The sequence below is a fragment of the Mustelus asterias genome, chromosome 23, assembly GCF_964213995.1.
Source record: "Mustelus asterias chromosome 23, sMusAst1.hap1.1, whole genome shotgun sequence".
Classification (NCBI taxonomy): Eukaryota; Metazoa; Chordata; class Chondrichthyes; order Carcharhiniformes; family Triakidae; genus Mustelus; species Mustelus asterias.
The window spans coordinates 2,245,733-2,317,821 of record NC_135823.1 but is presented as its reverse complement, the minus strand read 5'-3'; the positions used below and the strand labels follow the sequence as shown (position 1 = coordinate 2,317,821).

The 72,089-nt window shown below is 45.1% G+C and overlaps 1 protein-coding gene across 1 annotated transcript; it reads right to left on the bottom strand.

Moving 5' to 3' along the window:
- Positions 1–19,437: 19,437 nt before the first annotated feature.
- Positions 19,438–38,031, bottom strand: LOC144510903 (putative G-protein coupled receptor 139). Its single transcript, XM_078240961.1, has 2 exons — positions 37,956–38,031; positions 19,438–20,348 (listed from the first exon to the last, which is right to left on the bottom strand). Exons 1-2 carry the CDS (start codon positions 38,029–38,031, stop codon positions 19,438–19,440), a joined length of 987 nt encoding a protein of 328 aa, XP_078097087.1.
- Positions 38,032–72,089: the final 34,058 nt, after the last annotated feature.

The window sequence follows — 72,089 nt, the reverse complement described above, 5'->3', positions numbered from 1 at the left end:
ACCTAAGCATCTCAGGATTCTGAAGGGCAATTTTTAACCTGGCCAATCAACCTAACCCGCACATCTTTGGACTGTGGGAGGAAACCAGAGCACCCGGAGGAAACCCACACAGACACGAGGAGAATGTGCAAACTCCACACAGACTGCGACCCGAGCCGGGAATCGAACCCGGGACCCTGGAGCTGTGAAGCAGCAGTGCTAACGACTGCGCTACCGTGCCGAATGATAGTCTTAACACGCAAAAAACATTGTGATAGCCCCATAACAACTTGGCGATGGGATGGGATTCACTCTGGCCCTCAAAAATTGTGGCGCCATTTCATTTTGTGAGCATTATTTTCTGATCATGTTCACAGCTGGATGCTGTTGTTAACCAGTTGTAGTCCATTGAAAGAGTGAAATCCGAGCACAAAGTAAAGCAGCCCACACAAAGGGAGAGAAAAGGTGAAAAGGTGAAAGTTGGATGCCCCAGGTTTCTGTAATAAAACCACACAACTGCACAGTGGGGCGGCATGGTGGCACACTGGTTAGCACTGCTGCCTTACAGCGCCAGGGACCTGGGTTCAATTCCCAGCTTAGGTTATCGTCTGTGTGGAGATTGCACCTTCTCCCTGTGTCTGTGTGGGTTTCCTCCGGGTGCTCTGGTTTTCTCCCACAGTCCAAAGATGTGCAGGTTAGATGGATTGGCCATGCTTAAATTCTCGATCGGTGTACCTGAACAGGCACCAGAAATTTTCACAGTAACGTCATTGCAGTGTGAATGTAATCCTACTTGTGACTACGAAATAGAATTGAACTTTAAACCACGGGCAATGTTGGATTCCAAGAAGACGAGTACCAACAAGGCAAATGACAACAGGGTAAATGCCAACAAGGCGAGAGCCGAAAATCTGTATTCTGAATGTATTCCTGATAGGGAAGAGATGCAGTAAAAATGCTGGAAGCTTTTAAAAAAAAATCTACTGCAGTGCAGGGTACTGCAGATGTACGATCGGTAAAAAGTTAAAACAAACAATTAAGATCTGTCTCAAGGATATCTGCTTTAAAAAAATAGAAGATTGAACAGCAGGTTTGCATTACTGCTCTAAATGTAAGGAGTTCAACGTGGTTTATCAGGACATTCGCAGATTTCAAAGATGGGCAGCACTGTTGTACAGTGGTTAGCACTGCTGCCTCACAGTGCCAGGCACCCAGGTTCGATTCTCGGCTTGGGTCACTGTCTGTGTGAATTTTGCACATTCTCCCCGTGTCTGCGTGGGTTTCCTCCGGATGCTCCAGTTTCCTCCCACAGTCCAAAAGATGTGCAGGTTAGGTTAATTGACCATGTTAAATTCTTCCTCAGTGTCCCCGAACAGGCGCTGGATTTTCACAGTAACTTCATTGTGTTAATTTAAGCCTACTTGCGACTAATAAATAAATAACCTTAACATTTCTTTAGGTAGGATTTGAATTCAAGGTTTTTCATCTAAGGAGTCAACTTTCTGTGTTTTAAGGTACAGGAAATTAGAAAGTTAAAACAGAACCACAAAAATATGTATGGAATACATTTTTGCTTTAAAGCATGTGCTCAGTTTCTCTGCTTGTGTATCGATGATATTTGTGAGTTGTCTGTTTCGAGCTTTAATGTTTTCTGTATGATGTTTTGAAATTGTGATCATAGTTTGTGATTTAGGTCAAATAGATAAAAAAAAGGAAATGTAATGAATGAAGTTTGCTTTTCATAAACGATGGACCTGCATTCGTGATTCAATGGCCGTAAGAATGATTCCAGGATATTTTGAGCAACATGTGTGAATTTTAATCCGGATACAAATTCACACATGTGCGAATGAGTTTGGAAAATTGTAATGGTTCGTTAACATTTGAGATATTTGAAATGATTATGATTAATCCTCTGTTGGATTGCTCTTGGGTTGTCAAGTCAAAAGATCTATCCCTGACACAATTGGCACCATGAAAAAAAAACCTGGAATTCTGGGGAAAAGATTTTAAAGGGAGAGAATGATAACTCGAAATGATTCACGGACCTTGAGTGATGATGGAATGACGTCCATTTGAGAAGTTCACTTTAACCCCTTTTCACACAAGTAGGGAATTAACTCTTGTTAACAGCTGAAGTTCATTGCGCCTCAAGATTTTGTTTTTTCAGGAACTGGTAATTAAAAATTTTTAAAGATTTGAATTGTTAAATGTGTTCAGATTAATTAACTCATTCTTCCCCAAGCAGGATGGATCTTTTGTGTTTTTGTTGTGCAGGTAATCGCAAATAAAACAAGAATTGCAGTAGCTTCAAGGCATGCGATACTTGTTTTGTAGACTTTGAATAGAGCAACAATCATCAGCCTGAATCAAAATTTGATGAAGGGGGAAAGCCCCAAGCGAAGAGTTACAACAGACAGAATTAACATGGAGAGAATTAACATGTGGATTGGCCGACAAGAGGTGAGGCCACATTGGATTTGGTACTGGGAAATGAACCGGGCCAAGTGTTAGATTTGGTTGTGGGAGAGCAGTTTGGAGATAGTGACCACAATTCGGTGTCTTTTGTTATTGCAATGGAGAGGGATAGGGTCGTACGGCAGGGCAAGGTTTACAATTGGGGGAGAGGTAATTATGATGCGATTAGGCAAGAATTAGGGGGCATAAGATGGGAACAGAAACTGTCAGGGAAAGGCACTAATGAAAAGTGGAACTTTTTCAAGGAACAAATACTGGGTGTCCTTGATAGGTACGTCCCTGTCAGGCAGGGAGGAAATGGCCGAGTGAGGGAACCATGGTTCACGAAAGAGGTGGAATGTCTTGTGAAAAGGAAGAGGGAAGGTTATGTAGGGATGAGGAAACAAGGTTCAGATGGCTCGATTGAGGGTTACAAGTTAGCAAGGAATGAGCTGAAAAAGGGGCTTAGGAGAGCTAGGAGGGGACATGAGAAGCCCTTGGCGGGTCGGATCAAGGAAAACCCCAAGGCTTTTTACTCTTATGTGAGGAATAAAAGAATAGCCAGGGTGAGGTTAGGGCCGGTCAAGGACAGTAGTGGGAACTTGTGTATGGAGTCAGTAGAGATAGGCGAGGTGATGAATGAATACTTTTCTTCAGTGTTCACCAAGGAGAGGGGCCATGTTTTTGAGGAAGAGAAGGTGTTACAGGCTAATAGGCTGGAGGAAATAGATGTTCGGAGGGAGGATGTCCTGGCAGTTTTGAATAAACTGAAGGTCGATAGGTCCCCTGGGCCTGATGAAATATATCCGAGGATTCTTTGGGAGGCAAGGGATGAGATTGCACAGCCTTTGACTTTGATCTTTGGGTCCTCACTGTCCACAGGGATGGTGCCAGAGGACTGGAGAGTGGCGAATGTTGTTCCTCTGTTTAAGAAAGGGAATAGAAATGACCCTGGTAATGAGACCGGTTAGTCTTACTTCGGTGGTTGGTAAATTGATGGAAAAGGTCCTTAGGGATGGGATTTATGACCATTTAGAAAGATGCGGATTAATCCGGGATAGTCAGCACGGATTCGTGAAGGGCAAGTCGTGCCTCACAAATTTGATTGAATTTTCTGAGGAGGTAACTAAGTGTGTTGATGAAGGTAGGGCAGTTGATGTCATATACATGGATTTTAGTAAGGCGTTTGATAAGGTCCCCCATGGTCGGCTTATGATGAAAGTAAGGAGGTGTGGGATAGAGGCAAAGTTGGCCGATTGGATAGGCAACTAGCTATCTGATCGAAGACAGAGGGTGGTGGTGGATGGAAAATTTTCGGATTGGAGGCAGGTTGCTAGCGGAGTGCCACAGGGATCAGTGCTTGGTCCTCTGCTCTTTGTGACTTTTATTAATGACTTAGAGGAGGGGGCTGAAGGGTGGATCAGTAAATTTGCTGATGACACCAAGATTGGTGGAGTAGTGGATGAGGTGGAGGGCTGTTGTAGGCTGCAAAGAGACATAGATAGAATGCAAAGCTGGGCTGAAAAATGGCAAATGGAGTTTAACCCTGATAAATGTGAGGTGATTCATTTTGGTAGGACTAATTTAAATGTGGATTACAGGGTCAAAGGTCGGGTTCTGAAGACTGTGGAGGAACAGAGAGACCTTGGGGTTCATATCCACAGATCTCTAAAGGTTGCCACTCAAGTGGATAGAGCTGTGAAGAAGGCCTATAGTGTGTTAGCTTTTATTAACAGGGGGTTGGAGTTTAAGAGCCGTGGGGTTATGCTGCAACTGTACAGGACCTTGGTGAGACCACATTTGGAATATTGTGTGCAGTCTGGTCACCTCACTATAAGAAGGATGTGGAAGCGCTGGAAAGAGTGCAGAGGAGATTTACCAGGATGCTGCCTGGTTTGGAGGGTAGGTCTTATGAGGAAAGCTTGAGGGAGCTAGGGCTGTTCTCTCTGGAGCAGAGGAGGCTGAGGGGAGACTTAATAGAGGTTTATAAAATGATGAAGCAGATAGATAGAGTGAACGTTCAAAGACAATTTCCTCGGGTGGATGGAGCTATTACAAGGGGGCATAACTATAGGGTTCATGGTGGGAGATATAGGAAGGATATCAGAGGTAGGTTCTTTACGCAGAGAGTGGTTGGGGTGTGGAATGGACTGCCTGCAGTGATAGTGGAGTCAGACACTTTAGGAACATTGAAGCGGTTATTGGATAGGCACATGGAGCACAGCAGGATGATAGGGAGTGGGATAGCTTGATCTTGGTTTCAGATAAAGCTCAGCACAACATCGTGGGCCGAAGGGCCTGTTCTGTGCTGTACTGTTCTATTTTCTAGTGCTAAACGTTAAAGAGTTAACCGTGAAGTGTTAAACGTTAGTGTGAGGTTGCATTCGCCACTATTGAACAACATTGAATAATTACTCTGCCTTGAGGACTGTCAGATAATAATGGGAATTCAGCCACTGACTCATCAACATTCTAGTTGGACTCTGTGGTGTGGGTGTTCAATCTTTGTGAATTGATCACAATGTTAGGAGTAGTGACTGTACACACAAAACAGTCCTTGGTGAAAATATTAAATATGTGAAGGTGGAAAACTGTGTCAGATGTGAGGTGGGCTCAATGGTAAAACCTGTTCCTGCCTCCCAATGAGCAGATTATTGTAGTTGGGGACAAGGGAAATAACCCAGTGGTATAGATGAACATTGAACAAAAAGGAACACGTACCTGATGAGCGGATGAGAAGTGAGGGAATGATCAGGGTAACAGAAGAGCCATTATTGTGGAGCTGAAGTTACCCTGTTTCTTGTCGGTTTACAGTAGAGTAAATGGAGAGCCAAGAACAAGATGGGCAATAGTTGAACAGGGTAGGACAGAATCGAACGTGGGATTTATTTGTTGGATAACGAGAGCCACAATGTTGATTAAAAGGAAAGACATTTAAACAGACACTAAGAGGGAATCAAATACACAGTTTAGTTGGTGACTATGGAGATAAGAACAACATCTGTTGACGAAGAGATGGAGCAGATATTAATAAACATTTGAAAGACAACAACAATGTTGTTTGAATTTGTGTCAATTCTGACATCGGAACAATGTGCTGTCAGCAAGCTACCTCAGAAATGATGCTGATTAAGACAAAGAATGAGCAATCAAAATCGGTTCCTGTCTGAAATCAAATAGAAATCAAATTAAGGAGGCACGCTGGCACGGGGAGGCACTGCTGCCTCACTGTGACGGGGACCCAGGTTCAATTCCAGCCTCGGTCACTGTCTGTGTGGAGACTGCACGTTCTCCCCGTGTTTGCATGGGTTTCCTCAGGGTGCTCCACTTTCCTCCAACTGTCCAAAAATGTGTTGGTTACGTTCATTCGCCATGCTAAAATGATCCTAGTGTCAGGGGGATTAGCAGGGTAAATGTTTAGGGGTTATGGGAGAGGGCCTGCTTGGGATTGTGGTTGGTACAGACTCAATTGTTCGAATGGCCTCCTCTGGAGGACGTACTGTAGGGATTCTATGATTCTATGAGGAAAGTTTGATATGTTTTGAAAATGTTATGAAGCAAAAGTAATTGTGGGTAGAAAATAGAGAGAGGAAATTAAACAGCAAATGGGAATTGGGATATTGAGTCCAATTCAATTCATTGGAATTATTCGATTTGGCATTGATATGTATTCGAGCAAAAAGAAAGTATTGATGTGCTCATAAATTGAGATTTTTCTCTTGGTGATATTTGTAACATTGTCTATGTTTATTTAAGAGAAGAGATCTTGATAATCTGACCGGTACCCGAGGCAATTGGATCTTACGTGAAGAGATCAGCAAAGACTTCAAGTAAACTCGGCTAATCTGCCAGCTCTGACAATACATTGCTATGCTTCTTTGGTTCCCTGTAAGAAAGGAGAAGAAGTAAATTTAGAAGCCGAAATTTCCAGCAGAATCTTTAAGGATTCATCTCGACATATGGACGACGGGCCACCTGAAGAATTCGGAGAGCTATTCTCAACAGTGAATTGGCCTTTCTGGGTGGTCAACGAATGGTCAAAGGGAAGGAAACTGAGTGGGAATAACACCCATGTTAATAATTATGCAGAATAGAGGCGATGTCATATTAAATAACTATAGCCAGTGAAAGGCTTAAACACACCCGCGCACGCATACACACACACATATATGATGTAATTGAAATGCTCACCTGGATTACATTTTACAATTAAGCAAGTGTAAAGTGATTCTGATTGTATTTAATATATGTACATTACAAATGATGTAATTTTAATCAATAATTGTGAGTGGATAGAAATAACACTAACTTTGATTTGTATATGCTAATTATTTGTACTTGAGTTTGAAACTACAATCACTTGTGTATTTCTGAATTCAGCACTTTGGCTGGTTTTAAATAGCTGGTCAGTGTCCTTTAGCTGTAGTAATAAACAACAAAAAACACTCTGTGACGTTATCTGGCTACTTGAGGGGGATGATAGTTTCAAATGGCATAAGAAAAATAATCCAGACAGCCCCGGAACAGTCCCAATGTTCAAGACACCCTGTAGGGAAAGCACCTCATCTACCCTGTTTATATGTTGGAATAATGTCACCCTCATCCTTTTAACTCCATGGAATACAAACTATTTAGTCTCTCTTGATAGGAGAACCCTCTCATAACATGGATTACCCTGGTGAATCTTCTTTAGACTGCCTCTAATGCTACAATATGCTTTTTCAGCTAAGGGGACCAAAACTGTATGCAGCATTCAAGGTGAGGTCTCATCAACATCCTGTACAACTGTACTGAATGCTGCCTATTTTTAAATATCGACCCATTTCTAATGATCTGGACGTGATCTGGGTGTCACGCTTTGGAAATTTGCAGATGACACAATGCGCCCGATTTTACCAACAATTTGCATCCGTTTTCGGGCGCGAAATCGCGGTAAATTCGCGGGTGAGGCCTTGATCACAATCTGCACCCACGCCCGAGCAAATTGCGACTTTACCTACACCCTATTCGGGAGCGGATCCGTTCCGCGCCCGAATTGGGCGGCCCGACGATTTAAATGCATTAGCATGCATTTAAATCAATTTAATGAACTGCCCGCCCAACTCTACCATCAAATCCCATTTTACCTTCTTTTGTTCCATTCCAGATCCACGCTTTTAGTGACCTGCAAAATAAAAATCTGAAGCCAATTTTCATTTTGCAGGGGAACCTCCGAAGCGGGTTCAGAGCCTGCAATGGTTCTCTGACCCAGCTCATCCCCTGGGGGAGGGGGGGGAGGACGAGGGGGGGGCGTGTCAGATCATCCTCTGGCGGGGGGGGGGGGGTGGGTGTAAGGAGGGAGGCGGGTCGGATGGATCTCTGGGGGGGCCGGGGGGTCCGCTGCCACTCTGCGGGTGATCCCTCCTCCCCACCGGAGGAACGAATCCCTCCTCCTGGAGTGGGGATTCATTCCTCTGGCGGGGAGCAGGCATCGCCTGCAGAGTGGCAGCAGACACCCCTGCCCCCTCCATCCCCACCGGTCGCCGGCAGACTGGCAGTGGAGCCCCCTGCCCCCCCAGACATCCATCCGACCTGACTCCCTCCTACCCCCCAAGAGATCCATTCAACGTGCCTCCCTCCTCCCCCCCAGATGATGATCTGACCCGCCCCCCTCCTCCTCCCCCCCAACCAGAGATATATCTGAGCCGCCCCCCTCCAGAGATACATCTGAGCCGTCCCTCTCTCCCCCCCCCCCACCAGAGATACATCTGAGCCGCCCCCCTCGTCCTCCTCCCCCCCCCCCCCCCCCCCAGAGGATGATCTGTGTCAGAGAGCCGCTCTCTTCGCTTTCTGCTTTTTTTTCCTGCAAATGCTTTTAATGATACATCACACAAACAACTAAATATATGCAAGTCAAATCCACACAAATGTAGTCAGGAACAGGAGGCACAGAATTAATGTGAATGGGTATTGTCTAATTAACATTCAAAACATTTTCTCCTTGCATTTAAGCCATGCAATAGTAGAAATAAAAACAGGAATCTGTTTTTCCATTCCCTGTACCCTTCCTGCAGAAACACATTTTAATAAAATAAATGGATTAGATCATAAATAAAAAAACACAACTTATTAAGGACATCACAATAATATGTGCATTTGTCAAAGTTCCATTGATGTCAACACCAGTCCAGCAGTCCAGTGATGGTTGTTTCTAAAATCCAAAATTTTGAAGACGACTTTTTCTTCCAGAATTTGCTATAATTGTCAACTTTAAATTCATCTTCAAATTGCTCCTCTTTCATTTAGCTCTTTTGGGAACACGTCTGCGCATTCTTGCTTTACTTTCAACTTCTGGCAGAAGGGAAACATCGTCTGGCACCATAATAATTTTTTTAGGCTCCTTGTATCGAATATTGATAGTGGACCCATCAGGTCGAACCAGCAAAACAGGATACAGCCTGGCGAACTACTGATGTTCTATTCGAATTGTTTCCCTGGGTAGGCTGGACACAGGATACACAGCAAGAAGCAATCTTTCGGAAACATTTAGCTGTAAAGAAGGCACAAACCGCCATAGTCATGCGTTCCAGCCCAGCGTCCGGGCACGCTTTTTCAAATTTCTTTCAAACCGTGCATATCAGTTCAGTGCTCCGATCGTTCCGGCAGCACTAAGCCCCGCCCACAGCGCGGATCAGACTGGAGCCGGCTGAAAGCATATGGGCGCACTGGAAAGCGGATTTCGAGGTCCGATCTGTACTATGCCAAGTTTCGGCACTTAGAATCAAAATGGTAAAATCGGGCCCAATGATTGGCCTCGTAGTGGATTGTGTAGAGGATGGTTTTTACCTTCAAAACGATATAGACGTCTTCGTGGAGTTGGTAGTAAAGTGGCAGATGCAGTTTAACATAAAGCTCTGTGAGGTAATGCATTTAGGGAGGTCAAACAGTTTTCGGGCATACACAGTAAATGGGAGCATACTAACAGACGTAGATGGAGTGAGAGATACAAGTACACAGGCTCTTAAAGGCAGAGGTACAAGTAGGCAAACTTGTAAGGGAGGTTTATGGAATGCACGCCTTAATTGGTGGAGGTATAGAATACTAAATGAAAGACAAAATGTGGGAATTGATTAATGTACTGGTGAGGCTCCAACTGGAGGCTTCTGTGTAGTTCTGATCACCACATTGCAGGAAGGACGTAATTGCTCTGAGGAGAGTGCAGAAGAGATTTACAAGAATGTTGCCAGGGCTGGAAAAGTGTAGCTGCAGGGAAATATTGGACAGGTTGGGGTTACTTTCCATGGAAGAACGGAGACTGAGGGGTGACTTGATTGAGATGTACAAAATTATGAAGCAAAGAGGTGGAGTGTACAGAATTAAATTGTTTCCCTTGATTCAAGGTGAATTGATAGAAGTTGAAATGGGGACATTCGGGCTATTCTTTTCTCACGCATTGGGTAGTGGGTGTCTGCAATTTTCTCCTCGAGTTAGTGATGAATGGAGGAAACAAAATCTTTTAAAATGCACCTTGATCTACACCTTAAGTGCTCTGAGCTACAGGGATACCTTCCAGTCGCAGGATGTGGAATTACAAATGACAATGGGTGACCTCGGGCTGGCATGGACAAGATGGGCCGAGTAGCCTCCTTCAGTGTTGTAATTTTTCTGTGGTTGTAAAAGCAAAATGAGGTTTTACTTTTTGGACCAGACCACGAGCATTTTGTGATTCATGCACAAGAACCCGTGGATAGATCTCTCTGTACTTCACTCATCGACAATCTCTCTCCAGGTGGATAATAATCTGCCTTTTGATTCCTTCCACCCAAGTGCATGATCTCACAGTCCCTCAAACTAAACTCAATTTACCAGATTTCCACCCAGTCACACAACCTTCCTTTATCCTATTGCAGAATGACAATGTTGTCATCAAAACAAGTCCTTCCATTTAATTTTGGATCATCAGGAAATGTGAAAACTGGACATTCTGTTCCTTCTTTCGGGTCACTAATATAAATACTGAACAATTGCGGGCCAACATTCCATTAGTTACATCTTTGCACTCTGGATATGACGCATTTATTCCAACTCTTTGTTTTATACGTGACAGCCGGTTTTAACTTCATGTAACCAACTTCCTCCAATTCCCTGGGCTTTGATTTCATGCACCAACCTCTTGTGTGGCACCTTGTCGAATGCCTTCTGGAAATTTAAATGCACCACATTTAGTGCTCCCCTTCCATTAATTCACTCTGATACATCCTCAAGCAGATCGAGAAAATTTGGCAAACATGATTTACCTTTCAAGAACAATGTTGACTAGATTTGATTATATTCAGCTTTCCTAATTGATTATTTGATTATTGATTCCAGTGGCTTGCCATGAATAGATCTTAAACTGACTTGTCCATTGTTTCCTGCATTCTGCCTGTCTCCATTTTTGAACAAGGGCACATCATTGGCTGTCTTACAATCCCCTGGGAGTATTGCGGAATTTCAATGAGATGAAAAAAAATCATCAATTGGTCCACTATCACTGCAGCCATTTCCATTAAAACCCTACTGTGCGGTTCATCGGGTCCTGGTGACTTCTCCACCCTTAGCTCATTGTGTTTCTCTGATACCCCATCGCTTCTGATTGATTTTTAAAGTAAGTTCTTCCATGTTATTTGAAATCAACCCATCTAACATCTTCGGGATATTTGGAATGTCTTTCACGGAGATGACTGATGCAAAAGATTTAGCATGCCCATTATTTCTTTGTTTGCTGTTAAAAATTCACCCGGCTCGTTCAGCAGAGTTCACAGATTTACCAAAGCTACTCACTTAATAGAATGTTAATAGAAACTCTTGCAGTTTGTTTTGATGCTGCATGCAATTTTTCTCTCAAAATAATTTTGATCCCTTTTATGAGCTTTTCAGTTTTTTGCTGCTCATTTGCTGATTGGTATCTTAGCTTGTTTGCCCAGTCCACCTTCGACAACTCCTCCCTCAAACCATTATAACTACCCATTTTTAGAACATAGAACATTACAGCACAGAACAGGCCCTTCGGCCCACGATGTTGTGCCGAGCTTTGTCTGAAACTCAAATCAAGCTATTTCCTCCCTATCATCCCGAAGTACTCCATGTGCCTATCCAATAGCTTCTTAAATGTTCCTAAAGTTTCTGACTCCACTATCCCTGCAGGCAGTCCATTCCACACCCCAACCACTCTCTGAGTAAAAAAACCTACCTCAATTAAAAATTAAAAAATATATTTTAATTGAAGGAACTAGTTATTGGGCTGTGGCGTTCCCACTGAAACTCAAAAAATTATAGAACGTTGAAAATTGCCTCGAATGTTTCGATGTTCCAAATGCTCACCTAGGTACCTTTTAAAAAATGTGAGGCAGCACGCCTCTACCAACCACCCAGGCAGGGCATTTGAGACTGCCGCCACCCTCTGGGTAAAAAACGTTTCCTCCAATTCCTCCTAAACCTCGGAGTGAACAAATGTCCCCTCGTGACTGACCCTCGTCAGTCAACTAAGGGGAACAGCAACTCATTATCTACTCTGCCCATGCTCTTCATAATCTCATAAACCTCGATAATGTCACTTCTGCTCCAACGAAAGCCACCCAAGCCTATCAAACCTTTCTTCACAAATTAATTTTTCCAGCCCAGAAAGCAGCCTAGTGAATTGAAAGTAAAGTTTATTTATTAGTCACAAGTAAGGCTTAACACTGCAAATAAGTTTCTGTGAGATTCCCCCAGTCGCCGCACGAGGGCGCCTTTTGGGTCAGTGCACCTAACCAGCACGTCTTTCAGACTGTGGGAGGAAATTGGAGCACCAGGGGGAACCCGAGGCAGACACAAGGAAAACGTGTAAACTCCACACAGACAGTGACCGAAGCTGAGAATTGAACCTGGGTCCCTGGCGCTGTGATGCAGCAGTGCTAACCACTGTGCCACCGTGCCACCCCAATTTTCTCTGCACCGCCTTCAGTGCAATCACATCCTTCCTATAATGTGGCGACCAGAGCTGCTCACAGTACCCCAGCTCGGCCCTTACCAAAGTTCCATACAAATCCAGCATGACTTCCCTCCTTTTGTAACCTATGCCTCGATTGATAAAGACATGAGCCCCATATGAGTTTTTCTCCACCCTTCTAACATGCCCTTTTTCCTTCAGAGATCTATGGACAAACAGTCCAAGGTCCCTTTGTTCCACAGGATTTCCTAGTGTAGTGCTGTTCATGGAATACTTTCTTGTCAACTTACTCCTTCCAATGTGTGTCGCCTCACACTTTAAAGGGTTGAATTCCATCTGTCACTTATCTGCCCATTTGACCATTCCATCTGTAGTAAAATAGCAGAAAGAGGAGAAGTAGGGCCAGTTTGGAAAATGAAAGGGAATTTATATATGGAGGCTGACAAACAAGGAAACTGTCTCCAAAATAGTGTCAAATTTATAAGACTGAGGTCTTTAATAGACTGTACATAGAACATAGAACAGTACAGCACAGAACAGGCCCTTTGGCCCACGATGTTGTGCCGAGCTTTATCTGAAACCAAGATCAAACTATCCCACTCCCTATCATCCTGGTGTGCTCCATGTGCCTATCCAATGACCGCTTAAATGTTCCTAAAGTGTTTGACTCCACTATCACTGCAGGCAGTCCATTCCACACCCCAACCACTCTCTGAGTAAAGAACCTACCTCGGACATCCTTCCTATATCTCCCAACATGAACCCTATAGTTATGCCCCCTTGTAATAGCTCCATCCACCCGAGGAAGTACTGTAGGTACTGAAAAATTGCAAGGCATCGCGGCTGATGATATAGAACATAGAACATAGAAAGAATACAGCACAAACAGACCCTTCGGCCCACAAGTTGCGCCGGTCATGTCCCTACCTACCCAGGCTTATATACAGGCTTGCGTATAACCCTCAATCCTATTAAGTCCCATGTGTAGAGAATTGCAGATTTGCTCACGACAGGCACTTGTTCAAAACAGATTGAAATGATAGTTCCACCAATGCAGCCCTTTCTTTTTAATATCACTGATGGACAAGCATCCAGAAAAAAGTAATTCGGTATAGAATTAGAGCAATGGAAGCAAACCATAGAATCCATACAGTGCAGAACCAGGTTATTCTGCCCATCAAGTATGTGCAGACTCTCTGAAAGAGCAGACCCTCCCATCATCTCTAACCCCGTAAATCTGCACATTTACAATAGCTAATGCAATTAACCTCCACATTGCACTTTGGGGCGGCACGGTAGCACAGTGGTTAGCACTGCTGCTTCACAGCTCCAGGGTCCCGGGTTCGATTCCCGGCTCGGGTCACTGTCTGTGTGGAGTTTGCACATTCTCCTCGTGTCTGCGTGGGTTTCCTCCGGGTGCTCCGGTTTCCTCCCACAGTCCAAAGATGTGCGGGTTACGTTGATTGGCCAGGTTAAAAATTGCCCCTTAGAGTCCTGAGATGCGTAGGTTAGAGGGATTAGTGGGGGTAGGGCCTGGGTGGGATTGTGGTCGGTGCAGACTCGATGGGCCGAATGGCTTCCTTCTGCACTGTAGGGTTTCTATGATTTCTATGATTTCACATCTTTGGTCACCAAGGGGTACATTCGCATGACAAATCAATTTAATCTGCACATGAGTGGACTGTGAGCACTCTAAGTAAATAAACACCAACACAGGGAAAAATTCAAGTTCCACACAGATACATCCCAGGCCAGAAACAAACCCTGGTCCTTGACGCTGTGAATCAGCAGTGCTAAGCATTGTGCCACTGCAGTCTCATTGAAAAATGTGAGTTCACTAGAAGTGTGATTAATTAACTTGCTGGAGTTTATTTCAGTAGATAACAGAAAGTGTTGGTCTGGGTCTTGCCATTTTTAGTGTGTACATGGCTTTTTAAAAGGCATTCGACACAATGCCACACAACAAACTTGTCAGAAATGTTTAGCACTCATGGATTAAAAGGCACAGTAGCAGCACAGATATAGAATAGGTGAAACAATAGGAAACAGAATGTTGTGGTCAATCGATTTTTTCGGGCTGAAGGAATATTGGCAATGGTGTTCCCCAAGGGTTTCAATTGCGACCCTTACTTTTTGCGATAGATACTTTTGATATGGACCTTCTTGACAACGTTACCATTTGCAAATGATGAAAAAGTTGGAAGAATTGAAAGCAGAAAAGAAGAGAATGTGCAAATTTAAAAGCACAAAACACAATTTGGCGAAGTGGGCAGCTAGGAAGCAGGTGAAGTTCAAAGTGGAGAAATTTCCCGATGAAGAACATGGAGAGGTAACACAACATAGGCCGGGATTCTGCCCCCCCCCGCCAAAAAAAAGTAAATGCCCAAAAGGTGGGCAAATGGGAGATTTTCCCACCCGTATTTTGGGCATACTAACTTTCACGAATCTCCGGCACTCTGTACAGTACAGAGTGCCTCAGGGAAATTCATGCAAGTAAGTGAGGGGTGGGGTCTTATCCTGCTGGAGAGGCCAGCGGGCCACTGCACAGGCGCCAATCTGTCAGTGGGGAAATCGGTGCATATGCACTGCGCCAACTACGCCCGCCAACCACTGGCCTTCCGATTTCTTCCCAGGCCCCATTCTCAGGGTCACCGGCTTCCCAGTGGCCCCCTATCCGCCCCAATTCCGGGCTTACACGATCCTGCCCCCCCGCCCCCCCCCCCGCCCCACCAGCCCAAATTACCAGTCCCGCATGGCCAGCCCTGGTTCCCCCATGTGCCCTATTATATTCCCCCTATTAATATATTCCCCCTATTACCTCCTCACTCCCTCCCCCACCAATCCCTAATGCAGAGTGCGCAGTTGGACCCCCTCCACCGGCACTGATCGGCGCCGGCCCTATTAGGCCTCGCCCTTTCTTGGTCCGCCCCAATGGAACTGCCAGGTGACCAGTGGGCCATTCCAGGGTGCCAGGTGAGCACTGCCAGTGTGTCTGGTATGTAGTGCCAGTGTGCTCATTGGCCACCACTAAATTGAGACTATTTGAATTTGTATATGCATGTAACATGAGAGGACCACTAAAATTAATCCAGGAAAAAGTTGCTAAGAAACTACACTCTTCATCAACGTGTCAAATTTCAGGGAGAGATTGAATGGGGCATGCGAATTGGCAAGAAAACATTTAAATGTATTTAAATGTATCACAGAAAGGAATTAAAGCAGAGGTTGAAAGAAAAGCAAAGTCTCGTATTTACAGCAGGAGAGAGAATGATGCTTTTATGACAAAAGTTGTGTGGATAATTAATTACTAGGTTTAGAGGGCAATATCAAATGGAGAAAAAAAGCAACTTAGTGACTTAGATTATCGGATACGCACTCCAGGTGGACACAACATTGAGAGGGCATGACACTTTAAGTTGCTTAAGTTTTTTTTGATAGAGAAGGTGAGAACAATCAAGAGGTATTACTAATAACGAAACAGGGAGAAACATAATAGTAACATTCTGAGAGTGACTTTCCTCATATTCAATTGGGTGAGAATGAAACGTCCAACAATTTAGACGGCGTGTTAAGTTGCATTCAAACTAAATTTCGAGGCTAATTCAAAACATTACTGCAGTTTTACAACTGCATTTGTGGGGAAACGTTAGGTAGAATGGACGTCGCTATCAATGATGTGGATATGCACAAGAAAGTTCCAACAAAACAACAGTAGAACAAAGAATGAAGAACAGGCCCTCCAAGCCTGCACCGATCATGCTGCCCAACTGAACTTAAACCTCCACGCTTCGGTCACATATCCCTCTATTCCCATCCTATTCATGTATTTGTTCAGACGTCCTTCAGAAGTCACTATCGTATCTGCTTCCACTATCTCCCCCGGTAGTGAGTTCCAGACACCCACCACCCTCTGTATAAAAGACTTGCCTCGTGTATCTCCTTTCAACCTTGCCCCTTGCACCGTAAACCTCTGCCCACTAGTAATTGACTCTTCCACCTTGGAAAAAAGCTTCTGACTATCCACTCTGTCCATGCCCCTCATAATCTTGTAGACTTCAATCAGGTCGCCCCTCAACCTCCGTCGTTCCAGTGAGAACAAACCAAGTTTCTTCCAGCTCTTCTCATAGTTAATGCCCTCCATACCAGGCAACATCCTTGTAAATCTTTTCCATACCCTCTCAAAAGCCTCCACATCCTTCTGGTAGTGTGGCGACCAGAATTGAACACTATATTCCAAGTGCGGCCTAAATAATATTCTATAAAGCTGCAACATGACTTCCCAATTTTTAAACTGAATGCCCTGGCCGATGAAGTCAAGCATGCCTTCTTCACTACTTCTCCACCTGCATTGCCTGTGACCTGTGCACCTGTACACCCAGATCCCTCTGCCTATTTGTAGTCTTCAGGCCATTTACTGTATGTTTCCTACCTGCATTTGACCTTCCAAAATGCATTCCCTCACATTGGCCCGGATTAAACTCCATCTGCCATCTCACTGCCCAAGTCTCCGACCGATCTATATCCTGCTGTATCCTCTGACGGTCCTCATCGCTATTCACACATCCACCAACCTTTGCGTCATCCACAAGCTTACTAATCCAACCAGTTACATTTTCCTCCAAATCACTTATATATATTACAAACAGCAAATGTCCCAGCACTGATTCCTGAGGAACGCCACTTGTCACAGCCCTCCATTCCGAAACGTACCCTTCCACCGCTACCTTCTATCTTCTATGACCTAGCCAGTTCTGTATCCATTTTAGTGGACGTTAAATGTAGCAAAACTACCTCAAGTACAAACAAAATGCTCAAAAACGATTTCGTTGAGTTGAGTTCTAGTGACAGAAATTCACCTATGAAAATGGTGACTGAAGCGAAGGAAAGTGAATTTCGCCACCAGAAAGGAATATCTTCCCATACCACGTTTGGAGGATTATATTCAATAGATATAATCATTGCGTTGAGGCTCCTCTATCTGGAGCCTCAATGCAGTGCCTTCGCATATTTCAATTAGGCGCAGAGCTGCCAGTTCATTTCAGTTCATGAAGATTTAACAAGGGGACATGATAATGGTGAAATCAGCATCTGGAGGATAAAAGATGATCCTTGTCTTTACTTTGGTTTGGAAGAATCAGACAACACGGATTCCAACATGGAAGCTGGGATACAGTAAAGACTTTGGTCTCCATAGGTGGCGACACAAAACGGCAGAAGATGAATACTGTCGAATCATTGAGACCTTCTAAATGAATGGGGCAAACGTGAAGTCCATAGATGTTTCAGCTGACTTCAAGATCTGTGTCACTGTTGATAACATTCAAATACTCCAGAATTTTGCAGCATAGAAGGCCGTTCCCCAGGCCTATCTCCGTGGTCCTCCAAATTCAAATATGCATCCTACTCTCTTTGAAATCACCTATGGAACCCGCCTCCACCACTCTCCCTGGCAGCACATTGCAAATCCCAACAACTCTCCGAGTAAAGAAATTTCTCCCCATCTCACCCCTAGCTCTTTTGCTGCCAATCTTGAAATTGTGATCACTAGTCAGTGACATACCAACTAGTGGAAACAAAATATTCTTCTTTACCCTGCCAAATGTGTCCCTAATTCTGAACACCTCAATATGATAACCTCTGAATTATCTCTGCTCCAACGGGAATATATGGCATTTTTATCTGCTTCTTGAACATGATCAATTGAAACTCCTTGCTCCGCAAACACTTTGACCGCTATTTCATGTTAATCCATCCTTTTTGATGTTTCAATATTTACCATAATGGCAGCAGTAGTTGGAAAATTGAATCGCCTTTTAATTATGTTCCTTCATTTCTGAAAATGGATGACAGAAGTTACAATGAAATGAAAGGCTAACAATCCAGTAAAAAAAATCTGATAAGCATCCAGCTGCATTAGCAGATTGTAAGAGGCAGATTGTAGCAGAGTGAAACAGATCCATTTTAAGCAAAGTGGACTTGAACACTCCAGGTAACTCGATCATATCAACATTATTTTGCAAACAAAGTTCTCTCAGAGAAGGAAGCTATTGTGCAAAATATAATGCAGAATAACTCTGGCTGTGTGAGTCCCATAATGTTTACTCTAAACTGCGAGAACATTTCTCAAATAAAGCTCCAGGTCATGTGTGGTAATTATTTGCTGGATTTGGCTCATGGTGCTACAACCTTTAGGAGTTTGTTTGTGGAAAGTGCATTTTCGGAGTTCAGAAGGAAGTTACATTGAGATTGTGTGTGAGGTTATAATTTAGCCATATTTTCTGGATAACCATTATTGTGGTAATGGTAGATGTCGTTCCTTCTGATTGACTTTCTGGTTGCATGTTTTAAGTTTAATAAACATTTGTTATTTGAATAATTTACTACAAGACCAAAAGACGTGCTGATTAGATGCATTGGCCATGCTAAATTCTCCCTCAGTGTACCCGAACAGGCGACAGAGTGTGGCAACTGGGCGATTTTCACAGTAAATTCATTGCAGTGTTCATGTAAACCCATTGTGACACTTATAAATAAACTTAAACAAGACCGACCCTTTTCCTTCGTGTTCTCACACTTTCCCGCCCAAATAACTCGTTAAGAACTGGTATTCCCATTCTTTCTTCTAGTATTTGAGGCACCCTTGTTACAAACATCAGCATTGCCTATGACAGCACATTTAATCATTGTCAATTCTCAGAACATTGACATGTTAAACAGAGAAGAGGTCTCCCTTTCGGTGGATTCGATAAAGAGAGAGAATATTTTCAAAAAACAAAATTCTGCTGTTTGCAATGATGATGTACTTACATTTCATCTATCAGAGGATATTGCTCAGATTTCTATTTCTCTCTGCCAACATCCAGCAGAGGCGTGGCAGTCAATACATTCAAGGTTTTGTTAACTCTTCAATCTACAAAGGGCTCAATTCTCACAATATATTGGCAAGCTGGAAAGTGGAATTAAAGTGGCAGTGACATCAGTCACAATTGTGGAGATCTTGAATGGAGAACCTGGTCTGATGGCCGAATGGTGTACCTCTGCTGCGACTTTTTTTATTTTCTTTTGTTCTGTATTAATTTAGTGACTGATGTAACTGGATAGTTCACTGTTCTCATGAATTGCTCTCTGAATTTGGACTGAGTTGCACCATATATAAATGTGTTTGTGCAGCAACTTAAGTTTCGCAACATTATTCCAACGTGTTGAAATATATAGAAATAATCATTGTAATATCTTGGATCTGTTCCTGTAATGTTGTAATATAAGAAATCAACAACATACATCAACCACAGAAGGATGAAGCTCCCTGAAATTGTGAAGAGTAGGACCACAGACTTCCGCCTGCTCTCCATTTCTGGGTCACTACGATTATCTTCCTTGCTCAGACCCTTCAGTCTATTACGAACATGACTTGCTACTATTATGTGCCTGACTGTCATAGCATTGAACAATAGAATTAAAGTGAATGGGAGCATTGGAGTAAGAACCTTATGAAGCCACTTAAATCCCAACCATCCAGGCTCTGTAAAATAGCTTGGTTTATCATCACAGTCCCATGGTACATTATCGATTATGCGCACAGGTTCAACTGTAAAATAGAAAGGGATGTTTTTTAGACAGAGCAGAATCAAGGTGGTTGCTAGAACTAGAGCCGCAGTTTCCTTGGTGCAGTATGTGACTTTCAGCTTTTGGCAACAAATGGCCATGAAACGATCAAATGAGAAAGTGACGGTGAACCAGACAGAACAGTCTGTGGTGGCACGGCTGAGAACATAGATAACGCTACATACTGGGGTGATGTCCAGGAAAGATCCAGGGAAATAGTAATAACTGATCCGATAAAGGATGGCATCTGTAGTAATGACCAATAGATCCGCCATTGCCATAGCCACCAGGTAACGAGTGGTGCAACTGGTGAGACCACACTTTCCACGGGATAGGATGAAAATCGCCAGTAAATTTACTGTAAGAGAGAATATGGTAAAACAACAAGAAGTTACACATTATTCATTATCACTGAACCAGAGTGTGAATGGAGTGTCTGAGGACACACTGCTTTTTATGAGGGAGCGGGAGGGGGATAGGGCGGGTGTGGTTGGTGAAAGTGTAGACTAAAATAGCATGTCGCCAAGGCCTAAGATGAAGTAGCGTTCACATTTTCAAATACACATTTAATACAATAGGAACAGGAGGAGAAAAATCGCTTCCAGGGTTTTTTTTTGGAATATCAATATTTCAGTCACACTAACCATATCTGATTTAATCTATTTAACAGCTCTAACTGTGGATGACAAATTTATCCAGTCCATGCCAAAGGGAAGCTGAGGGGAAAATAAGAACCATTCACTGAGGAAATAACTGCCTTTGCAGCACTGCTTGTGGGCCAGGATAGTAGCAAATATTATGCCTGGTTGTCCACATTTCCCCAAACTACCCAGCTCTGATACAACACTGCTATATCTATCAAGGATAAAAGACACATGACTTGGAGAAAAAATAAAAATAACAATATGCAAGAAGAAGCATGTCCTTTCTAAAAGCGTCTTCCCAACGCATTTGAATTCTGTGGACATCCAGGACTAAGCAAAAGCTCAGCAAAGCAAACACAGAGAGCTAATATCCAATCGAATAATTGTATGATAACTTTGACGGAACACTGTGGTATCTGTGAAGACAACAATATAGTTAAGATTTAAGGATAATAATTCTCCATCAGACCTGAAATACATAAAATATGCGCAGTTTGTAAACAGTGGTAGAGTCACTAAAATGTATGGATTTGCACGGGGAACTCCGAAAGTTTGTGGGTGGAAGATAGAAGGGAGTAATTAACAAACTGATTACAGCTTGAGCAGAATGGTGCAAATGAAGAAACGAAAGGTAAGACCAGAGGAAGGCCACTTGATGACAACAAAATAACAGGCGAGTGTAGAACACATCGAGAACTTGGATTAGAGGAGGAGGTTCTATTGGTCAAGAACACGAATGGAGAATAGTTGCTACAAGCCTGCCATGTATCTTCAAACAGGGTGAGCTCTCACCAGGCACAACCACCCATATTCTATACTCCTATTGACACATGATGTGAAACCATCTCTCACCATCCACAATATACCTCAGAAATTATTCATCGTGATTATAATTGAATCTTCTTAATCACTCTGTAAACACGTAAAGATAATCGAATGTCGCACAGAATTTAAATTTAAATTTGATGGTGAGCTGGCTGTCGGAGCATAAATGCAGGTACGGCTGTATTATTATAGTAAAAGTGAAGACAAAGCGAAGCATCACATCTGATGATTGGAGAGAGCAGATACAAATCAGGAAAGCTGCGTTTTTGCCTCTCCTAATTTACAGGAGGCACTGTAGTGAACAATGAATGGAGCTGATTTAAATAGGAAATGGAAAAATGTCAATGCTTAACCCGGAAGAATGTTATGCCTCTGGACAGTGCAAATTATGGCAGAGAAAACAACTGCGGAAATTATCAAGTGTCTTCAACGCAATGGCAGCTGACGTGAACAGAGGAACTTAAAGTAATAGATAACATCATGGAATGGTTGATGCACTAAATTGAGAGAGAAGGTTTGAAGCAGGAAAGAGCCAGAAATGGAAGACGTGAAGAAGTGGAAGGGATGGACAACATATGAACAATGACGATATTTTGTCGTTGAAAGATTAGAGAAGAAATGAGACCAGTTACTTTTAAGCCCAGAGATGAAATATCTGAAGGAGGAGACATGAGCTCTCCAGCGACAAATCATAATTCAGGTTCACACTCACAGGAAAAATAGGATGGAAAGATTCATAATTATGCAACTTGACTATGGAATATCCAACTGCTAACAATTGAAGAACCTCCATTTATAAGAGACTCCCTGCACAAGAATCATGACGCAACGTGTAAAACATTTAATTTCTGCAGTAGTTTGGGCAAGGAACAGAAAAGATTCAGGAGTGAACGGGCAGGCGAAGAAACTAAAGGAATCACGTTACATTCCCTCCATCAGGAGGTGCAGGGAAATCTCGGTGAAACAGCCTCCTAGTGCCTGTCAATGAAAATACCATTCAATGAGATTATCAAAGCAGGAACTGCTGATTAGAATATCAATCAGAGAGGGAGAGACATACAGGGACAGAACCTGAAACGGGTTTCAGGAGAGAAGCTCCGAGATCGCAGTCATCTGTGCTGTGGGTCATTCGGGAAAGACTTACCAGTGCATGAACTGGTGGGTGGTATTTGATGGGAGAAACTGAACCAAAAAAAGGTGATGCAATAAATGGGGAAACACCAAGACATTTATGGTAGAAGAGGGAGACATTTGGAATAAAGATCTAAAATCAAATTGATGCTCTCTTTCAGAAAGATTATGTACAAACACACAAGGAAACAGGGCAGACAGACTGGGGGATACCAGGTGATAAATTGGGAGAGGGTAGTGTGCAGCTGGACCTGGGAGTCCATGTGCACCAGTCATTGAAGGTAAGCATGCAGGTGCAGCAGGCGATGAAGGAGGCAAATGGTGTGTTGTCCTTCATTGCGAGAGGTTTCGAGTACAGGAACAGGGATGCGTTGTTGCAATTATACTGGGCCTTGCTAAGGCCACACATAGAGTCTTGTGTGCAGTTTTGGTCTCCGTTTCTGAGGAAGGATGTTCTTGCTCTCGAGGGAGTGCAGTAAAGATTTACCAGGCTGATTCTGGGGATGGCGGGACATGGAACATAGAACATTACAGCGCAGTACAGGCCCTTCGGCCCTCGATGTTGCGCCGACCAGTGGAACCAATCTAAAGCCCCTCTAATCTACACTATTCCAATATCATCCACATGTTTATCCAAAAATCATTTGAATGCTCTTAATGTTGACGAGTCCACTACTGCTGCAGGCAGGGGCATTCCACGCCCTTACTACTCTCTGAGTAAAAAACCTACCTCGAACATCTGTCCTATATACAGGGTACAGGGTAAATGGTAGGACTCTGAAGAGTGCAGTTGAACAGAGGAATCTGGGAATACAGGTACAGAATTCCCTAAAAGTGACGTCACAGGTGGATAGGGTCGTAAAGAGTGCCTTTGGTACATTGGCCTTTATAAATCGGAGTATCGTGTAAAAAAGTTGGAGTGTTATGGTAAGGTTATATAAGGCATTGGTGAGGCCGAATTTGGAGTATTGTGTACAGTTTTGGTCACCTAGTTACAGGAAGGATGTAAATAAGGTTGAAAGAGTGCAGAGAAGATTCACAAGATGTTGCCGGGACTTGAGAAGCTGAGTTACAGGGAGAGATTGAATAGGTTGGGACATTATTCCCTGAAGCGTAGAAGATTGAGGGGAGATTTGATAGAGGTGTATAAGATTTTGATGGGTATAGATAGAGTGAATGCAAGCAGGCTTTTTCCGCTGAGGCTAGGGGAGAAAAACATCAGAGAGCATGGGTTAAGGGTGAAAGGAGAAAAGTTTAAAGGGAATATTAGGGGGGGCTTCCTCACGCAGAGAGTGGTGGGAGTGTGGAATGAGCTGCCGGATAAAGTGGTAAAGTGGTAACTTTTAACATTTAAGAAAAACTTGGACGGGTTGATGGATGAGAGGGGTGTGGAGGGATATGGTCCAAGTGGAGGTCAGTGGGACTCAGCAAAAACTGGTTCGGCACAGACAAGAAGGGACAAAAGGCCTGTTTCTGAGCTGTACTTTTCTATGGTTCTATGGTTCTATATCTCTTACCCCTCAATTTAAAGCTATGTCCCCTCGTGCTAGCCATCACCATCCGAGGAAAAAGGCTCTCACTATCCACCCTATCTAATCCTCTGATCATCTTGTATGCCTCTATTAAGTCACCTCTTAACCTTCTTCTCTCGAACGAAAACAACCTCAAGCCCCTCAGCCTTTCCTCATACGATTTTCCGACCATACCAGGCAACATCCTGGTAAATCTCCTCTGCACCCTTTCCAACACTTCCACATCTTTCCTATAATACGGCGACCAGAACTGTACGCAATACTCCAAATTCGGCCGCACCAGAGTTTTGTACAGTTGCAGCATAACCTCCTGGCTCCGAAACTCAATCCCTCTCCCAATAAAAGCTAACATACTGTACGCCTTCTTAACAACCCTATCAACCTGGGTGCCAACTTTCAGGGATCTATGCACATGGACACCCAGATCCCTCTGTTCATCCACACACCAAGTATCTTACCATTCGCCCAGTACTCTGTATTCCTGTTACTCCTTCCAAAGTGAATCACCTCACACTTTTCCGCATTAAACTCCTGAATACTATTCTGTATTCTGTAACTTGATTTCTGTGTCTCTGTGCACTGTTGGAGAACAGATTTTCACTCCATCTGACGAAGGGGCAGCGCTCCGAATGCTTATGGTATTTGCTACCAAATAAACCTGTTGGACTTTAACCTGGTGTTGTGAGACTTCTTACCAAGGTTATATAAGGCATTGGTGAGGCCGAATTTGGAGTATTGTGTACAGTTTTGGTCATCTAGTTACAGGAAGGATGTAAATAAGGTTGAAGGAGTGCAGAGAAGATTCACAAGGTGATGCGCGTTATCAAACACGAGGCTAGATGCTCGGGAAATAAAGGCTTTTATTTACTGTAATGAAGCAGCCAATAATTATATACACGATCCCAGACTGAGGGGTCCCAGCCAGAGCAGGGACTTTTATACCTCTCCCAGGAGGCGGAGCCCGACTGGGATGTACCACAACACTACAGTACAAAGGTGAAACAACCCCACCCTAAGCCCAACAGCAACAAGTAGCACAACCCAACAGTAACATATGTACATCCTTGTAGTACTGGTCAGACCCTGGCTCAGTACTATCCAGTGGGAACCAACGATGGTTCACCACATTCACCCTTCCTTTGAGAACAAAGGCCAGCGGGGTACAAAAAAAACAGAATAAAGTGTCATCAGTCTATAAGGTCAGATGGTCAGGGGGACCGCACCGTCGTTGTGACCTCCTCAATACCGGCGGTGACACCGGAGTAGGCACTTGCGGTGGCGTTCTCCCCAAGGCGCGTCCAACTGTTCTTCCACGGACTCACAGGCCGGTTGACCCTGAGGTGACGGTAGTCCATGGGGTCCTGACACGCCCTGCAGTGGCGACCATCCTCTGGACTCAGGCAAGCTGTACACGGGAGTAAAAGGGTTAAGCAATGGTCCCGATGCTGCCCGCGCCGTGTCCGGGGGAGAAACAAGAGTTAAGGGGTTTGTAACAGGGGGTATGGGAGCGACAGGGGTTGCTACGTCCCCTGCTGGCGCCAGGTCTCGGATCGAGACCGTGTCCTCTCGCCCGTCAGGGTATGCCACATAGGCATACTGAGGGTTGGCGTGGAGGAGATGGACCTGTTCGACCAACGGGTCGGACTTGCGGGCCCTTACATGTCGCCTCAGGAGGACGGGTCCTGAGTACGTCAACCAAGACGGTAATGAGGTCCCCGAGGAAGACTTCCGAGGGAATGAAAACATCCTCTCATGGGGAGTAGCATTAGTTGCCGTACACAGGAGGGAGCGAATAGAATGGAGCGCATCAGGGAGCACCTCTTGCCAATGGGAGACTGGAAGACTTTTTGACTTCAATGCCAGTAAGACAGCCTTCCAGACTGTAGCATTCTCACGTTCCACCTGTCCGTTACCCCTAGGGTTGTAGCTCGTGGTCCTACTAGAGGCAATCCCGTATGAGAGCAGGAATTGCCTCAAGTCATCGCTCATGAACGACGAGCCCCTGTCGCTATGGATGTAGCTGGGGTACCCGAACAGGGTAAAGAGATCACGTAATGCCTTGATAACCGTGGCAGCGGATGTATCAGAGCAGGGATCAACAAAAGGGAACCTAGAGTACTCGTCAATGATATTAAGGAAGTACACATTCCGATCTGTTGAGGGAAGGGGGCCCTTAAAATCGACACTCAGTCTCTCGAAGGGACGAGTGGCCTTGACGAAATGTGCCCGGTCAGGTCGGTAAAAGTGCGGTTTGCATTCCGCGCAAACCCGACAGCTTCTTGTTACGGACCTGACGTCCTCCACCGAGTAGGGCAGGTTGCGGGCTTTTATAAAGTGGAAGAGCCGAGTGACCCCAGGATGGCATAGGTCATTATGGAGAGCCTGCAAACGGTCCTCCTGTATACTGGCGCATGTTCCACGCGAGAGGGCATCCGAGGGCTTATTGAGTTTCCCTGGACGGTACATGATGTCGTAGTTATAGGTGGAGAGTTCAATTCTCCACCGCAAGATCTTGTCATTCTTGATCTTGCCCCTCTGTGTGTTATTAAACATGAACGCCACGGACCGCTGGTCCGTGATCAGGGTGAACCGTTTTCCCGCCAAGTAATGGCGCCAGTGCCTGACGGCCTCCACAATGGCCTGGGCCTCCTTTTCCACCGCTGAATGCCGGATTTCGGGGCCTTGGAGGGTGCGGGAAAAAAATGCGACGGGCCTGCCTGCCTGGTTAAGTGTGGCGGCCAGGGTGAAATCAGATGCATCGCTCTCCACCTGAAAGGGGATGGACTCGTCAACAGCGTGCATCGTAGCTTTCGCGATGTCGGCTTTTAATTTATCGAAGGCCAATCGGGCCTCTGGCGTTAGGGGAAAAGTCGTGGACTTAATGAGCGGACAGGCTTTGTCCGCGTAATTGGGAACCCACTGCGCATAATAAGAGAAGAAGCCTAAGCATCTTCTCAGTGCTTTTGCACTAGCAGGCAAGGGAAGTTCATAAAGGGGGCGCATACGGTCTGGATCAGGGCCAATGGCCCCGTTTTCCACCACGTATCCTAGGATGGCTAAACAGCGCGTACGAAACACACACTTCTCCCTGTTGTAGGTCAAGTGCAGGCGAGATGCAGTGCGTAGGAAATTCAGGAGATTCGTGTCGTGGTCCTGCTGGTCATGACCGCAGATGGTGACATTATCCAGGTACGGGAAGGTAGCCCGCAGCCCGTTCTGGTCCACCATTCGGTCCATAGCACGCTGGAAGAACGAGACCCCATTGGTGACACCAAAGGGAACCCTGAGAAAGTGATACAAGCGACCATCCGCCTCAAAAGCCGTGTATTGTCGGTCCTCTGGGCGAATGGGGAGTTGGTGGTCGGCAGACTTGAGGTCTATGGTGGAGAACACCCGGTACTGCGCAATCTGATTGACCATATCAGATATGCGCGGGAGAGGATACGCATCCAGCTGTGTATATCGATTAATGGTCTGACTATAGTCAATGATCATCCGGGGTTTGTTCCCGCTCTTGACCACCACGACCTGCGCCCTCCACGGACTAGCGCTGGGTTGTATGATCCTTTCTTTGAGGAGCCGCTGAACCTCAGATCTAATGAAGATCCGATCCTCAGCGCTGTAACGCCTACTTTTAGTCACGATGGGCTTGCAGCCTGGCACAAGATTCTGGAACAGGAAGGGTGTGGTGATCTTCAGCGTCGAGAAGCTACAGGCGGGGTGCGTTGGGCAATTTGGAGGCTGCTGCTGTTCTCCCACTGCCAGTGAAGCGAGTGGCCCACCGTACTGTAGGGTTACACTCAAGTGGACCATGAAGTTTAGTCCGAGAAGTATTGGCGCGCAAAGGTACGGCAACACTAGGAGCTTGAAATGCTCGTAAACTGTGCCTTGCACCGTCAAAGTTACCACGCAACTCCCTAGCACGGTGACAGACCGGGACCTCGATGCCATAGAGATTGTCTGTTTGGCAGGTTGAATCCGGAGTCCACACCGCTTCACAGTGTCTGGGTGGATAAAGCTCTCAGTGCTCCCGCTGTCAAACAGACAATAAATCACGTGGTCATTTACCTGGATGTTCATCATAGATTTGTCAAGTCTATGAGGCTTGGCCTGGTCCAGGATGATCGACGCCACCGTTGGTTCATGAGCGCCACTGCAGGCAGCTGAAATCGACGAGGAGGACCCCTGCTGGTCGTTCGCGTTTGGTGCCGACCAACATGGCCGCTCCCATAAGTCGCACGTGGGTGATGGCGCCAAACTCAGCGACCCCTGGTGGTCACACACCTCCGACTCCGTCGACTGTAATGGCGTCGTCCTGGCCTCGCACGTGGACGAACCCCTCGATGATTTCGACGACGAAGAGCCGAGCTCTGAAGAATCGCAGGCCGCTGCCGTTCCTAGGTTTAGATCGGCACACTTTCGAATAGTGCCCCTTCTTACCGCAGGCAGAGCACAACACAGCCTTAGCGGGACACCATTGCCAAGTATGCTTCTCTCCCCCACAGAAATAACACCGCGGGCCACCCGGAGCTGCTGCCATCGTCTGGCCCGAGTGTGAGCACGCCATTACGCAGCATTTCGAACCCAAGGGACGAGGAGGGATTGGCGACTGCTCCTGCCACGTTGTCTCCACGTGGTCTTCCGGATACAATACTAAGCTTTTGGAGGCCATCTCCAGCATCTCCGCTAGCTCGATTGCCTGGGTAAGGTCAAGGTTACCTTTCTCCAACAGTTTAAGTCGAATGTACAACGATCCGACTCCCGCCACAAACGCATCTCGGGCGAGGTTGTTCATGCTCTGCTCAGCCGACACAGCTTTGCAGTCACAGCCCCTGGCTAGCTGTAGGAGCTCGTTCGCATATTCCTCCATCGTTTCGCCAGACTGCCGTCGTCGAGTGGCTAAGAGGTAACGAGCGTGTATTTCATTGGGCGGTTTGATATAACGCTTCTTCAGAAGCTCAAGGGCCTTTGTATATTCGGTGGCCGCACAGATCGCGAGGTAGACAGTGTCGCTTACCCTCGCATGGAGGACCCGGAGTCTGTCATCATCTGTGGTGACCGCTGTGGAGGCTGCCAGGTAGTCTTCGAAGCACTTCAGCCAGTGGTCGAAGGTGTTAGAGGCGCCCACCGCACGTGGATCTAGTGTAAGGCGTTCTGGCTTCAGGATCTGCTCCATACTCTCTTTTTTTTTCTTCGATGAGAGTTTAACAACAGTAAATAAAATTGATGCGCGTTACCAAACACGAGGCTAGATGCTCAGGAAATAAAGGCTTTTATTTACTGTAATGAAGCAGCCAATAATTATATACACGATCCCAGTCTGAGGGGTCCCAGCCAGAGCAGGGACTTTTATACCTCTCCCAGGAGGCGGAGCCCGACTGGGATGTACCACAACACTACAGTACAAAGGTGTAACAACCCCACCCTAACCCCAACAGCAACAATTAGCACAACCCAACAGTAACATATGTACATCCTTGTAGTACTGGCCAGACCCTGGCTCAGTACTATCCAGTGGGAACCAGCGATGGTTCACCACACAAGGATGTTGCCGGGACTTGAGAAGCTGAGTTACCGAGAGAGATTGAATAGGTTGGGACTTTATTCCCTGGAGCATAAAAGATCGAGGGGAGATTTGATAGAGGTGTATAAGATTTTGATGGGTATAGATAGAGTGAATGCAAGCAGGCTTTTCCCGCTGAGGCAAGGGGAGAAAAACACCAGAGAGCATGAGTTCAGGGTGAAAGGAGAAAAGTGTAAAGGGAATATTAGCGGGGGCTTCCTCACGCAGAGAGTGGTGGGAGTGTGGAATGAGCTGCCGGATAAAGTGGTAACATTTAAGAAAAACTTGGACGGGTTCATGGATGAGAGGGGTGTGGAAGGATATGGTCCAAGTGCAGGTCAGTGGGACTCGGCAAAAAATGGTTCGGCACAGACAAGAAGGGCTAAAAGGCCTGTTTCTGAGCCGTAATTTTCTATGGTTCTACGGTTCTCAAAGAACTCAATAAGGTTTGTGAGACACGACCTACCCTTCACAAAACCATGCTGACTATCCCTAATCAAATTATTCCTTTCTAGGTGATTATAAATCCTATCTCTGATAATCCTTTCCAATACTTTGCCCACAACAGAAGTAAGGCTCACCGGTCTATAATTACCCGGGTTGTCCCTACTCCCCTTCTTGAACAAGGGGACAACATTTGCTATCCTCCAGTCTTCTGGCACAGTTCCTGTAGACAATGAGGACACAAAGATCAAAGCCAAAGGCTCTGCAATCTCCTCTCTAGCCTCCCAGTGAATCCGAGGATAAATCCCAACCAGCCCAGGGGACTTATCTATTTTTACCCTTTCCAGAATTGCTAACACCCCCTCCTTATGAACATCAATCCCATCCAGTCCAACAGCCTGCATCTCAGTACTCCCCTCGACAACACTGTCCCTCTCCAGTGTGAATACCGACGAAAAATATTCATTTAGTGCCTCTCCTATCTCTTCAGACTCCACGCACAACTTCCCACTACTGTCCTTGACTGGCCCTAATCTTACCCCAGTCATTCTTTTACTCCTGAAATACCTATAGAAAGCTTTAGGGTTTTCCTTGATCCTACCTGCCAAAGACTTCTCATGTCCCCTCCTGGCTCTTCTTAACTCTTCCTTTAGGTCCTTCCTGGCTTACTTGTAACTCTCAAGTGCCCTAACTGAGCCTTCACGTCTCATCTTAACATAAGTCTTCTTCTTCCTCTTCACAAGAGATTCAATCTCCTTTGTAAACCACGGTTCCCTCACACGGCTGCTTCCTCCCTGCCTGACAGGTACATATTCATCAAGGACGCGTAGTAGCTGTTCCTTGTACAAGTTCCACATTTCAATTGTGCCCATCCCCTGCAGGTTCTTTCCCCAACCTATGCCAGCTAAATCTCGCCTAATCGCATCATAATTTCCTTTCCCCCAGCTATAACTCTTGCCCTTTAGTATATACCTATCCTTTTCTATTGCTAAGGTAAACGTAATCGAATTGTGGTCACTGTCACCAAAGTGCTCGCTTACCTTCAAATCAAACACCTGGCCTGGTTCATTACCCAGTACCAAATCCAACGTGGCCTCGCCTCTTGTTGGTCTATCTACATACTGCGTCAGGAAGCCTTCCTGCACACATTGGACAAAAACTGACCCCTCTAAAGTACTCGAACTATAGCTTTTCCAGTCAATATTTAAAGTAACGTTAAAGTCCCCCGGTACAACTATCCTGTTACTTTCGCTCCTATCCAGAATCATCTTTGCAATCTTTTCCTCTACATCTCTGGAACTTTTCGGAGGTCTATAAAAAACTCTCAACAGGGTGACCTCTCCTTTCCTGTTTCTAACCTCAGCCCAAAGTACCTCAGTAGACGAGTCCTCATCAAATGACCTTTCTGCCACAGTAATACTGTCCTTGACTAACAATGCCACGCCTCCCCCTCTTTTACCACCTTCCCTGCACTTACTGAAACATCTAAACCCCAGAACCTGCAACAACTTTTCCTGTCCCTGCTCTATCCATGTCTCCGAGATGGCCACAACATCGAAATCCCAGGTACCAACCCATGCTGCAAGCTCACCCACCTTATTCCGGATGCTCCTGGCGTTGAAGTATACACACTTCAAACCGCCTTCCTGCCTGCCAGTGCACTCCTGCAACTCTGAAACCTCATCCATGACCTCACTACTCTCAACCTCCTGTATACCGGATATACAATTCAGGTACCCACCCCCCCTGCTGAATTAGTTTAAACCCTCCCGAAGAGCATTAGCAAATTTCCCCCCCAAGATATTAGTACCCCTCTGGTTCAAGTGCAGACCGTCCTGTTTGTAGAGGTCCCACCTACCCCAGAAAGAGCCCCAATTGTCCAAGTTTTCTGAAACCCTCCCTCCTGCACCATCCCTGTAACCACGTGTTCAACTGCTCTCTCTCCCTATTCCTCTCCTCACTGTCATGTGGCACGGGTAACAAACCAGAGATAACAACTTTGTTTGGTCTCGCTCTCAGCTTCCACCCTAACTCCCTGAATTTCTGCCTTACATCCCCATCCCTTTTCCTACCTATGTCTTGAGTGCCTATGTGAACCACAACTTGGGGCTGGTCCCCCTCCCCCTTAAGGATTTCGAAAACACGATCCGAGACATCGTGGACTCTGGCTCCTGGGAGGCAAAACACCAACCGCGAGTCTCTCTCGTTCCCGCAGAATCTTCTATCCGTCCCTTTAACTATGGAGTCCCCAATGACTAATCCTCTACTCCTCTCCCCCATTCTCTTCTGAGCCATAAGGTCGGACTCTGAGCCAGTATGATGTATGAGGAGAGATTGACTAGGTTAGGATTGTTTTTGCTGGAGTTCAGACGATGGGGGGGCGGGGGGTGGGGGGCGGGGGGGATCTCATGGAGACTTATAAAGTTCCAACAGAACCAGATAGGGTAGATGCAGGGATGGTATTCCCAATGGTGGGGGAGTCCAGAACCCGGGGTCACAGTCTGAGGATTCAGGGTAAACAATTTAGGACAGAGGTGAGGAGACATTTCTTCATTCAAAGTGTGGTGAGCCTGTGGAATTCATTACCACAGGAAGGAGTTGATGCCAGAACATTGAATGTATTTAAGAGGCGGCTGGATATAGCACTTGGGGCGAATGGGATATGGGGAATAATATGGGAAAGATTATGAGGAGAAACCAAGATTAGGCTATTGAGTTGGATGATCAGCCACGATTGTAATGAATGACAGAGCAGGCTCAAAGGGCCGAATGGCCTCATCCTGCTCCTATCTTCTATGTTTCTATAACAATTCTTGGAGGGCCGAAGGGCCTGTTTCCTGTGCTGTACTGTTCTAATTAGCAGTAGATTCGGAAATAGTGCCAAGAGAGTTTAGTTTATTTATGAGTGTTACAAGACATCTTACATTCACACTGCAATGAAGTTACTGTGAAAATCCCCCAGTCGCCTGATTGGCTACACTGAGGGAGAATTGAGCATTGCCAATCCACCTAACCAGCATGTCTTTCAGACTGTGGGAGGAAACTGCGGCGTCCGGAGGAAATCCACGCAGATACGGGGAGAACATGCAGGCAGTGACCCAATTTGTAATCGAACCCAGGTCCCTGGCGCTCTCAGGCAGCAGTGTTAACCACTGTGCCACTGTGCCGCCCCAGTGAGAGGCATATAAAATTGCAATTGAGTAAATAACAGAAAATTTAACAAATCCAAAGTTGTAGGAATGTACCAATGCGAGGAAAGCATATTAGAATTCATACCCAGAATGAAATAGAAAGATAGCTTTTGAAATTGAACATATAATGAAGACCAACCCTAATCCACAAGGAATATCACAATTGCACAATCAGACTGAATCAGTTGAAAAGCTTAAGAAAGTGTGGATGAGGTGAAATTTATTCATTTCACCCCAATCACTTTACATTCTGGCTGATCATTTCCCTGAGAGGGACAAATTGCAATGCAAGTACCATAACCCCAGCAATAATTGGTGGGATTAGGCATACTTGCATAACTATACCACTTGTGTATGGAATCTAGTTGCACTGTTCTCACTATATCCACCCGCGTACAATTGCCGCATCTAATGCTTATTTCCATCCTATGTTATATTCCTGATATCACTTTCCTGTGGCCATCCGTATCTGGTAACTCCTCTGCAATCCGCTCAGCAGTAAAATTACATAATGGAATTGCCTCTCTAAATTAATTGTTGTCTACATGGCCTTTAGCAGGGCCTTTGACAAGGTACCGCATGGTAGTTGTTGCATCAGGTTAAAACTCACGGGATCCAGGGTGAGGTATCTCAATGGATACAAAATTGGCTTCTTGACAGAATAAGAAGTTTAACAACACCAGGTTAAAGTCCAACAGGTTTATTTGGTAGCAAAAGCCTCACAAGCTTTCGGAGCTGCAAGCCCCTTCTTCAGGTGAGTGGGAATTCTGTTTCCTGTGCTTTAATTTAATTTAATTTAATTTAATGTGGAGAGAATTCCACATGTTTACCCCAGTCCAACGCCGGCATCTCCACTTCTTGACAGAAGCCAGAGGGTGGTTGTAGAGAGTTGTTTTTCAAACTGGAGGCCTGTGACTAGTGGTGTGCCTCAGGGGCCAGTGCTGGGTCCACTGTTATTTATCATTTATATTAATGATTTGGATGAGAATATAGGAGGCATGGTGAGTAACTTTGCAGGTGACACTAAGATTGGTGACATAGTGGACAATGAAGAAAGTTATCTCCAATTGCAATGGGATCTTGATCAATTGGGCCAGTGGGCTGACGAATGGCAGATGGAGTTTAATTTAGACAAATGCGAGGTGATGCATTTTGGTAGATTGAACCAGGGCAGGACTTATTCAGTTAATGGTAGGCCGTTGGGGAGAGTTACAGAACAAAGAGCTCTCGGGGTACATGTTCATAGCTCCTTGAAAGTGGAGTCACAGATTGTCAGAGTGGTGAAGAAGTCATTTGGCTTGCTTGGTTTCATCGGTCAGAACATTGAATACAGGAGTTGGAATGTCTGGTTGAAGTTGTACAAGACATTGGTAAGGCCACACTTGGAATACTGTGTGCAATTCTGGTCACCCTATTATAGAAAGGATATTATTAAACTAGAAAGAGTGCAGAAAAGATTCACTTGGATGCTACCAGGACTTGATGGATTGAGTTATGAGGAGAGGCTGGATGCACTTGGGCATTTTTCTCTGGAGCGTAGGAGGCTGAGGGGGATCTTATAGAGGTCTTTAAAATAATGAGGGGCACAGATCAGCTAGATAGTCAATATCTTTTTCCAAAGATAGGGGAGCCTAAAACTAGAGGGCATATGTTTAAGGTGAGAGGGGACAGATACAAAAGGGTCCAGAGTGGCAATTTTTTCACACAGAGAGTGGTGAGTGTCTGGAACAAGCTGCCAGAAGTAGTAGTAGAGGCAGGTACAATTTTGTCTTTTCAAAAACATTTAGTTAGATAGATGGGTATGATGGGTATAGAGGGAGATGGGCCAAATGCGAGCAATTGGGATTAGTTTAGGGGTTTAAAGAAAAAGGGCGGCATGGACAAGTTGGGCCGAAGGGCCTATTTCCATTCTGTAAACCTCTATGACTCTATGACTTTAATTGCCAGCCAATTTCAATGATTCTAATCGCACACTTGCGAATTTAAATGCTGAGCTATTGTTGAAATTATCTCCTCTTTCCTCATCCTTTCAGGTAAGGTCAACTTCAACTTGCTTGCCAAAAGCAGAAGTGTTGCTTTAACCACCCTTTGTAAACCTGGTGACCCATTCAACACTCTGGAAAACACTACCTACTGAAAGAGCCATTGTTCCACAAGGCACTCCCTCATTAAACTAACCAAATGCAACATCTGAAATAAAGCACCAGTTCCTTAACACCCACTGCCATTGAAATGAAAAATCACAAGTTAAACAAGGAATTAAATATTTATAATACTGTTATAAACCCGCATTTTTGTGCTGGGATCTCGAAACAGAACCCCCAAGTTCTATTATGAAGCCAGACTGGAACACATTTTTGGCATAAAATGAGAAAAGGATGCTTCAAAATAATTCCACTGACAAATTAGGGATCGTTTTATCAAAAGATGATTTATTCATAACACGCTTTAAGTATCACTCTACCTAAATGGAATAAATTAACTCTGAACAGTCGAACAATCTTTTAACATGAAAACTAATAACTCTTACTTTTTTACTTATCACTATTGCCGTTCACAATAAGCAATACTCTTCCAATTGACTTAAAACTACTTTAAATATAATTAGCAAAAGCATACTCACTTTAAATATAGTTCGCAAAAGCATACTTGCTTTAAATTGGGTAACAACTGTGAAGCTTCCAGCGGGACTTTTCAGAGACAGTGAGAGAGAGAGAGAGAGTGAGCAGCCTGTGGCTTTAAAAAGAGCGGCTTTTAATCAGACCTCTCCAGTCACTGAATTAAATTGAAACCGGAAAAAAATTTCTGCAAAATGTTAGTGTCTCCAATTAAGCTCATGATCATATAACTCTGTATACACAAACTCAAAAAGTCAAAAAATACTCCAAGCGTCCTTTTATTTTGGGAACAAGAGTGCATTTAGCCTTCTGCTTAATACATGCTGCATGGCTAAAATGAGAGCATTCCCTGCTTTCCTTACAAACCGACTCCCTCTAACAAAACACTTTATTAAAGCAGCTCCCTTAAACATAAACCATAGCAACAGCGCAGTATCACCACACTTTGGAATACCCAGACTATTAAATCCTGCAAGCAAGACACACAGCTTCCTTGCTCTGTGTTGGTGGATGGCGCCCAAAGGCAACTAATCATTTGCATTAACTGTATTTAGGATGGAAATAATGCAATTTGCTGAAGAACTGAAATCTTTAAAAGCAATGTCTTCCTATTAAACTATTAATAAATAGTTATGATGTGGAGATGCCGGCGTTGGACTGGGGTAAACACAGTAAGAAGTTTAACAACACCAGGTTAAAGTCCAACAGGTTTATTTGGTAGCAAATGCCACTAGCTTTAGGAGCACTGCCCCTTCGTCAGGCGGAGTGGAGACATGCTCACAAATAGGGCATACAGAGACACGAACTCAATTTACAGAATAATGATTGGAATGCAGTCTTTACAGATAATGAAGTCTCAAAGGTACAAACAATGTGAGTGGAGAGAACATTAAGCACAGGTTAAAGAGATGCTGTCCTGTCTGGAGACAATACACATCTCTTTAACCTGTGCGTAATGCTCTCTTCACTCACATTGTTTGTACCTTTAAGACTTGATTATCTGTAAAGACTGCATTCCAATCATTATTCTGTAAATTGAGTTTGTGTCACTTGTGTTTGTGAGCATTTCTCCACTCCACCTGATGAAGGGTCAGCGCTCCGAAAGCTAGTGGCATTTGCTACCAAATAAACCTGTTGGACTTTAACCTGGTGTTGTTAAACTTCTTACAATAAATAGTTAACCACTGGTACTGTCAGAACTGTCGAATAGGAAACAGAATATGGTCAAAACAGATAATACTACATCTTGGTTTTTTAAATTTGGAAATCACAATTAGTTAACTCAGAGGGTAGTAAATCTGTAGAATTTTCTATCACAGAAGGCTTTGGGGGCCAAGTCATGGAATGCATTGAGAAAGGAAATTGATCCGATTTATATCTTTGAAAGGCACCCCAAAGGCTATGAAGATTGCACGCGATAATAACATTGAGAAAAAGGATTGGCCACAATCATATTGAATGGCAGAGTAGGCTCGAAAGTCCGAATGGAATACTCCTGCCCCTAATTTATAACTGTCTCTATCTCTATGTACCCAAAGAGAGAAAATGCTGGAAAATCTCAGCAGGTCTGGCAGCGTCTGTAAGGAGAGAAAAGAGCTGACGTTTCGAGTCCAGACGCCCCTTTGTCAAAGCTTTGACAAAGACTCATCTGGACTCAAAACATCAGGTATTTTCTCTCCTAACAAATGCTGCCAGACCTGCTGAGATTTTCCAGCATTTTCTCTTTCGGTTTCAGATTCCAGCATCCGCAGTAATTTGCTTTTATCTCTATGTTTTCACACAGGTGCTACCTTATTATTTGAGAGCCATTGTGAGATGGGAACAGAGGCATACTGAGGCAAAATAATGTAACTACAGTGTTAATAAAATAAAATTGTGTTAAGACAATGAAATCAGAGATGGGATGCTTGTCCATGGGACAACTCTCGAAAAAATATGTAGTAATGATTGGCGGAGAAAAACCAACCACCAGATATTTCCGAAATTTTCCACAATGCCAATGTTGATAGTTACTCACCAGGAACACCAATAACAGCAAGGATCAAGTAATATAATTTCCTGATGACATAAAATATTTCAAGCATTTTCGCCATGAGTCGATGTGTCCTTCTATGCTGCAGCTAATTGCTCTGTGTTAAAAATTGTGTCATAAATCACAGAGCCTATCACTTATATGCAGTAGGTGCTCTCTTGAGATATAGAGCGCACACACTAATTAACTTTGAATTTCATAAACAGATTATAACATCTAGTAAAGACACTGATAAATTGAAAAACCCCAAAGGCTGAAAAATTCTGCTGACATTAATTAAGTAAGACAATTGAAATCCACATTCTATCAGCAATGACCATGAGTTCCGTCTACAATAACTATGTTGTTTTACTGATGTCTTACCGTCTGTAGGAGGGAAACAAAATGAGTCCAGCCTTGGAGACAGTATCATAGAAATCATAGAAACCCTACAGTGCAGAAGGAGGCCATTCGGCCCATCGAGTCTGCACCGACCACAATCACACCCAGGCCCTACCCCCACACATTTACCCGCCAATCTCTCTAACCTACACATCTCAGGAATCTAAGGGGCAATTTTTTTTTTAACCTGGCCAATCAACCTAACCCGCACATCTTTGGACTGTGGGAGGAAACCGGTGCACCCAGAGGAAACCACACAGACACGAGGAGAATATGCAAACTCCACACAGACAGTGACCCAAGCCGGGAATCGAACCCAGGTCCCTGAAGCAGCAGTGCTAACCACTGTGCTACCATGCCGCCCGTGTCGAACTTCAAGAAAAGTTTTTAATTCACATGCATGAGGGAGAGATGGACTTAGGCCTGAAATCTCAGGTTGCCTGTGAGTTCTCCCTGACCCTGGTAGATTCGTACAGTTTATTCTACTTTGTCCAGTCACAAAGGTTTACATCAGCATATTAATTCCTCGAGTTGGATACAAGACTGCTCTTCTAATTTCACTATGCAGACTGCCTTGTTCAGTACAACTCCGTTAATCAGTTCTCTGGGCAGTTCCATTTATCCGATTATAAGGTCAAAACGTTGTATTTGCCCAACCGATTTACAACAATGTGTTAATCGTTCCCCCGCTCTGCTATGTTTTACAGAAGACTATGCCTTCCCTATACCATATGGAGTCTGGCTGTCTTAATGCTGGCTCTCCCATTGTCATACAAATTTGTAAGGATCTCCTGCAAATTAGAAGTTGATAGCATGCTGTAATCGTTATCTGTCAGCAAAGCAGGGCTCTAGCTGTCTGCCTTAAACTTTTTCTTCCCTTTGGTGAGGCCGAGCTCTCTGCATTTGCTCTATGTAGCCCTTCATGCATTACACTGAAATTAAATAAAATATGATCGGACACATAAATTAAAATATAAAAGACACAATCCCTGATATTGCCCCACAACACCATCCAAAGACAAATCATGTTCCACTGGAAATATTAACTCTGTTCCTCCGTCCACATACATTGCTCGATCTTCTAAATATATTACAACATTCTCTGTTGTTCCTTAAGACATTTTGCTCTTCTGCAAGCAATAATCAATTAGTATCTGAATATTACACTGTCTCTCATCGAGATAACCTATGATATTCACGAATGTAGCTGTCCTCTTTAACCATGAACACTAATTTAAGTGACTACAGTTTGAGAAATGTGGTTGTGGTCAGTAGAATTCGATTAATTCTACATCTGAAACTAACTGAAAATAACAAATTAATACAGCAGTGCACAATAAATTAGCACCTATAACCAATACAACCGTAACTTTAAGTATACCTCAAATATTGCACCATAAAATCTGGGAGAATCTAGTCACTATTGCCAGTGACTAACAAAATGTAACAGTTCAGCCAATGGAAAGACCATTGCTCTCACCCCTCAAATGGGCAGAAAGACTTATTATTCCATGAAAACATCTATTATTTTCATAATGCCCATTCAATATATAACTACATGGAAATGATAAATTCCCTCAAACTCAGAGAACCCCTCACACCGATTGACACATCTCATCCTCCTGATGAAGCAAATACAAAACATAAATTCCCCCAGATACTTTGTACCCGCCAACTGTTACAGATCCTCTATCCACTACAGATCCTGTAAATTATCTATAAATCAATGACACATACAGATACAAACTGATGGTGAAATACTGGAAAATATTTGAATAAAGTGACAATGGACATAGTAATAAATGCATTCAAATGGCATCAAAATTGCACAGCTAATGGGAAGATATCTAGCTTGAAGAAATAAAGCCGAGCAAAAATGGATATTGAGCTAAACCTTGGTAAAACGTAAGGAAAATAATTGAGAGCATTTTGGGTATAGACGTGGGAATTGGCTGGGGGAGAGCGAATATCTCTAGTTGTCCGATTTAGGAGGAGCTGGAATGCGTGCCAAAGTTGCTCTGTAGTTGGAGACAGGGTCAGGCAGACTGCTGTTTCTCAGTGCATGGCGGGTAAGTGCAAGAGGATGAATTTTAGTGTGGGGTGAACAAAATTTGTGGGGTTAAGGCGTTGTAGGTGTTGCATCCACCAATCAGGAGTTGGTGAATGGTGTCACTCGGTGGAGTAGGGAATCGCCCAATGGCACAAAATTCATTGGGTTGTTCTTGCGGCTTCGGGAAGAAAAGAGTTTAAAAGGATGGGAAAATGGCTCACGTGAAGGGGATGGGTTGTATTGGGTGTGAAATGGTAGAAATAATATCTGCACCTAATGGGATTGTGCAGAGGACTTTCAGTTTTTATGTGATCATGGATGGGAGAAGAGCTTGAATGGCTGCATCAATAGTTAATGGGTGGGTGAGGCGGATCTGGCTGAAAGAGAGAGATGATTTCCACTGGCTGCTGGATGATGACAGTTGGGATAAATCCAACATATCGTGAAAGTGAGCCAAGCGGCACGGTAGCACAGTGGGGCGGCACGGTAGCACAGTGGTTAGCACTGCTGCTTCACAGCTCCAGGGACCTGGGTTCGAATCCCGGCTCGGGTCACTGTCTGTGTGGAGTTTGCACATTCTCCTCGTGTCTGCGTGGGTTTCCTCCGGGTGCTCCGGTTTCCTCCCACAGTCCAAAGATGTGCGGGTTAGGTTGATTGGCCATGCTAAAATTGCCCCTTAGTGTCCTGGGATGCGTAGGTTAGAGGGATTAGCGGGTAAAATATGTAGGGATATGGGGGTAGGGCCTGGGTGGGATTGTGGTCGGTGCAGACTCGCTGGGCTGAATGGCCTCTTTCTGTACTGTAGGGTTTCTATGATTCTATGATTTAAGGATTTGGAGCGAATGGGACTCAGAGATTAAATGGTTGAAGAATTAGTTCTAAGTTGGAAAAGTAGATCAGTGGAAGGGAGATTGTGCAGCTAGATGTGTAAGGGCCATCAGTGGCGGCCACAGAAGCAATCGGATTATGGTCAGCGAGTGGAAAGAGTTTTACTCGGTAGGAAAGCGGATAAGCGAAAGGCGAGCAGTTTCCCTGGGTGAGTAATCGAGGCTGGAGGAACTGATATGCTCCACTGGATGGAGAAATATGTCTGAATGTCTTTCAAACCTGCTTTGCTTAGTGAAGTCCAGTAATTTCAATCTGACCAGTGTTTAGGTAATATTGTATCATTTCAGCAAGTATCAAAGTTAATCTTTAAGCGTGAGTGAAGCATTATAAATATCTGATCCTTTTCTATCTCCCTTTGTCATTCTCTCTCTCTCCCTCTCACTCTGTATGTTTGTGTGTCTGTTAGTGCGTGTATCTGTCAGAAATTCATACAGCCAGGATTAATGAATAAAACAATCATTTTGGCGAATGCAGTTTTTCTCCCACCACAGATTTTAAGCGAGCCACCCTGCCTCTGCTCACAATCAATAGTTTCCTGTCCTGCTTGACATTGTGTGGAGATGCCCCGTTGGACTGAGGTAAGCACAGTAAGAAGTCTCACAACACCAGTTTAAAGTCCAACAGATTTATTTGGTAGCACGAGCTTTCGGAGTGTCAATCCTTCTTCAGGTGAGTCGCCTGAAGAAGGAGTGGCACTCCGAAAGCCTGTGCTACCAAATAAACCTGTTGGACTTTAACTGGTGTTGTGAGACTTCTTACTCTGCATGACATTGCCAATGATGAAGAAAAATTCTTACTTACAAGGGGGATTATAGGCACGAATTAATTATCACGAATTTCACAGAAACATCTAAATGAATTCAACTACACAAAAACATGTTAACCTTGGAAGTTCGCTGGTCCAAAGAGCAGTCGATGCTTTACTGTTGAATCTACTCAACACATACTGTGATAGTTATTTTTCCTTATTAGTTGGATTAATTTGTGTTGGATGACATTGATGAAGTAAAATATTGAATTGAAAGAGGAAGCAATCTGTTCATTAATCAATGCTGTAAAATTCCTACTCCCAATAATAAAATGCCTCTGTTCCACATCTTGCCACTCTGTCAAAAACTGCCACAAACCTTCTTTGAATTTCTCATGCAGCTACAACTGATTTTTCTAATTGATGGCTTGATTAATATCACCGAGGAGGATTTCCATTACTTTTTGATAAATATCGAATACTTCTTCTGGTGTTCTTTGCCCAATATTGCGGTCACTTTTACCTGGTCTTTGGACATCTCACGCCAGTTACTTCTTTCCACTATCATTCTAGATTTGCAGCCATGAATGATTGAACATCTTAATCTCCTGATCTAAATTAATCTCAAACTATTATACCAATGTCATCGCTTGTTCGTGGTTACCCATCAAACTTTACCTATTTTTCCATCATTTTTGAATGGTGTATGCTCCTCATTGTTCAAAACCAAATTCTTGTCTTTCTGATCTCGCTTCTCAGTAATGTCATTTAAGGATCATGTTTACTTAATTGAGTGTAGGCTCTGAATTCGCTCCATTTGGGATGAATGTTACACACATTCGGAAGCAAACCCGTTCGTTTGCATTTCTGTTATTTTCTAACATTCACTTTTAATCAATGATATATTGCTGTTTTACTTCGTCTCTTTCTTTGCAGGTGTTCTCTGATTCTCATTTCCCAGATTGGAATTTTGCTCCTTTGTCCTGAATCTAGCCCTTGATTTGCAACATGTTTTGAAGCTTGATCACTGACCCATTTATCTATTTTCAAGTCGTCGAGAGGTTCCCAGTTTTCCAGATTTTGAGGATGATGTGCGATTAGTCCACTCGGGAGGCTAGATCGTACCCGGGAATAAAGGCTTTTATTCGCAACAAGAATAGAGCATACTGCTTAACAATACAATCCCAGACTAAGGGTCACTAGGAAGTGCAGTGACCATTATACTCCTATAGGAAGACGGAGCCAAACGGAGTGTACCACAGAACAATGCTAACAGGTGGAACATAGAACATAGAACATAGAACAGTACAGCACAGAACAGGCCCTTCGGCCCACGATGTTGTGCCGACCTTCATCTGAAACCAAGATCAAGCTATCCCACTCCCTACCATCCTGGTGTGCTCCATGTGCCTATCCAATAACCGCATAAATGTTCCTAAAGTGTCTGACTCCACTATCACTGCAGGCAGTCCATTCCACACCCCAACCACTCTCTGCGTGAATAACCTACCTCTGATATCCTTCCTATATCTCCCACCATGAACCCTATAGTTATGCCCCCTTGTAATAGCTCCATCCACCCGAGGAAATAGTCTTTGAACGTTCACTTGATCTATCCCCTTCATCATTTTATAAACCTCTATTAAGTCTCCCCTCAATCTCCTCCGCTCCAGAGAGAACAGCCCCAGCTCCCTCAACCTTTCCTCATACGACCGACACTCCAAACCAGGCAGCATCCTGGTAAATCTCCTCTGCACTCTTTCCAGCGCTTCCACATCCTTCTTATAGTGAGGTGACCAGAACTGCACGCAATACTCCAAATGCGGTCTCACCAAGGTCCTGTACAGTTGCAGCATAACCCCACGGCTCTTAAACTCCAACCCCCTGTTAATAAAAGCTAACACACTATATGCCTTCTTCACAGCTCTATCCACTTGAGTGGCAACCTTTAGAGATCTGTGGATATGGACCCCAAGATCTCTCTGTTCCTCCACAGTCTTCAGAACCCTACCTTTGACCCTGTAATCCACATTTAAATTAGTTCTACCAAAATGAATCACCTCACATTTATCAGGGTTAAACTCCATTTGCCATTTTTCAGCCCAGCTTTGCATCCTATCTATGTCTCTTTGCAGCCTACAACACCCCTCCACCTCATCCACTACTCCACCAATCTTGGTGTCATCAGCAAATTTACTGATCCACCCTTCAGCCCCCTCCTCTAAGTCATTAATAAAAATCACAAAGAGCAGAGGACCAAGCACCGATCCCTGCGGCACTCCGCTAGCAACCTGCCTCCAGTCCGAAAATTTTCCATCCACCACCACCCTCTGTCTTCGATCAGATAGCCAGTTACCTATCCAATCGGCCAACTTTCCCTCTATCCCACACCTCCTTACTTTCATCATAAGCCGACCATGGGGGACCTTATCAAACGCCTTACTAAAATCCATGTATATGACATCAACCGCCCTACCTTCATCAACACACCTAGTTACCTCCTCAAAAAATTCTATCAAATTTGTGAGGCACGACTTGCCCTTCACAAATCCGTGCTGACTATCCCAACACCCCAACCCTAACCCCAAAAGTAACAAGAATAACCATATGTACATGTACCCATAGTGATAACCATCTATGGTTCAGTACCCATAGTGGTAACCATCTATGGCTCACCACATTCACCCCTCCTTTAAAAACAAAGGCCGGTGGGGTAAAAAAACAATACGAACTGTCCATATGTTCACAAGTTCAGTCGTATCGGAGGGCCGCACCGTCTCTGCGACCTCCGCAGCACTGGCGGCAGTGCCGGTTCTGGTGACCGTGGTGTCCCTCTCTCCAAGGTGGTGTCCAGTGACTCCCCCAGTTCCTCACGCACCGGTGGACCTCGAGGTGGTGACAATCTCCTGGACTCAGGCAAGCTGTACACCGGAGTAAGAGGATTAAGTGGAGGTCCCGATACTGCTTGCGCCATGTCAGGAGGGGAGAGAATGGGCAAAGGAACCCTAACCAGGGGTGCGGGAGCGATGGGTGTTTCCAGGTCCCCTACAGGCGCCAGATCTCTGATAGAGACCGTGTCCTCTTGCCCATCAGGATATGCCACATAGGCATATTGAGGGTTGGCGTGGAGGAGATGGACCTGTTCAACCAAAGGGTCGGACTTGCGGGCCCTAACATGCCGCCGCAGGAGGACAGGTCCTGAGTACATCAACCAAGACGGCAGTGAGGTCCCAGCGGAAGACTTCCAAGGGAAGGTAAACATCCGCTCATGTGGGGTAGCGTTGGTTGCCGTACACAGGAGGGACCGGATTGAATGGAGCGCATCAGAAAGTACCTCTTGCCAACGGGACACCGGAAGACCCCTGGACCTTAACGCCAGTAAGACAGCCTTTCAGACTGTAGCGTTTTCTCTTTCGACCTGCCCGTTACCCCTGGGGTTGTAACTCGTAGTCCTACTTGAGGCAATTCCTTTAGAGAGCAGGTATTGCCTCAAGTTGTCGCTCATAAACAACGAACCCCTATCACTGTGGATATAATTGGGGTAGCTGAACAGGGTAAAAAGACTCCGCAGGGCTTTGATGACCGTGGCAGCGGACATGTCAGAGCAGGGGATGGCGAAAGGGAATAGGGAGTACTCGTCAACCACGTTGAGGAAATACACATTCCGATCTGTCGAAAGAAGGGGGCCCTTGAAATCAACACTCAGTCGTTCAAAAGGGCGAGTGGCCTTAATGAGATGTGCCCTGTCAGGCCGGTAGAAGTGTGGCTTGCACTCAGCACATACCTGGCAGCTTCGAGTTATCGACCTGACATCCTCTATGGAGTAGGGCAGATTCCGGGCCTTTACAAAATGGAAGAGCCAAGTGATCCCCGGATGGCAGAGATCATTGTGGAGGGCCTGTAGCCGGTCCTCCTGCACACTGGCACACGTTCCATGCGACAGGGCATCTGAGGGCTCATTGAGCTTCCCGGACGGTACATGATATCATAGTTGTAGGTGGAGAGTTCGATTCTCCACCTCAAGATTTTATCATTCTTAATTTTTCCCCTTAACGTGTTGTTGTACATGAATGCCACGGACCGCTGGTCCGTGAGCAGGGTAAATCGTTTTCCAGCCAAATAATGGCGCCAATGCCGTACGGCCTCCACAATGGCCTGAGCCTCTTTTTCCACAGAGGAGTGCCGAACTTCAGGGCCTTGGAGGGTGCGAGAGAAAAAGGCGACGGGCCTGCCCGCCTGGTTAAGTGTGGCGGCCAGGGCGAAATCAGATGCATCACTTTCCACCTGGATGGGGATGGACTCATCGACAGCGTGCATCGTGGCTTTCGCGATGTCAGCTTTTACCCCTTCAAAGGCTAGGCGAGCCTCTGCTGTCAGAGGAAAAGAGGTAGACATTATGAGCGGATGGGCTTTGTCCGCGTAATTGGGAACCCACTGTGCATAATACGAGAAGAAGCCTAAGCATCTTCTCAGTGCTTTGATGCTAGTGGGTAGGGGAAGTTCAAGGAGGGTACGCATATGGTCTGGATCGGGGCCGATGACCCCGTTTTCCACCACGTATCCGAGGATTGCTAGGCGGTGCTTGCTGAATACGCACTTCTCCCTGTTATAGGTCAGGTTCGGGCGAGACGCAGTGCGTAAAAACTGCTGGAGGTTGGCGTCGTGGTCCTGCTGGTCATGGCCGCAGATAGTGACGTTGTCCAGGTACGGGAAGGTAGCCCGTAGCCCGTTTTGGTCCACCATTCGGTCCATCTCACGCTGGAAGACCGAGACCCCATTAGTGACGCCGAAAGGGACCCTTAAGAAGTGGTAGAGACGGCCATCCGCCTCAAAGGCCGTGTATTTCCGGTCCTCTGGGCGAATGCGGAGCTGGTGGTAGGCTGACTTCAAGTCGATGGTGGAGAACACCCGATACTGCGCAATCTGGTTGACCATGTCAGATATGCGCGGGAGAGGATCGAGTCCAGCTGCGTGTACCTATTAATGGTCTGACTATAGTCTATGACCATCTGGGGCTTGTCTCCAGTCTTGACCACCACGACTTGTGCTCTCCATGGGCTAGTGCTAGGTTGAATGATCCCTTCCCCGAGGAGCCGCTGAACCTCAGATCGAATAAAGATCCAATTCTCAGCGCTGTAACGCCTGCTCTTAGTCACGATGGGCTTGCAGCCTGGCACGAGATTTTCAAATAAGGAAGGCGGGGTAATTTTGAGTGTCGAGAGACTGCATGTGGAGCGCGCTGGGCAATTTGGAGGCTGCAGTTCTCCCACTGAAAGTGGAGGGAATGGCCCATCGTACTGCAGGGTCACACTCTTCAGGTGGACCATAAAGTCTAGCCCCAGGAGTACTGGAGCGCAAAGGTGCGGTAACACGAGGAGACTGAAGTTCTCACAAACTGTGCCCTGCACTGTTAAAGTTACCACGCAGCTCCCAAGAACGATAACAGATCGGGACCTCGACGCCATGGAGATTGTCTGCCTGACAGTTTGCACGCGGAGAGCGCACCGTTTCACCGTATCCGGATGGATGAAACTCTCCATGCTCCCGCTGTCAAACAGACAATGTGTCAGGCGTCCGTTTACCTCTATGTCCATCATGGACTTGCCGAGTCTGTGAGGCTTGGCCTGGTCCAGGATGATTGACGCCACTGTTGGAACCCGAGTGTAACTGCAGGCAGCTGAGATGGTCGACGACGAGGACCCCTGCTGGTCTTCAGCGGCCGGTGTCGACCAAAATGGCTGCGCCCATGGATCGCACGTGGTCGATGGCGTTGAAAATGGCAGCACCCGCAGGTCGCACGCGTCTTGCGGCGTTGTCATCAGGAATGGCGGGGCCCGTGAATCGCATATGGTTGAAGACATCGACGAAGCTGGAGTCGAGGAGACGGATCCTGGGGAGTCACATGCAGCACTGCTTGGCTTAGAAGGGGGCTTTGCTCGGCACACTTTTGCATAGTGCCCTTTCTTCCCAAAAGCGGAGCAAAATACCATCCTGGCGAGACATCTCTGATGAGGGTGCTTCGCCAATCCACGGAAATAGCACCGTGGGCCTCCTGGAGCTGCCGCAGCCGTCAGGTCCGAGGTTGAAAGCACGATCGCACAGTTCCTAGGAGCCGCCGGGTACAGTTGAGTCAGTGGCTGTACTTGCCACGATGTTCCCACGTGCTTGGTGGGGTAAGTTTCAAGACTTCTGGAGGCCGTTTCCATCGCATCAGCCAATTCTACCGTCTTAGCTAGGTCCAAGTTACCTTGCTCTAGCAGCCGCAGGTGAATATAGGATGAGCCGTTTCCCGCCACGAACGCATCTCGGATCAGATCATTGGTGTATTGAGTAGCCGACACTGGCTTGCAATTGCAGGCTCTGGCTAGCTGTTGAAGTTCACACAGGTACTGCCCCTATTACTGGTGAGATCGATTGGCCACGATCGGAGCCGGGGTAGAGATCACTGAATCTGTGAGAGTCAGGCAAGGTCAAGAATACAGTTTGCAAGGGGTTAAACTGAAGGGGTTAAACTTAAGGGGCATTTGTAGTAATAAGTATTGTTGTATACGATATAGTGATAAGTAGTAACTGCTGATAGTGATAAGTAACTGTTGCTTGTGCTGACCGACAAGAGGACAATGTGGTGCCTGTCTCAAACCCCTGCCTTAGACCAGTTGTGAAGAGGAGGAACCTCCCAGGCGAAGGCCAGGAGATTGAAGTGGGTAAAGAGACACCAAGGGCACTTAGGATTGTGGAGCACAAGTGGCAGAGGTCGGTTAACATCAAACTCTGCAGTAGCGAACAAACGCAGAGTTGCCATCTGATTGCATGAAAGTTTGGAAAGTTGGGAACTGTACTGTCAATGTTGTGAAAAGCGGGGCGGAAAAGGAGCTTGATCAACTCTGACCTAAACCGGACTCCGGTGCAGAAGCACATTGCCGAGGTGGTAATAGTGGAAGCCGTGAGTATAACTTGAAACCCTGTAACGGTCGTGAAACACGGTGCTAGAGGAGTAATAGTGGCCGGGGGTAGTGAAATCCCTACGGTAGAGAGCACACTTTCCGAGGGAGTAATCGTGGCCGGGGTGAGTGAAGTCTGCGAAATGGCAGATAATGAAGTTAAAAGGGGATCTGCAGGTTCCCTGATTGAAATCTACATGACAGACAGGAAAGAGTTAATAAAGAGAATGCAAAAGGATGGCTGGGATACTTCTCAGACCTTAGAGCAGCAGAGAGAGTGGATAGATAAAGAAAAGAGAAACAAGACACAGAAGATAGGAGTAATGTTAACACATCAGTTAGCTGGTCTAATTGAGCAAGTAGTAAATAAAGGATTAGAGAATTAGAATCCCGAGTGAGGGAACTGGAAAAGCAAAACCAGGTTTTAGAAGAAAAGCAATGGAGAGGGGGAACTGTTCCTCTACCTCCTTATGAGTCCACACAGCAGGAACCAACCGCTCCTTCAGAGGAGTGGGAAGCGCTAGAGCACAACTTAGCATCAGTAACCCGAGGGGGAACAAATGCGCGACCAAAGGCAACTTATCAACCCTTCACCCCAGGTGAGAAACAGCAGATAATGCCTTCCCTGGATAAATTACAACCTAGAAGCGTAAACACTAAATTCTGGGAAGAATTAGACACAATCTGGGTAGGACACCAATTACACCTGAGAGACGTACATCAGCTGGTCAGGGCAGCCTGTCCAGCGGATAAGTGGAGGCAGGTAGCAGGTGGACCCGCCGCTCCTCCAGCACAGGATTATAGTGGGGGACGGTGGACACATGCAGTCGCCCTAACATTGGAGATAGATGCCCAACAGACACCCTTCACCCAGTTTAAAGCAGAGATTCAGAGGGTATTAGGGAATGCTCCCACTAACTGGAGCAGAATTACCACAACAAAACAGTTCAAAGGGGAAGGCGCTTCTGAATACGGGGAACGGTTGTTCCAGGTATATCAAGAGTGCTCAGGACAAGGGAACCCAGGTCGAGGGGATCGAGCGTTCATCCAGGCTTTTAGGATGGACTCTCCAGCGCTCACCAGGTCATCCTAAAAATGGGAGAGTTTATGTCCCAAGATGAACATTTAGAGAAGTTTAGTAGGCTCAAAAGTAGTCAGCACAGCTTTGTCAAAGGCAAATCGTACCTTACGAGCCTGGTGGAGTTCTTTGAAAATTTGACTAAACACATTGACGAAGGAAGAGCGGTAGATGTGGTTTACATGGACTTCAGCAAGGCGTTCGATAAGGTCCCCCATGCAAGACTTGTCGAGAAAGTGAGAGGGCATGGGATCCAAGGGGCTGTTGCCTGCAGAAGGCAGAGAGTGGTTGTACACGGGTCTTTTTCTGAATGGAGGTCGGTCACCAGTGGAGTGCCCCAGAGATCCGTTCTGGGACCCTTGCTGTTTGTCATTTTCATAAATGACCTGGATGAGGAAGTGGAGGGATGGGTTGGTAAGTTTGCCAACGACACGAAAGTTGGTGTTGTGGATAGTTTGGAAGGATGTCAGAAGCTGCAGCGTGACATAGATAGGATGCACGACTGGGCGGAGAAGTGGCAGATGGACTTCAACCCAGATAAATGTGTAGTGGTCCATTTTGGTAGGTCAAATGGGATGAAGGAGTATAATATCAAGGGTAAGACTCTTAGCGGTGTACAGGGTCAGAAGGACCTTGGGGTCCGGGTCCGTAGGACTCTTAAATCAGCCTCGCAGGTAGAGGAGGTGGTTAAGAAGGCGTATGGTGTGCTGGCCTTCATCAATCGAGGGATTGAGTTCAGGAGTCGGGAGATAATGATGCAGCTTTATAAGACCCTCGTCAGACCCCACTTGGAGTGCTGTGCTCAGTTCTGGTCGCCTCATTACAGGAGGGATGTGGAAATGATTGAAAGGGTGCAGAGAAGATTTACAAGGATGTCGCCTGGATTGGTTGGCATGCCTTAAAAGGATAGGCTGAGGGAGCTCAGTCTTTTCTCCTTGGAGAGACGAAGGATGAGAGGTGACCTGATAGAGGTGTACAAGATGTTGAGAGGTATTGATCGGGTGGATTCTCGGAGGCTTTTTTCCCAAGGCTGAAATGGCTGCTACGAGAGGACACAGGTTTAAGGTGCTGGGGAGTAGGTACAGAGGAGATGTCAGGGGTAAGTGTTTCACTCAGAGGGTGGTGGGTGAGTGGAATCGGCTGCCATCAGTGGTGGTGGAGGCAAACTCGATAGGGTTTTTTAAGAAACTTCTGGATGAGTACATGGGACTTAATAGGATTGAGGGTTATAGGTAAGCCTATATATAAGCCTACATAGGTAGGGACATGACCGGCGCAACTTGTGGGCCGAAGGGCCTGTTTGTGCTGTATTTTCTCTATGTTCTATGTTCTATTACGATGAATTGGTAGAGTGGGCTAGCAGAGTACCGGGAGAAGAGAAATCCCAGGCAAGAACAAGGCTGGAAAGAGTAGCAGCTTACAGTAATGGGAATGGAACAAAGTCTAAACTGACTTGCCACAACTGTGGCCGGCAAGGACACTTTGCGAGGGATTGCGGGACTCCACGGAAAGGGAACACATTTGGGAAGAGTGGGAAACATTGCAGCCACTGTAATAAATATGGACACACAGAAGCAGTGTGTTGGAATAAGCATGGGAAACCCCCGACCTGATCCATGACCACAACAGAACCGGAGGAACCACAGGACCTCCGGGGTCAGCAAGATTGACGTTCTGCAGCCCCCATTCACAAGGGTAAGAATGAGGGAAGGATTTACGTGTCAGCACTAGTAGGGGGCAGACAATGTGAGGTGCTAGTGGGCACAGGAGCATCCATATCTGTCACCGACCTACCCTTACCCACTACAAATAAAATGATTTACCTGACCGGGATAGGAGGGAACAAAACACCCGCCTACCTGAGCGAGACCACGTCAGTAGAGATAAATAGTCTGTTTATACCAATGAGGTTTTATATCTGCAAAAATAACGAGGGTACAATAATGGGAAATGATCTGATGAAAGAATATGAGATTCTGATAGACTGTGGAAAGGGAGAATTAATCTGGCCAAGACAGGACGGTCGGAAAACGAGAATAGGGAAACTTACAAGTCACCTCGAAACTATTAGGGTGGCACAGTCATCACCAGAAATTGGGAATTAGCAACAGGAGGGTTCGGAGCCACCTGTGCCTCCGTCCCCGGAGTATGGGCTAAAACGAAGTTAGATACCGGTTTGACTAAAACGGACCCAATAAAAGTACCGGGACCGGAGCATAAGCCACACCGACAATACCCAATCAAACCAGAGGCAGAGAAAGCTGGAGTAGAGATAGTTAAAGGGTGAGTGGAAAGGGGGATTCTGAGAGAAACCACAAGCACCACTAACTCCCCAACATGGCCAGTGAGCAAGCCTGATGGAAGCAATAGGCTCACGATAGATTACACCGGAATCAATAAAGTCACGTCCAAGTTGCACCCCATTGTAGCCAGCCCTTCGACAATCCTGAATGGACTTTCATAGGAGCATAAAATATTCACAGTATTGGACATAGCCAACGGATTCTGGTCCTTACCATTGGATCCTGAATCCCAAGACAAATTCACCTTTACAGTGGGAGACAAGCAGTACACTTGGACTCGTTTACCACAGGGATTCCACAACAGCCCCGCTATATTCCATCGAGCAATGAGTGACATCCTGAACAGAGTAGAACTGCCAGAGGGTAGTACAGTCCTACAATATGTAGACGATATCCTGATAGCTTCAGAGTCCAAGTCAGGACATCAAGAAGCCTTATATTTCGTACTGAACGAATGAAAAGCCGCAGGGTTAAAGGTGAGCCCCAAAAAGGCACAAATCGGGAAAACACAGGTCCTATGCAAAGAACAAAGAACAGTACAGCACAGGAAACAGGTCCTTCGGCCCTTCAAGCCTGTGACGCCCATTGGTCCAACTAGACCATTCGTTTGTATCCCTCCATTCCCAGACTGCTCATGTGACTATCCAGCTAAGTCTTAAACGATGCCAGTGTGTCTGCCTCCACCACCCTACTTGGCAGCGCATTCCAGGCCCCCACCACTCTCCGTGTAAAAAACGTCCCTCTGATATCTGAGTTATACCTCGCCCCTTTGACCTTGAGCCCGTGGCCCCTCATGATCCTCACCTCCGACCTGGGAAAAAGCTTCCAACTGTTCACCCTATCTATACCCTTCATAATTTTGTACACCTCTATTAGGTCTCCCCTCATTCTCCGTCTTTCCAGGGAGAACAACCCCAGTTTACCCAATCTCTCCTCATAGCTAAGACCCTCCATACCAGGCAACATCCTGGTAAACCTTCTCTGCACTCTCTCTCTAAAGCCTCCACGTCCTTCTGGTAGTGCGGCGACCAGAACTGGACGCAGTATTCCAAATGTGGCCTAACCAGCGTTCTATACAGCTGCAACATCAGACTCCAGCTTTTATACTCTATAATCCGTCCTGTGAAGGCAAGCATACCATATGCCTTCTTCACCACCTTCTCCACCATTGCTGCCACCTTCAAGGATTTGTGGACTTGCACACCTAGGTCCCTCTATGTTTCTCTTCTCTTGATGGCTCTGCCATTTATTGTATAACTCCCCCCTACATTAGTTCTTCCAAAAGGCATCACTTCGCATTTATCTGGATTAAATTCCGTCTGCCATTTCTCCGCCCAATTTTCCAGCCTATCTATATCCTGCTGTATTGTCCGACAATGTTCATCGCTATCCGCAAGTCCAGCCATCGTCGTGTCATCCGCAAACTTGCGGATAACACCAGGTACACCTTCTTCCAAATCATTTATATACATCACAAATAGCAGAGGTCCCAGTACAGAGCCCTGTGGAACACCACTGGTCACAGACCTCCAGCCGGAAAAAGACCTTTCAACTGCTACCCTCTGTCTCCTGTGGCCAGTTCTCTACCCATCGAGCCACCTCTCCTTGTATCCCATGAGCCTTAACCTTCTTAACCAACCTGCCATGAGGGACTTTGTCAAATGCCTTACTGAAATCCATATACACGACATCCACGGCCCTTCCTTCGTCAACCGTTTTTGTCACTTCCTCAATAAACTCCACCAAATTTGTAAGGCACGAACAACCTCTTACAAAACCATGCTGTCTGTCACTAATGAGATTGTTCCGTTCTAAATGTGCACACATCCTGTCTGTAAGAATCCTCTCCAACAACTTTCCTATCACGGACGTCATGCTCACCGGCCTATAAATACCCGGGTTATCCCTGCTACCCTTCTTAAATAACGGTACCACATTCGCTATCCTCCAATCCTCAGGGACCTCACCTGTGTCCAATGAAGAGACAAAGATTTCCGTCAGAGGCCCAGCAATTCCATCTCTTGTCTCCCTGAGCAGTCTAGGATAGATGCCATCAGGCCCTGGGGATTTGTCAGTTTTAATGTTACCTAAAAAACCTAACACTTCCTCCCTTGTAATGGAGATTCTAACGGGTCAACACCTCCCTCTGAGACACTCCCAGTCAACAAGCCCCTCTCCTTTGTGAATACCGATGCAAAGTATTCATTGAGGATCTCCCCTATTCCCTTGGGTTCTCAGCATAATTCCCCTCCTTTGTCCCTGAGAGGTCCGACTTTTCCCCTGACAACTCTTTTGTTCCTAACATATGAATAAAATTCCTCAGGATTCTCCTGAACGCTGTCTGCCAAGAACATTTCGTGACCTCTTTTTGCCCTTCTAACTCCCCGTTTGTGTTCTTTCCTACTCTCTCTGTATTCCTCCAGAGCTGCATCTGTTTTCAGTTGCCTGGACCTAACGTACGCCTCTCTTTTCTTTTTGATCAGATCCTCAATTTCCCTGGTTATCCATGGCTCTCGAATCCTACCTTTCCTATCTTTCCTTTTTACAGGCACATGCCTGTCCTGCAGCCTTATCAACTGTTCCTTAAAAGACTCCCACATGCCAGATGTGGAGTTACCCCCGAACAGCCTCAATGGCCACCAATTCCTGCCTAATCCGGCTATAGTTAGCCTTCCCCCAATTTAGCACCCTACCCTTAGGACAACACTCGTCCTTGTCCATTACTATCCTAAAGTTAACAGAGTTGTGGTCACTATTTGCCACATGTTCCCCTACTGAAACTTTGATGACCTGGCCGGGCTCATTTCCCAGAACTAGGTCCAGTATAGCCCCCTCTCTCGTTGGGCTATCTACATACTGTTTCAAGGAACCTTCCAGTACGCATTTTACAAATTCCTCCCCGTCCAGACCCCGAGCCCTGAGCACTTTCCAGTCTATACCAGGGAAATTGAAGTCTCCCACTACAACAACCCTATTTTTTCTGCACATACCCAGAATCTCCTGACATATCCGTTCCTCCACTTCCCGTGGGCTGTTGGGTGGTCTGTAGTATACCCCCAGCAGAGTGATTGCACCTTTCCTGTTTCTGAGCTCCACCCACAGCGACTCATTAGATGACCCCTCTAAATTGTCCACCCTCTGCACCGCTGTAATATGCTCCATAACTAATACTGCCACTCCCCCATCTTTTTTTAGCCCCTCCTCTGTCTCGCCTAAAATACCTATACCCCGGAATATTCAGCTGCCAGTCCTGTCCTTCTTTTAACCATGTTTCCGTCACCACAACCACATCCAAATTCCGCGTAAGCATTAAGGCCCTAAGTTCATCTGTCTTACCCATTACGCTCCTCACATTGAAGCAGATGCACTCCAGGCCTCCGGACCCACTCAGGTCATCCTGCTCCAGAATGCTCTTCTTCTTATCTAGCCTTGCCCTGGCCCCCAGCTCGACCCCAGCCTCAGTACTTACTGACCTACTGTTTTGATCCCCGTGCCCCGCCACACTAGTTTAAACCCTGTCGAAACACTCTAGCAAATCTCCCAACCAGGATATTTGTGCCCTTCCAGTTAAGGTGTAACCCATCCTTTCCGCACAGGTGCCAACCTCTCTTGAAGACTTCCCAATGATCGATGAATTTGAAACCCTCCCTCTTGCACCAGTCCTTTAGCCAGGACACCGAGGACACCTTATATCCCAAGGACTTAAAGAAATGCCAACGGACCGAAAGAAGGCAATACAACAAATGCCGTGACCCGCCACCGTAAGAGGGGTCAGAAAGGTGCAAGGACTATTCAACTATCGCTGGGGTTTCATCCCAGGGTTCGCAAAATTAGCAGAACCCATACAAAGACGAGTCAAAGGGGGAAAACCAGCTTTAGATCCCGTAGAATAGGGACCCGAGCAGGAAGAGGCCTGCACTAAACTAAAAACAGAACTGATATCAGCCCCTGGACTAGGATTACCCGATTCTAATAAGGACTTCCATATCCATTGTAGTACTGCGGGAGTGTTCTATTCCGCCGTGGTAACACAAGACCATGGCGACAGAAAGAGACCCATAGGATATTATTCCACAGCAGAAGGGCTGGTAGTCACCGGACTGCCAAGGTGCATAGCCGCCTTGGATTGCGCCGCCTGGGCTGTAAAGTTTAGTGAGCCAGTAATCATGGCAGGGAATATAATCCTTCACACCAAACACACCTTGGTGGAAATGTTGAACACGGGAAAACTAAGGTCAGTCTCAAACATGAGAAGGGCTAAGTGGGAAGCTGTCCTCCTACCTCCAAGCAAGTCCGTGATAATAATAAGGGATACAGGGAATAACCCAGCAGAAGGGATTTCAGACGAAAGAGAGCTACACAATTGTGAAAATATAGATAGGGACGAAGAAGAGGGTAAGATAAAGGATATATCCTTGATAACAGCTGAGGAGACCCTTTTTGTGGATGGGTCACGCAAATATGTGGAAGGATCACCCCGAACAGTGTGGGCAGTAGTGAATGACAAATTAGGGACAGTCAGGTCAGGAAGGATTGACAGAGGTCTATCCACGCAAGTGGCAGAACTACTGGCACTCACACAGGCACTGGAGTTATCTGAATGTAAAACGGTTAAGGTCTATACAGACAGTCGCTATGCATTCGGAGTCATACATGACTACATGTCAGCATGGGGAAGAAGAGGGTTCATAACCACAGGAGAGACCCGTATTGAGCACCAGCAAAGAATTGAGGCATTATTGGGAGCTAGCGGGAAACCTAGAGAAGCCGCAGTAATCAAAATTAAAGCGCACCAGAAAGAGCCAGGAAGAGACAACGGGACTGGTTAAATTTCAAAGGGAACCAAGCCGCAGACAAAGCGGCACAGTTAGCCTTAGGACAGGAAACAATTGGCGAGCTGCCAATAGCAGCAACAGAACAGACAGGTGACGAAATAGATATTCGGGACTTACATGAGGATACCCAAGGGAGGAAAAGAAGAAATGGAAAGCACAGAGAGCAGCCAAAGGGACTGTTAACATTTGGAGATGGGAAGATAAGGTAATAGCACCAGAGTGCACACAAAACACCCTAATGGAACTACACCATGGACTCTCACATGTGGGTAGAGAGGCCATGATAACTAGTACAGGAAAGGAATGGTGGTGGAAAGCAATGGGAAGAGATATAGCCCGACACTGTCACCGATGCGTGACGTGCGCGCAACACAACTCTGCTGGACCCATAAAAATTAAAATGGGACACCAGCCGAGACCAAGTGGACCCTGGGAACATCTGCAAATAGATTTCACAGGGCCACTACCACAATCCCATGGCAAAACTTATTGTCTGGTTATTATAGACCGGTTCACCAGGTGGGTAGAAGCGTTCCCTACTACAAATTGTACTGCTACCACGGTGGCTAGGATATTAGCAGAAGAGGTAATCCCTAGATGGGGTGTACCCCTACAAATCGATTCGGACCAAGGGACGCACTTCACCGGAAAGTTGGTAAAAACAGTATGCCAATTAATGGGGATAAAACAAAAATTTCACATCTCTTACCACCCACAGAGTTCTGGAATGGTGGAACACATGAATAGAACACTAAAAAATGCATTCGCAAAAGCCAACAAACATCGGGGAAAATGTGGACAGAGGTATTTCCCACTATACTAATGAGATTAAGGGCTACCACAAACCGGACAACGGGATTAACCCTTTATGAGCGAATAACAGGACGGGCGATGCAATTACCTGAAAGCATCAAAACAGGTGGGACCGATGTAGGTCCACTAAAAGATAAAATCAGGAGATATATTCTGGAACTAAGCACCCAACTAAAAGGGATGCGCAAATTGGTAAAGGACAATCAGGAAATAAAAGACGCAGAGAGAGCTTGAAATGCTCCCTGACGTCCCAACAGCGGGAAGTTGCATCCGAGTAAAAACATTACCCGACAAACCAGGGTTTGCACCAAAATGGAATGGGCCATATGAAATTATAATTAGTGGAGACACCTGTGCCTGTATAGGCAGAAGAGGGAAAGGGGTCTGGAAGCATTGGGCACAGCTAAAAATATACAAGGGGACAAATAAGTAATTAAATTGATGAACGAACGAAAATGCTTTCCTCAACACAGGCAAAGAATGCAAGCAAGAACGACTGGTGCACGCGGGTTGATAGATAATATAACTTGTAAAGATTATATGAATTATATTGTTCGGTTTGATATTCGATCGTTGCGAATATGTATGTAATCGCGTATGTAACTGTACTACACTGCGTTGTCGCAACTGTAAATTTAACTGGATTGGAGGATAACTTGTTTTACAAAGCTCACATACATTTACACGGGAATCGAACTGTATGTTACCCATTAGCACTATCGGTAGAAGCCCTATTTGTAGCCACCCCTGGGTGGACCCCTCATGACTTATATATTGTAGATACATCAGATACACGCTGTAAGGGACAAATTGGCAAAAATAAAAGAGGTGTACAGGGGAGATGAGTGGGACTTGTGAAACCCACAGATCCTGTGTGCAGGGGGTTCCAACAGGTGGGAGGAAAAGCTTGTTCAGATACTGCAAGCTATCCGCTTTGTTTTATGGGGCAGGGATGGGGATGTGCCTATGCCTTGGTCCCGAAGAATGATTCCTGCGTACAGACACAGTGCGTCCGTCAACATTGTCGAGTTAATAAGGGACAGTTTGCTTGCACTTGTCATGAACAGAAATGTCTGAATATAACCATGGGAAGACAGCTTATTTGTGGACAATGCAATGGAACTCACGTAAGCTCAGAAAAATGGACAGACCCATTTGATACTTACCAGGTGGTGGGACCAAACGGGGAGTCAAGTAAACCGTACAATTGGCAATATGAACAAACTCATAATCAAGACACTAAATGTTACCGGGCTAAGAAGGGATATGTGTTCCTCTTCAATGGTACCTACATGACAGATACACCAAACCTCTCAAACCGTTTTGCAGTAGGAACAATCGGACCACTGACTGTTCCACGCCCTCAGAAGGGGCATATTCGGAGGAGAATAGTAACTCGGGCTATCAGCAAAGAATTCTGCGTTGACTGGGAGCCCCAGGCACAATGGGATCCTCACTGGGATATGGGTTCCTTGGAGCCTTAGCTCTGGGGCGGCAGAGAGGGGGGGGGGGCAGCAGGAGTGATTAGTGTAAAGAATAGGAATCATATTGTTTGTGGACTAACAGCCCTGGGAAACAGCACTTCAAAAGCACTGGAGACTGTTAATCAAGGAATGGCTGAACTGAGATTATATGCACAACAGACACAATACGCAGTGGACTATCAGTTCGCACAACAAGGGGGACTGTGTACAATTATAGGCAATAAATGCATAACCCATGTCACAGACGAGTCCTATAACATTACACAGGTCATCAATAGCATCAGAGAACAACTTGGTAGCTTTAGACAGGGACCCAAGAAAGGAAGTAACTGGCTGGAATGGCTGGGGCGGGGGGGGGGGGGGGGGGGGGGGAGGGGGGGCGGGGGGGGGCGGCCCTGGGAATTTTACTTATTACATGGATTGGTCATACTCATTTCAATTCTAATTGTCTGTTGTCTCATTGTTGGATGCCTAAAAGTCTGTTGCAAGGTGATGGTGACTAGAATTGTGCCAGGAGCCAGTGTATACATCGAAGAAGAAACCCCGATGAAGATCCCCGAAGACATCAGAAGAAACGAACAAGGAAAGAAGAAGAACAAAGAATTATACATATAAAAATTGTTGGTCTAAGGATTCGTGAAACTCATAATCCGACCAACAGTGGGGACTGAAGTGGGAAAAATATACAGATGGGTACACATAAGATAGTTGCCTGGCACACAAACAGTCACCTGGGAAAGAGACATTAAGCGGGCACTGACTTTCAGTACAGACAGCCACCTGAGATTAAAACATAAAGGACAGACAGATATTCAAAGTTAAACATGCAGGAATTAAATCCTACAGGAAGCCAGCCAGGGCTTAAGGATAAGGACAATAGGGGTAGATAATGAGATTAGCTACAGGTGGGATCGGGAATACATAACTGCAGGAAAACCAATTGCTGTAAATTACTATATGAATAGGCCGAAACTAAAAACCATTGATAGCCACTGACGTAGGAAATGTATCCATTCATAAGACAATGCGATGTTAACATGTTCATGTCTGTATCTGTCTGTATTTGTCTATAACGATGTGTTAACGATCGATCACCTACTTGATTACAATGATGTGATATTGGCTAGATGTCCGGTCCATCTATTGTGTAAGGGGTATGAAGATGGACTGCTCCTATTGTCTCATTGAGAGAAGGTCTGCTCCTTGTTCGTACCTTTTCTCCACGAAGCTTCGTTAAAATAAAACTGTATTCTTGAAACCTTCAAGCCTGACCCAGTGGTACTTTTCCCACAACACAGCCCCATAATGCTCTCCCTGACCACCAGTGCATTATTTCTTTCAGAACAAAGAACAAAGAACAGAGCAGCACAAGAACAGGCCCTTCAGTCCTTCAAGCATGCACCAATCACGTTTACCTATCTAACCAACTGCTTATATCCCTCTATTCCCCGCTTGCACATATGCCAATCAAGATATGCCTTAAATGTGGACAATGTAATAGCCTCAACCACCTTACCTAGCAGTGCATTCACGGCCCACACCACCCTCTGTGTAAAAAGCATGCCTTGTACATCTCCTTTAAACATTGCCCCTCACACGTTAAACCTATGCCCCCTAGTAATTCACTCTTCCACCCTGGGAAAAGGCTTCTGACTATCAATTCTGTCCGTGCCCCTCATAATCTTGTAGGCTTCTATCAAATCGCCCCTCAACCTCCGTCGCTCCAGTGAGGACAAACCAAGTTTCTCCAACCTCTCCTCATAGCTAACGCCCTCCATACCAGGCAACATCCTGGTCAATCTTTTCTGTACCCTCTCCAAAACCTACACATCCTTCTGCTAGTGTGGCGATCAGAATTGAACACTACCTTCCAAGTGCGGCCTGAATAAGGTGCTATTAAGCTGCAACATGACTTGCCAATTTTAAAACTCAGGCAAGCATGCCATATTCTTTCTTGACTACCTTCTCCACCTGCGTTGCTACTCTCAGTGACATGTATACCTGTACACCCAGATCCCTCTGCCTATCAATACTCTGAAGGATTCTATCATTTACTGTATATTTCCGATATATTTTAGACATTGCAAAATGCATTAACTCAAAATGCAGTTGGATTAAACGCCATCTGCCATCTCCCCACCCAAGTCTCCAATGGATCTATATCCTGCTGTTATCCTCATCACTATCCGCAATTCCACCGACCTTTGTGTTGTCTGCAAACTTACTAATCAAACCAGTTACATTTTCCTCCAAATCATTTATACATATATTACAAACATCAAAGGTCCCAGCACTGATCCCTGAGGATCGCCACTTCTCACAGCCCTCCATTCAGAAATGCACCCTTCCACTGCTACCCTCTGTCCTCTATGACAGAGCCAGTTCTGTATCCATCTTGCCAGCTCATCTCTGATCCCATGCGACTTCACCTTCTGCACCAGTCTGCCATGAGGTTCAAAAACCTAACTGGAGTCCATGTAGACAACATTCACTGCCCTACCCTCATCAATCATCTTCATCGCTGCCTCGAATAACTCGATCAAGTTATTTAGGCACGACCTCCCCTTCACAAAACCATGTTACCTCTCGCTATTACGTCCACTTATTTCCAAGTGGGATTAAATCCTGTCTCGAAGAATCCTCTCCAATAATTTCCCTACCACTGACACAAGGCTCACCAGCCTGTAATGACCTGGAATATTCTTACTACCCTTCCTAAACAAAGGAACTCAAAGCTTCCAACTGTTCACCCTATCTATACCTCTCATAATTTTATAAACTTCTATCAGGTCACCCCTCAGCCTCCGTCTTTCCAGGGAGAATAATCCCAATTTATTCAACCTCTCGCCATAGCTAATACCCTCCCATAGCAGGCAACATCCTCGTAAATCTTTCCCGCACTCTCTGCAAAGCCTCCACGTCCTTCTGGTCGTGTGGTGACCAGAATTGGAAACAGTATTCCAAATGTGGTCGAACCAGCGTTTTATATAACTGTAACATAATTTGAATGGCTTCCTGAACCAGAGTGTCATGGCTGTGACCAGTATATGTTCTTATTTAACAGGAGAATAGTTTGTATAAAAATGCTACTTTAAATTCATTAAGGGGAAATATCTCAACATGCACTTTGAGCTACCTGAAAGACCTGCGATACTAGCCTACACTATGGATCAAGATATTCAAGAGGTCAATGTTCACAATGAAAATTTCCCTGCTATAAAGACAAGTCCTCAGGAAAGTAATTGCCATCCATGTTAAAATAAAGAAGTTAATTAAGAATGAAAATGAAGGAAAGAAAATGTAACTCTGGAACGATGTTTGGCAGATCAGATGATTGTTCAGAATAAATAACCAGCAGTGAATGATTGGACCTTTAATAAGGGCAATAAAAACAGTGTGAGAGGAACCGTTGTAGATATTTAAACGGCTATCAATATTTTCTCTGGCTATTTAAAAAGGGAAGGAAAAACGCAAATATCGCGAGGGCTTGTCATCTATACAGTTGACAATGGGATTTAATTGTTGATTGTAATACCAAATACTATGGCTGACGGAATGAACAAGAGTTTTGCTTCTGTTTTCATTACTTGCAAAAAAAAACAATCAGAGAACTAAAGTGGGATATGGAACAGAGAAAAAAACATGATGAACTTTCAAACAGTAGGGAACTCTTAAGAGAAAAATGATGGAGCTGCTGACCGACTGCCCGTGATGCACTCCATCCAACGGCCCATTAAACCTGGGTTATAGATTGTCCCAGATTATAGCTGCGACAGTTAACGATCTTCTAGGTATTTGTGTGGAGATGGAAATCATGTTTAACCAATTTATAAGAGCTACGTGAAGGAATATCACGCGTTTTTGATCAATGGGAGATTGCAGGCGTCCTGCACTATATACCCGAACAGCACTTGATGGGGTGGAACATGAAAGCTGACAGCGAAAACTAAAAACTCATGCAGTAGGTGGTAAGATAATGAAATGTAAAAGCGAATGTCTGGGTGGCACTATACTGAAGATATGAAGAAATGGGGCGTTTCCTGATTGGTTAACTGTGTTGTGGTGAGTGCCACACAGGTCTGTGCTGGAGCCGCAACATTTTACAACTTAAGTCAATGACTCAGCTAAGGGTAGGAAGGAATTGTGACAATATGGGTGACATGGTGGTACAGTGGTTAGCACTGCTGCCTCACGGTGCCAGGGGCCCGGGTTCGATTCCTGGCTTGTGTCACTGTCTGTGTGAACGCGTTCTCCCCATGTCTCTGTGGGTTTCCTCCGGGTGCTCTGGTTTCCTCCCACAGCCTGAAAGGCTTGCTGGTTAGCTGCATTTTAAGTGCCCGAATAGGCGCCGTAGTGTGGCGACGAGGAGAATTTCACAGTGACTTCATTGCAGTATTAATTTAAGTCTTACTTGTGACTGATAAATATATATTTTTAAATATTTGCAGATGACAAGTAAGCTAATATGCCCAATCATATCTGTAAATTCAGAATTCTTTTAGCTTAATTTGTAAGAGATTACATTGGAGATTTTCTTTTAAAGACAACTGCCTTTTGAGAGGGTTAACTTTGCAGAAAAACTTAAAAGAGCAAGTGCGAGATATAGAAAACTTGGCACACAATAGCGCCACACAACATAATTTAGTAACATATCCTCCAGTTTAAAAAAACCCATTACATTTGTTCTGTTAAATTCGTTACTTTCTTCTTCAGTTTTGCAGAAACATAATCAACATTGTCTAACCTTTTACTCTTGTAAAAAGATTCCCTTTTGCAAATTCGCTATTTATTTAAAGTGCAATGTTTTTTCTGAACTCATATGTTTGCGACAGTTCGAATTAGATTGCTGTCAACCTTCACACACATCTCTATATTTTATGCATTTCACCAATCTATAATTGTACAGTTAGATGTCTTAAACTTCAACCAATCCTTTCGAATTCTCAGAAAGTTCAAATTTCCTTAATTAACAGTTCAAATACAAGGAATTTTATTGAAACAAGTAATTTGAATCTACGATACTTATGAAATATATCATGCATTGACAATGCCTAGACTCGAATGTACGCTATTTACTGAACTGACCCAACATACTAGGGGCAACTGTCATGGAAATGATGATGCAGAGGCCATGACTAACTTTGCACACCGGCATTCCCTTCTCACATGGAAGAGATTGAGGAGAGGGGGAAGTGCATTCGACTGTGTCAACTGCCGTGGTTTTATAGCTTTATTTGCCCTCATACAGCAATCCTTGTGTAAGAAACTGTACTTTAATATTTCATTTGTAATTGATAAAGTTACATTTTGACTTCGTGATTTTTATCTCTGTGCCTGACCCAGCCTTATACATTTGCTAACATGATTCCAATTAATATAAATATACCATGTGATCGATTTGGTTTTAATTGCAGTTCTTCCTCCAACACTGTACCTTGATGTCCATTTTTAGATCCCATCACCAAGTGCCTGTCTATTCTTTCTCCGACACTCTTTCCCATGAGCACCAGTGCTCCCAAACATTAAAATAGAAACATCAGATGCCATCTCCAGTAAAGTAAAAGTAAAGTAAAAATAACTTATTTCTCACAAGTAAGGCTTACATTAACACTGCAATGAGGTTACTGTGAAATTCTCCCAGTCGCCACACTCCGGCGCCTGTTCGGGTCAATGCACCTAACCAGCACATCTTTCAGACTGTGGGAGGAAACTGGAGCACCCGGAGGAAACCCACGCAGATACGGGGAGAACGTGCAAACTCCACACAGACAGTGACCCAAGCCAGGAATCAAACCCATGTCCCTGGCGTTGTGAGGCAGCAGTGCTAACTATTGTGCCGCTGTGCCACCTACGATCCAAGATCCGGTCTTCTTTCTACCAGTTCGGGCCCCAGTAGTTCATGCACAAAAAAAACAATATCTTCAGCAGTAAACGCTGGACTCAGCTTCTCCCTGGCTGTGTCCATGGAACACCAGCACATCTCAACAAGGACAAGACACCACATATCAACTCCAATCCCCTGCTTCCTCTTGCTGCACGGTTCTGGATTACTACTCCAGTAACAATTTCACCGTGATACCAGCTCCTCTGGGTTTATCTTCGTGTCAGTCCAAAATGAAAATTCTTTATTCTGATACTGGCCCAGTATTCTAGGCACTCCAGTCCAGAGGAAAACAATTTTCCTAACACCTCTCCTGTCAAGTTCATTTGAATCTCAAGTCAATCACCTCACAGTCATCACGTCACATTATTCTAAACAGGGGTGGGGGCGCGAACTTGTAAGCTTCGCAAGATAAGGATATCACAAATTCAAGGTGTCCTCTCATCAACTCCATACTTAATTGTAGAAAGTTGTACTTCTAAAAACAGCTTTAGTTAAATAAAACTATTTCACAATTTGCTTTGTGATTCATGTTGACTGATCTATTGAAAATGTCCAAACAGAGGATCACTGTGGTTTCAGAAGCAGAGTAAATCTTCCAGATCATCCACATTAAACACTCCAAGGACAGGGACAACACATGGTTAGATATAGAGTAAAGTTCACTCTGCACTTCCCCCTGCCTGCTGGTAGGTATATCACAGGTTAAGATAGAAAGTAAAGCGCTCTGCACAGAAACCACATCAAACAATCTCATGATAGTTTTTCCACAGTGTTAAATACAGAAGAAAGCTCCCTCTCCAAAGTGCCCATCAATCATCCCAGCACTGGCACAGAGCAGTGTCAGCTATAGGTTCAAGCTCTCTATACACTGTCTCCAGCAACACTATCGGAAAATGGTAACAATACGGTAGGGAATTTCAACCTTTCCAACACTAAGTCGGATAGACATAGTGTTCGGGGCTTGGAATGAGTGGACTTTTTGAAATGTGTGCAGGAGAATGTTTACGTCAATATGTCGAGTTTCCAGCAAGCGAAACAGGTGTGCTGGACATAATTCTGGGGAATGAAGCTGGGCAGGTGGTTGAGATGATGGTGGGGGAGAATTTCACTGATCGTGATCACAGCTTGGTACAATTTAAGGTTGGAATTTTATTAAATTTTCACTCCATCCTTAAAATTAAAAAGCCAATGCTCAGAATGGACCGAGCAAAGTCAAATCCATTCCTTGCTTTCCCCAGGAGCCAAAATGAGAATCAAATTGAATTCAAATCAATGTGCCCTCGAGAGAGACGAACAAGATCCAAGCTGACAAGATGCATCATTGCACTCCACCTTGGGATTAATCTGACGATTAACCGTAGCCAAAGGTTATGGACACAGGCATAGAAAAGTTGCAAAGAAAGCGTTTTGGACTGTGGGAGAGTGGATTTTAGTTAAATTAGGCAGGATCTGTCCAAGGTAGACTTGGGAACAGATGCTAGTGGGACAACTACAGAAGAGCAGTGTTCAAAAATGAAACATGGAGGGTACAAGCCCAACATATTTGCCTTGTGCGATGGGAAGGAGTAACAAGCTCAGAAAACCATGGATGTCCACAGGATACGATAAAAAGGGAAACAAAAACGTTGATAAAGTACAAGGGGAACAAATCAGCGGAGGCAATAGTGAAGGGCAAAATGTGCAGGCTTGCGCTTAAGAAAATAAGTCAGAAAGCAATAAAGGGCAAATGAGAAATCTGAGGCTGGCAAAATTGTAGAAAATGCCAAGATATCACATAAGAATATCGATAGGACGAGGATAGCCAGGGAAAAATTAGGGCACATTATGGAGCAAGGTGGCAATCCATGATGACATTGGTAGAGAGTTCAATGAATACTTCATTTCGATGTTCAGTTAAAAGAAGGAGGATGAAGGTATGGATTTAAAGGAGAAGGACTGAGAGGTTCTTGAGAAAACTCACTTAGGGAAGGACAAGGAATTGAATGTGCTTGTAAGCTTTAAGGTGGACAAATTTCCAGGTCCAGATGAATTGTGCCCAGGCTGCCATATGAAACAACTGAGGAGATTATAGTGATTCTCACTCAATTTTATAATTCCGCTCTGGCCTCCCTCAGCACCTCACTGTACTGCAAGCCCACGGATAACCTCACGATGCTCCACTTCTCCAGCTTCCACCCTAAACACGTTAAAGAAGCCATCCCCTACGGACAAGCCCTCCGTATACACATGATCTGCTCGGATGAGGAGGATCGCAACAGACACCTCCAGACGCTGAAAGATGCCCTCATAAGAACAGGATATGGTGCTAGACTCATTGATCAACAGTTCCAACGCGCCACTGCGAAAAACCGCACCGACCTCCTCAGAAGACAAACACGGGACACAGTGGACAGAGTACCCTTCGTTGTCCAGTACTTCCCCGGAGCGGAGAAGCTACGGCATCTCCTCCGGAGCCTTCAACATGTCATTGATGAAGACGAACATCTCGCCAAGGCCATCCCCACACCCCCACTTCTTGCCTTCAAACAACCGCACAACCTCAAACAGACCATTGTCCGCAGCAAACTACCCAGCCTTCAGGAGAACAGTGACCAAGACACCACACAACCCTGCCAAAGCAACCTCTGCAAGACGTGCTGGATCATCGACACAGATGCCATCATCTCACGTGAGAACACCATCCACCAGGTACACGGTACATACTCTTGCAACTCGGCCAAAGTTGTCTACCTGATACGCTGCAAGAAAGGATGTCCCGAGGCATGGTACATTGGGGAAACTATGCAGACGCTGCGACAACGGATGAATGAACACCGCTCGACAATCACCAGGCAAGACTGTTCTCTTCCTGTTGGGGAGCACTTCAGCGGTCACGGGCATTCGGCCTCTGATATTCAGGTAAGCGTTCTCCAAGGCGGCCTTCGCGACACACGACAGTGCAGAGTCGCTGAGCAGAAACTGATAGCCAAGTTCCGCACACACGAGGACGGCCTCAACCGGGATATTGGGTTCATGTCACACTATTTGTAACTCCCACAGTTGCGTGGACCTGCAGAGTTTCACTGGCTGTCTTGTCTGGAGACAATACACATCTTTTTAGCCTGTCTTGATGCTCTCTCCACTCCCATTGTTTTGTTTCTTAAAGACTTGATTAGTTGTAAGTATTCGCATTCCAACCATTATTCATGTAAATTGAGTCTGTGTCTTTATAAGCTCTGTTTGTGAACAGAATTCCCACTCACCTGAAGAAGGGGCTTAGAGCTTCGAAAGCGTGTGTGGCTTTTGCTACCAAATAAACCTGTTGGACTTTAACCTGGTGTTGTTAAACTTCTTACTGTGTTTACCCCAGTCCAACGCCGGCATCTCCACCTCAAGGCAGGTGCCAGTGGATTGGAGAAAAGGAAATGTAGTTCGACTATTGATGAAGACCTGTAGAGATAAGCCAGGTAAATACAGATCAGTGAGAGGGAAACTGTTGGAGAAATTTCTGAAGGAGAACTCAAATTTCTACTTGGAGAGACAAGGCTTGTACAGAGATAGTCAGCATAGCTTCAACAGAGTGAAGTCATGCATAACCAATTTGATTGATTTTTTTTGCGGAGGTGAACAGGTGATTGTTGAGAGGATGTTAAGAGTCTTCACAGTGATTTAGGCAAGTTGAGTGAGTCGGCAAAAATATGGCAGATGCAGGAAAATATAGGTAAATGTGACTTGATGCATTTCAGATGGAAGAACAGGATGGCGTTGTACGACTTAAATGTTGACAAAATTGTGAAATGCTGACATAAAAAGGAGCGTTGGTTTCCTTTTACACTTTTCACTGAAGGTAAGTATGCAGGAGCAGCAAGCAGATAGAAAAGACAATGTTAAGTTTCTCTTCATTGCAAGAAGGCTTCAGTACTGAATAAAGGATGTCTTATTTCAAGGCACAGGACCTCGGTGAGACCACAACTGCAGTATTATGTGCAACTTTGTCCAACTTACATAAGAAAGGATACACTTATCAGAGAGAGAATGCAGGGAATATTCAGCAGGCTGATCTGATCTGTTCACAGAAACTTAGAACAATGAGAAGACATCTAATTGAAACGAATAAAGCTCGGACAGAGATGGGCAGACTTGATGCAGGGATATTGAAAACCGTGGCAGGTGGTGGGGGTAGAAACTAGAACTAGGTGGCAGAGTCTTAGGATGCGGGAAGGCAAATTTGGACTGCAATGAGGAGAAACCTCCTCATTCAGAGAGTGGCGAATCTGTGGAATGTGCAACCAGAAAAGGATGTGGATGCAAAATTACTCAAAATACTTAAGGAAGAAATCAATATATTTCTAGAATTTGGCAGTGTCATTGGGTGTGGAGAATGTGCGGGTGTATAATGCTGAGGTACAGAATCAGTCATGAATATAATTTTTAGCAGAGAGGGCTGGAAGTACCACATGACCTATAGAATCATAGAACCATAGAAAATTACAGCTCAGAAACAGGCCTTTTGGCCCTTCTTGTCTGTGCCGAACCATTTTCTACCGAGTCCCACTGACCTGCCCTTGGACCATATCCCTCCACACCCCTCTCATCCATGAACCCGTCCAAGTTTTTCTTAAATGTTAAAATTTACCACTTTATCTGGCAGCTCATTCCACACTCCCACCACTCTGCGTGAAGAAGCCCCCCCTAATAGTCCCTTTAAACGTTTCTCCTTTCACCCTTAACCCATGCCCTCTGGTTTTTTTCTCCCCTACTGGTGCTTCTATTTTCTATGTGATTTGAACAGACATATTGCATCTGTCTTTCTTTATAGAAGAAACCAATAACACTCGAAAATAAGTGTAATTTATAGGGCAGCAGGGCAATCCTCCTGTGAAGACCAAGCAAAGCTACAGGAGCAGCATCTCATTTTCTGATTGGGCATCTTACAGCACGCAGGACTCAGCATTTAGTTGAACAACTTGAGAATGCAGTTCTTCTCCTGCATCTTAATCCCGCACAGTTATTTGCTTGTACGCAAAACCACTCTCCTGCGCCCCTCTCTGACTCCCAGGCCATAGGGCCATCTGTCACTTGTTCCAAGGTTTTACTGCATATTTGTAGAAATATCTACCAGCATTTACTAATCACTGTTTTGGCTGCTCCATCCCTGTTGCAAAATGTAACATCAAACATATTTTCCTCTGTTTTATTTCTGAACAGACAAGCGGAGTCGAAATGATATTTCTGTTTTCTCTACCTGCAGATGCTTCCAGAACTGCAGAGTTTATTTCAGCGTTCTCATATTGTTACAGAAGCAGGGCAGATATTATTTTTGAAGAAATTTATGGATCAGGAATAGGGAGGCTGCGTGTTATCCTATTAACAAATGCACACTGAAGTTCAGAAAGTTGAGAGGTTTACTTAATAAATTTATTGTCCATCACTAATATCCCTTTGGGTTGATGGTGGCGACCTACCTTCTTGAATTTCTGCAGCTCTTCTGCAGGTAAATCCACACTGCTGTTGTGGGGAGAATGAGCTTACAGACGTTGAGGCAATGACAATGAAAGATGGTGCGATATTTCCGAGTCTGGATATGCAGGTTAAGCTCCTTATGGTGGCGTTCCCAAGTATGTCCTGCTCTTGTTTTAAGTTTATTTAGTAGTGCCAGAATTAGTTCCACATTAACAATGCAATGAAGTTACTGTGAAAATCCCCTAGCTGTTACACTCCAGTGCTTGTCTGGATACACTGAGGGAGAATGTACCTAACCAGCAGGTCTTTCGGACTATGGGAGGAAACAGGAGTACCCGGAGGAAATCCACACACACACAGGGAGAACGTGCTGACCCCACACAGACAGTGACCCAAGCCAGGAATCGAACCTATGTCCATGGCACTGTGAAGCCGCAGGGCTGACCATTGTGCCACCGTGTCGCCTTGTCGGAGTATTAAAACAAAGCAAAACTGAAATCACGTTCATTATTTTCTAATTCTTTTCAATTCTCCGGCTGGAACATTGATACGCTCCACAACACAAATTCAAGGACATGGAGAGTGCATAAAGGGATTTTTCCATGTCGATATATGTACAGTTCCTCTGCCATTTCTTTGTTCCCCATTATTAATCCAACATCATTTTCCAGCGGTCCAATGTCCATTCTTGCCTCTCTCTTACCCTTTATACACCAAAAAAACTCTAGCAATCCTCTTTAATGTCACTGGCTAGCTTACCCTCATATTTCATCTGCTCCCCCTTATTCTTTTTCTAATTGTTCTCTGTTGGTCTTTAAAGTATTCCCAATCTTCTGGCTTCCCAGTAATCTTCGCCATATTGTACACTTTTTCTTTTTTTTTTAGGCTCTCACTGACTTCCCTCATCAGCCATGGTTGTCTCGTTCTCCCCTTAGTATTCGGCTTTTTCACTGGGATAAAATTTTGCTGTGTCTCCATAATTATTCCCAGAATCTCCTGTAATTGCTGTTGCATCGTTATCTCTGCTAGGCCGCTCTCCCAATCAACTTTGGCCAACTCCTCCCACATGCCTCATGTAGTTGTCTTTACTCAACTGCAATGCCATTATCTCCCATTCCAGCTCCCCCCTCCCAAATTGCAGTGTGAATCCGATCATATTATGATTATTGCTTCCGATGGATTCCTTCACCTTCATCTCTCTTGTCAAGTCTGCCTCATTACACATCATCAAATCCAGAATTGCCTGTTCGCTAGTGGGCTCCACCACAAGCT

Bases quoted from the DNA above. Each gene is read 5' to 3' on its own strand.
- LOC144510903 (XM_078240961.1), bottom strand. From the start codon at position 38,031: ATGGCGAAAATGCTTGAAATATTTTATGTCATCAGGAAATTATATTAC. The intron at 20,349-37,955 runs GTGAGTAACTAT...TCTCTCTTACAG, and splicing joins TGCTGTTATTGGTGTTCCTG to TAAATTTACTGGCGATTTTC.